The sequence below is a fragment of the Solanum dulcamara genome, chromosome 10, assembly GCF_947179165.1.
Source record: "Solanum dulcamara chromosome 10, daSolDulc1.2, whole genome shotgun sequence".
NCBI classification, from domain to species: Eukaryota; Viridiplantae; Streptophyta; class Magnoliopsida; order Solanales; family Solanaceae; genus Solanum; species Solanum dulcamara.
In genome coordinates, this window is record NC_077246.1 from 25,714,607 (window position 1) to 25,786,695 (window position 72,089).

At 36.3% G+C, this 72,089-nt stretch overlaps 1 protein-coding gene across 3 annotated transcripts; it reads right to left on the reverse strand.

Annotated features, from left to right (window-relative positions):
- Nucleotides 1-5,103: 5,103 nt before the first annotated feature.
- Nucleotides 5,104-46,308, reverse strand: LOC129870024 (valine--tRNA ligase, chloroplastic/mitochondrial 2). 3 transcript variants are annotated; one of them, XM_055944588.1, is made up of 27 exons: nucleotides 46,070-46,308; nucleotides 45,866-45,956; nucleotides 45,196-45,322; nucleotides 41,821-41,904; nucleotides 41,151-41,245; nucleotides 39,993-40,084; nucleotides 39,612-39,665; nucleotides 38,589-38,641; nucleotides 38,432-38,499; nucleotides 37,050-37,125; nucleotides 31,232-31,315; nucleotides 30,023-30,171; nucleotides 29,808-29,925; nucleotides 29,587-29,703; nucleotides 28,701-28,921; nucleotides 27,894-27,983; nucleotides 17,602-17,713; nucleotides 16,811-16,921; nucleotides 16,563-16,700; nucleotides 15,744-15,794; nucleotides 15,554-15,666; nucleotides 13,678-13,825; nucleotides 9,594-9,698; nucleotides 9,404-9,505; nucleotides 6,369-6,441; nucleotides 6,088-6,254; nucleotides 5,104-5,653 (listed from the first exon to the last, which is right to left on the reverse strand). In XM_055944588.1, exons 1-27 carry the CDS (start codon nucleotides 46,224-46,226, stop codon nucleotides 5,525-5,527), a joined length of 2,925 nt encoding a protein of 974 aa, XP_055800563.1. In that variant the 5' UTR covers nucleotides 46,227-46,308; the 3' UTR covers nucleotides 5,104-5,524. The 3 variants fall into 3 exon arrangements, with proteins under 3 accessions (XP_055800563.1, XP_055800564.1, XP_055800565.1); XM_055944589.1 differs by lacking the exons at nucleotides 45,196-45,322; nucleotides 45,866-45,956; nucleotides 46,070-46,308 and having other exon boundaries at nucleotides 41,835-41,904; XM_055944590.1 differs by lacking the exons at nucleotides 39,993-40,084; nucleotides 41,151-41,245; nucleotides 41,821-41,904; ... (1 more) ...; nucleotides 45,866-45,956; nucleotides 46,070-46,308 and adding an exon at nucleotides 39,875-39,964.
- Between the last annotated feature and the right edge of the window lie 25,781 nt (nucleotides 46,309-72,089).

Below are 72,089 nucleotides of genomic sequence, written 5' to 3' on the forward strand. Positions count from 1 at the left end.
TTATTTAGACTATAAATTAATGAGCCCACTTTAATAATTCCAAGATTCATTCTATTCTAGACGTCCAATTTGGTGCCACAATGTCAAATAATGTATCATGTCAAATCAAATGAAGGAGCCAATAAAATCATGCCACATATCAAAATAACATAGTATGTCTAGTCAAATTAAAGGTCAATGAAAATGTGTCATATGTATAAGTCACATGTTCTGACCAATCAAATATAGTCATGTTACGTAAATCTTATTGGCCAAGAAGAGTTCGCCCTTATCACAACTCTTTCATTCTACAAATATAAATAGTGATCTTCATAATTCAGAAAAAACATCATAATTCTAACAAGAAGACAAAGAGAGTTTATGGGTATTAAAGCCTCATTCTTTTTCATTAAGATTTAAACATCTGAATCTAAACGATTAAGATGTTGTCTCTAGATCTGAACATTGAATGGCTAAGATTATTCATTTTTCAACATCTAAATATACATAATTTATTTACATGTACATAATAAATATATAATTCAAATAAAAATTAATTAAAAATTAATAAAACCAAATCATTATTTGATTAAAAAAACACTTGTGATTGGTAGTGAGGGTGGAGATAGTTTGTCGTGGTAGTTGTAGTGATGATAATAGTTGTTGTTAGTAGCTAGTAATGATGATGGTGATAGTTATTGCGGTAGAGGTGGATAGTGTTATTGTGACTGTCATAATAGTGGCGATTGACGTAGTATGGGTGGTTATAATGATGAAATTGGTTGATGTTAGTAGTTGATGGCGGTGGCTAAATAATGTGTGGTGGTTGATGATGTGTTTGTGATAGTTTGCAACGGTGCTAGTTATGATGATGTAAATGGTTGGTTGTAGAGATTGATCATAGTGGTGGTAGTGGCTAATAATAGTGGTAGAGGTGGTGGCATCTATAGTGGTGACCAAAGAGCGTATAGTGGTAGTTGATGGTGGTGCTAGTTGTGATGGAGTATTTTGATAGTAGAAATTAACTGTAATGGAAGTAGTTATTAATAGTGGTGGTGGAGGTGGCAACGACTATAAAGACAAGGGTGGTAGTGACAATGGATATAATTATAATGGTGAAGGAGTCAAGTGTGGTAGCAACTAATAATAGTCGTTAGCAAATGATTGTGATGGCAAAAATGGTTGATAGTAAATGATGATAATGGTGGTTGACGGTGGTTATTAGGGCTGTACAGGGCAAACTGATAAACCGCACCAAACTGACAAATCGAACCAAATCGGAAAAAAAACCCGACTAATAGTTTGGTTTGACTTGGTTTGGTGTTTAGAGAAAAAACCCGACCATTATAGGGTTGGTTTAATTTTAACTAAAAAAAGTCAAACCGAACCTAAACCGACCCGATTATAGATATACTACTTTTAAATTATGTTATACATAAAAATATTTATTAAAATATAATTTATAAATATTTTTTAAAAAAATTTCATAATTTTTGTTTTCTTTCTTATATTTAGATTTGGACTTGAGAAGCCCATCTAAATAATATACAAAAAAAGCTCATCTTATAAAGTTATATTATAAAGTTAAAAACTTCAAACAGTATTCTACTTCCATCTTATATGTTGATATTTTGTACTGGAACTCTTTTTAAGAAGCACTTCTCTGTGCTTTTTATTAGATATTATGAAAAACCCGAGAAATCCAAAAAAATCTGAAAAATTCGAGAAAAATTGATATCGAAAAACCCGACTTTTATTGGTTTAGTTTGGTTTAAAGATTTAATAACCCGACACAAATGGTTTGATTTGGTTTGTAAAAAATTCGAACCAACCTGGTCCATGTACACCCCTAGTGGTTATGATGGTGGTGGTGTTGGTACAAATGATGACATAGGTAATTATTGTTGTGGCTAGTGATTACGGATAGAGTGATGACAAATATTATCCAAAGATTATGAATTAATCAAGTTTGGGTATGTTTGGAAGTGTTACTGTTGACAACGAATTTTGACCATCTACAACGCAAATTAGCTGTCAAATTTCTTTAAATTTTGAACATTTTGAAATAATTAGCTTTTATAAAAAAATAAAATATTTTCATGTTATTCTTAACTATTTTTATCTTTTTATAAATTTTAGTATAATATACATATTTCTATATAACTATATTTTTTATTACTATTTATGTAGTTATTCAAAAATCATCTCAAAAAGATTTTATTTTTTTTACTAAACAATGTTAGTTAGGTTAGTTTAATTATATTTTGCATTTTTGAATTTTTTTAGTTTTTTCTATAAAAAAAAAGTAAAAATTCTATTCTCCCACATCGAAAATCCTTGAGGGATTTGGGGTTTTTGAAGCCCATATAAAGGCTCATATTTTTGTAAGAGAGGAGGAAGGGAGAGGTTTCCTTTAACCACTCCAAAGTTAGAAATTTTCTTAACTTGATTAGGATTTTGGACTCTTGTTCCTAGCCTAAAAGTTGTGAAAATTTTTAGCTTTCAATCTATATTTTTCTTCAAGGAAAATAGGAGATTGAAGTCAAAATTTAGGCTAAGAACAGTGTTCTTAGAACATCGAACCCACGAAGGTTTGAGTCTAAATTTTTAATTTTTTTTTTGTGGATTGGAGCTCCGTTAAGCTCTTGAGTGGTGATGAAGTCGTCTTTCGCTCGTCGTCTTCAGTCTCGCTGCCCGGAAAAAGGTAAAATCTTTTCTTATCTTTATTTTATTTAATTATTTCATATTATTTCATGTTATTTCATGTTTTATAGTTAGCTGATTTGTAGTCTTGTTTTTCTTAGTTAGCATGTATTAAGAATAGCTAGATTAGTGATAGAAATTCTTTATAGTTAGCATGTGTTAGGATTAATTAGCTAGCATGTGTTAGGATTATCTAATGAAAACACTTAGTTTTGTTCATTATTTTTTTCAAATAGTTTTCCTTGACAATATAGGTTTTCATGTTTTCAAAATCTTCTTTTAACATAATGTAGATAATAAAATATGCTTAAGTTATATTTAGTTAGAACCTTCATGGTCTAATTGATTTGATTCTTTCTTTAAAATTGAGCTAGTTAGCATGTTGTTAGTCACTTCTAGGGTGCCCATCAATTTAATAACTCAAAATACCATGATATATTTCTTGATTTAGTTTAAAATGAGTAAATGCTTATGTAATTTAGTTAAAACCTTCATGATCTAATTGATTTGATTTTTTCTTTAAAATTGAGCTAGTTAGCATGTTGTTAGTCACTTCTAGGGTGCCCATCAATTTAATAACTCAAAATACCATGATATATTCCTTGATTTAGTTTAAAATGAGTAAATGCTTATGTAATTTTATTTTTGGTGCATGTGATATCAATTCGAGTCAATCTTTTGGACTTCATCCTTGCATATCATTGAGTTTTGAGCTCTTATCATCTTGATCAAATGACTGAAAATTGATACATGGAAAAAAAGGTAATATTCATGATTTGAATATTGATATTGGGTTGTATACATGGAATACAAGCGGAAAACAGTGCCGTATACACTGATATACAGTGTGTATACAATTTGATGTAAAGAAATAATGTTATATATGCTGTATATACACTGTATACAGTGTATACACAATGATATATAGTATGTGTAGGGGAAAAAACACTGTATACAGTGTTATATACACTTTATATACACTGTATATAATATGTATGCAGTGATATACAATAGATACATGGGGTAAAAACTGTATACAGTGTTATATACACTATATATATATATACTATATACAATATATATGCAGTGATATACAGTAGATACAGGGGGAAAACACTATATATAGTGTATATACAGTAATATGCAGCAGCTACAAGGAATAAAAACTGTATACAATGCATATACAGTCTGATACACAGTGATATACAATGATATACAGTGATATACAGCATCTACAGGAAACAAACACGCGGTATATGGTGTATATACAATTCAATACAGTGTATATACAGCTGCGATATATAATGGAATTGGGCTTAAGGCCCAAAATGCAGATGGCCTAATAACTTAGTCCAGGCTTACAGAAACTAAGTGTTGGATCAAATTTTCATACTTTATTCATTTATATTTAATTCGGGTTGTAATAATTTATTTATTTATTTGCGTTTGTTTATACTAACGTAGAAGTTGATTAGTTTGATTTAACTTAATTGAATTCCCCTAAGGATAAACCAATTCATGTTAATTTATTCTTAATATGATTTTCTACATTTACTTAGTCATTGATAAACTTTTACTTTATATATATACATGTATATTATAATCAAATGTTTAAGTTTTATTATTTTTTTTCTAAAATATAATTTCAAAGTCTTCGTTTCCTTTTAAATTAATCTTTCCCAAAGTTAGTCAAATAATTTTCAAATCGTTGTATAACCACATGTTAGCAGCTATTTTAAATGCTAAAACCTTCTTAAAATAGTAATATGAACCTCGTACCCTTTTTTTAAAAATTTTTAAGACTTAAATCTGTTAGGGTCTTTTAAATTAAGTTTTCTTAATTTCTTTAAAAAATTAAGTGGCGACTCCTCTTTTAGTAAAATTGATTTTTTTCTAAAAAGATGAAATTAATTTTAAACCACGTCCATTTTTCGATATAACAGTTACGATATGAATATCTTTTAATTAATTTTAAGAATTTGTTCCAGATCTTGATAATTAAGTCATATTCAGACAAATTAAGTGCTTAAATCTTAATAAAAACAAATACATTTAATGATCTATTCTCTAAAACCATTTAGATTTAAATCTCCATTAAGTGTAAACAACTGAGGCATAAGTACTTATTTACAAATTTTAAAGATCAGGACAAAAATTCAAGATCAAGCTCAAAAACTTTTGATTTATATATATATATATATATATATATTAAAGAATCAGATGGTTCATATAGATTGTAACACTACTATTCCCTCCATTCACTTTTACTTGTCGACTATTCCAAAAATAAATTCACTTTTACTTTTCACATTTAACATATTAAAAAAGAGAGTTATTTTTCATGTTTTACCCTTAGCATTAATTACCTATCCTCCAAATCCAAAACCTAATGCTAAACATCAATTAATAGGGTTAGAGTGGTAGAATAATCATGTCGATTATTGTTTTCTTAATGGGTGTGCAAGTTCAAATATGACGAGTAAAATTGAACAGAGGGAGTACAATAGCTGTGATATATTCCTGTCTTTATCGTTATTTTCTTGACACAAATTTTATCATCTACAACCACCACTTGATGTTTTTTTTTTCATGGCATTGTCCAAAGACTGAAGCACATCCACTGAATAAGTAAATCAGTACTCTTCTGATTGAACTGCTGGTTGAGCTGCAGAAAGATGAAGGAAATGGCCTTAGAAAAATGCAATTAGATGATCTGCACCATCTAGTTCCTGCAGAAGAGGCTATTTCATCTTGATATCGAGCAAAAAGCTCAGAATATATTGTAGTGCACCTCTAGTGGGCTGAATTAGGGAAAGTGGTGATAAGGATCGTTTGAATGAAACTAATTCGCAATCAAAACTTTTGACTTGAGGAAATTAAGGCGGTTTCTAGTTAGAGTCAACTTCTCTTCTGCCTCCGCTGCTTTTTCTCGGACACCACGAACAATATCCTCAGGAGCTTTCTCTACAAACTGCATATAGCAACTCTGTAAGGTCCCTGACATGGAAAACTGAAAATGGAGGAGCAGGACATAATATTGTAAGATTTTAACTATATCCTGTTTTGACATTCAAGAAGAATGTTCTTTTTTTGAGATATGTTTTGAAACATGAGAATATTAATTTTGCATTCAGGTATTTTAAAATTCATTCACAAGCAAATTTGCATAATTGCACTATAGTAACCGTAATTCTAATGAGGAAATAATGGTATGCATCATGTATGCACAAAAAGTATTAGAGAAAACCCCACTTTCATGAAATAAATGGAAATGTAGGAAATATTTATTTCAAACTTGCAATATCTGTCCACATTTGCCCCTATCATATTTAACCTTCTTCGAATTTTCCTGTACCAAATTCTTATGTAATTTTATCTAGCAAAATGAGCAAATAGAGAACTCACACTTGGAGAACTCAAACGAGCCATCAGTCCATCATATTCAGCTTGCAACTTGACAAGGCGCTTAGAGAGACGCTGCACTTCAGCAGAGATGTCCACCATATCTGATAGAGGAAGATAAGCTTCCAGACCCTCACCAGCAACAATGTGGACAGACTGATTTGCATCTCCTGCAATTCATCTCATAGTAAGATAACACTACAAGGAAACAAACGTTAAACTAGAATGTTCTAACCCACGCAGGGTTTATCAACCTTTCATGTGTGATATCAAAATTGGCATACCTGGAGGAGATTCTACAAAATTGACATTTCCCAAATCCAGTCTTGAAAGAAGAGCCAAAACATCTCTTTCTCCCTGCATTATGTGACAGCCATGTGTTTAAATCTAGATAGGCATACAAAAAAATTCTGGTAAGAAAAATGCAGTTCAATACAGAACAAGATTGAGAACAACAAAAGTGACAAATCTGTTATAATATGGTCACCTTGTGCTAAGCTGACCTCACTGACTCAGGAGGCACATAATGAACAGCACATCCAGTTAACTTTGTTTCATAAGCGGTTAGCACCAGTTGTAGCTAAGGTAATTTCTTAGCAGGAGCATCGCTGTACTACATCTGTTAACTAAATTTAAGTCTATCTGGTATCTTGTAACAAAATAAATTTCAGAGAATTCACTACAGAACACTTTTTCTACCTGTCACATACAAAAAGGGTGCATCACTTCCTCAACCTACATCCCTTGGGGTCCTCATAAAGTAATATGAAAGCCAAAACCTTCCAATCACTGAACCTTCTCGATATCCTTTTGTCAACCCAAATGGCCTTGCAAGGTGACTGAGATTTTACACCTCCCAAGTCTCAAATAAGAAAATATAACCCAACGTCAAATAAAGTTGGGGTCAGCAAGATGAATCTTATTTAATCCTTGAGATCTATTCAAGGCCAAACAACTCAAACACTAGATAATGTGTCTTTTCAAGCAAACTTAAAACCTAGAGGTTCTCTAAACTTGCACTTGTTCCTACATTGACATAAAAGTCTCTAACAATAATAAAAGGACTCCTAACTGTAAAACCGCAAAAGTTGCAAAGTTGATTTGGAAAGAAAAATGCAGAAAAGTTGCTGGTGCAAGTTTGTACGAGGCCATGTACGGACCGCACAAGGCTCTACGGTCCGTAGAAGGTTGTCGCAGATGAGCCTGGGAAATAGGAAATTTCCTAAGTCCGGACCACAGAAGGTCTTACGGACCGTAAAGAGATCCACGGACCATAGATCCTTCGTAGATCATTCTTCAGAGGCCCGGATTTGTGGCCCAACAGGACTGATGTGTTTCACAGACCGTGGTTGGTTCTACGGACCGCAGAAGGATCCGTAGACCACACCACTACACTTGGGGAAATTTTGGGTTAAGGAAGGTTAGTACGACCCGTGTAAGGATCCACAGATAGTAGACCTGACCATAGAATGAAAGTTCAGAAAGTTGAAATTTTGAAGCTTGGACAGGACGAGAGGGTCTACAGACCGTAAAATGTTTATGGCCCCCATAGAGAGTGGCCGTAGACTTAACTTCAGAGACTTGGATTTTTTCCTTGATTTCCACGAGACCTTTGACGACGAACCGTATAAGTCGCCCGTAAAATCTGTCTGTCAGCTATTTTTCCAGGGTTATTTCAGTCTTTTCCTATCCTTCTAATACCTATACTACGTCGTTTTAAGTTTATTCCTAAGTCCTATAACTGATTTTACCCTTCAAATTATTCTCATTCACTCATTCACCCCAAAAACTCTTGAGCTTTCTTCTCCAAGGAATCTCTCAAGGTCAATTAGGAGTCCGGGGTCAAAAGGGCAACAAAAATTTTCAAAAATTCCAAAACGGCATGTAAATTTTGGATGATACCAAAACGGTAAAGGCGCAGGGTGATTTGCGCCTTTCCATTCACGCTGTTAACGGCGTTAAAGTAAGTCACACGCCGTCATGCACCTTATATAAGTCGCACGCCGTCGTGCGCCTTATTTAAGTCACATCAGTCGTTATTTTTTCTTTTTCCTTTATTCCCTTTAAATAATTTCTTCTTTTATATAATAATAACTAACCAAAGTAATTAAAATGTAATGATTTATTTTTTTTCTTCATTGTCTTATTTTTTCACATTTTACTAAAACAATTTAAATTATTATTTTTTTATAGTAATTAAAATTATGGTTAAATTTTTTTATAGTACGCAAAAATTATATCTTTATTTTTTCTTGTTATGATTAAAATATGTGTTACTATATTTAAATTTTTAATTATTGCGATTCATAGTTGTTTTATTAACTTCGTCATATCTTCCTTTCCAAAAAAATGATTTAAAACAAAATTAAGTACAAAATTCTACTTTTATTCTATAGTCTATCAGAAATTTATTGAAGTTAAACAAAATTCACTTTTGACGCTCAAATTCATAGATATATTAGTATTGAATAATAAATATTAGTCGCTCAAATTCATAGATATATTAATATTAACACCAACTTACTTTAACGGCGTTAACGGCGTGAATGATAAGGCGTAAATTACCATGCGCCTTTACCGTTTTGGTATCATCCAAAATTTACATGCCGTTTAGGAATTTTTGAAAAGTTTTATTGCCTTTTTGGCTCCGGACTCGGCGAATTAGGCCTCCTCAAGCTTCAAGTCTCCTCTTCAAATTCCAAAGCTAGGAATCATCAAGGTATGTGGGAATTTCATCCATGGATCCCTTTTCATCCATGGAGTCCCAAAGAACCTTCAAATTCTCTTTATGATTTCATCCAAAAATCTAGGGTTTCTATGTTTATGTTATGGGTTCAATCAATTACTACTTTATTCATTCCTATTTACCTTATTATGCATGATTTGATCACAACTACATGTTTTCAAAGGATTTTTACATGAACTCATGCTATATGAATATTTTATTTATGAAGTCAAGTTTTGAGGATTATGCATGCATGATGATTTAAAGAGTTTATGAATCAAGGATGCTTTTAGATAAATTATCAAATATGTTTCTATAAAATCGAAACAGACCCTTGTGGTCGGGCCCTTCCCCGGACCCTGCGTATAGCGGGAGCTTAAGTGCACCGGGCTGCCCTTTTTTTATGTTTCTATAAAATCGAAGGGTCCAAAAATTTTAAGTGTGCCTTCATTTTGTCATGTTCTTTTGATTAGTAACACAGGAAAATGATACCAAAAGAACAAATAGCCACAACGTTTCAGAAAGAATAGTTACATGAATACAGTCCACAAGCTATCATCACAGAGAAGTTAATGAATAAAGTGGAGATCTTACAGAGATATACTGAATGACATCTGGATTTGCAACAATAGATGCAGAAATAAGCTTTGCTGGCTCAACTGCATACTCCGCTCGTACATTTCTGATGGCTCTAGTCTGAATTGATGGAATATATTATTCAGGATAACAAAGATTAAAGATGAAATTAAAATTAGGACAAAAAAAAGCTGAAAGTCAAACTCACCAATGCCTGTAAATTCTCAAACTTTTTTATGGAATCAATATTCCTGGGGAGTGAAATAGGTGGCCACGCAGATACTATAAGAGCTTCCCCTCTACTGGGTAATGCCTGCAGAAACAGGAGAGTCAAACTGCAATGAGAACAGCATGTACCCTTAAGCTATTTCGCTATTGAAGCAAAAACTAGATGTTCTTATAAGATTTTCCAAATTTTGGAGCAGGCCAAGTTACTGACTTGCACCCTCATCAGCTAGTAGGCCCGTGGCCAAATAAAGCTGGTATTTAGAAATATATGCAGAATAATTGAACAGTATCATCAGCATTGAAGTTCATATTAGAATCCTAACTTTTTTACAATGTTAACCAAGATTGGAAACAAACAGGTACGTCATGTCTCCACTTTGTCTATTTTTGAACGCAATTAGAAATTTATATCAGCTTCAACATTGACAATATTTCATCCGCTATTTACTACCACTTCCAAATTATGCAGTCTATTTTATTTTCTAGTTGTACTAAAAAGTGAAAGGACTCAGATCAAGAACACAAGCAAACCGATCAATAAGTCATAGTTTGAATGACTTACCAGTTTCAGCTGACTGATTAAGATATTAATGCATTTCAGAAAATCAACAACAAGAAGCTAGGGGCTAGGGAATCTGATAGTCTAGGTGGAAGGTCATGCAACATCAACAACTGATAGTTTTTTTTGCAGACCATTTCAATTGATAGTGCAGATTCGCAGGGGGCCTTTCACAGACATGATTATACTAAAATACAACATAGCAAAATTAACATGGAAAAGAACTAGGATGCAAGATTATCAGAATATACTTGTGACCTTGTGTGAAAAGTGAGTATTGATAAATTTTAAGGTGTGTTTGGTATGAAAGAAAACATTTTCCGGAAAATTCCAATTTTCTCATGTTTGGTAGGCTTAAATGTTTTGGAAAATGTTTTCCAAATCATTTATTTCCCTTAAATTTAAGGAAAATGATAAGCGTTTCAAAAGTAAGGAAAACATTTTCCAAAACTCTTTCTCAACCTCACACTTCAACTTTTCACCCTAACTCAAGTCTCGGGTATCGATTCTTGATACTAATCCGAGATCCGACTCCTGATTCGGCACCCACTCTCGACCTCGATTCATGGCCCAACTACCCGATCTTAGATTGAGTCGGGGTCAGGGTCAGATCCCGAGTTAGGATTGGATGTCGAATCCCGAGTCAGGTGTCGGTGTCGGGTCTAGAGTCAGGTGTCAGGATGGGGTTTCGAGTCAAATTCAAGGTCAAAAGTCGAGGTTGGGTTCCAAATCAGGTTTAGGGTTCTGGTCTCATATTGGTCGTCGAGGTAAGGATCGGGTGTCGATGTCAAGGTTGGATCCCATTTCAAAAGTTGGGTCTCAAGTCGGGTCTCGGTTCGGAAGTCTAGTCCTAGTTCGGGTGTTGGGTCTCGATTCAAGTTCTGGTGTCGGTCTCGATTCGGGAGTCAGGATCGGATCAAGGTTCGAAAGTCAGGTTGGGTGTCAGTTTGGAAGTCGGGATCAGTGTCAAGAGTCGGGGTTGGATCCCAATTTAAAACTCGGGTCTTGGGTCGAGGTTGGGGTCGGGGTCGGGTCTTGGTTCAAAAGTCAAGTCTCAGTTTTGGTATCGGGTCTCTGTTCAGGTATTGAGGTCGGGTGTTGGATCCTAATTTAGGTGTTGATGTCGGGATTAGATTAGGGTTTGAAAGTCGAGTCCGTAGTCTGGAGTCGAGGTCGGGTCCCGAATTCGGTATATGTATCTTGGGTCGGGGTCGAGTCTCGAGTTTGGATGTCGGATCCTTGGTCAAGGTTTGTTCCCGAATTAGATGTTGGGATCAGGCCCCCAATTAGTCATTGGAGTTGTGTGTCGATGTCGGGTCCAGTTCAAATTTTGGATCTCATGTTGGGCATCGCTGTCGAATCCTAGTTTAGAAGTCGGGTCTTAGGTCCGGGTCGGTCCCAGTTTGAAAGTTGAGTCTCAGTTTGATGTCGGGTCTTGATTCGGATATCGAGGTTGGGTGTTGGGTCTCGATTTGGGTATCAATGTCGGGGTCAAATTAAGGTTTGGAAGTTGGATCCCTGGTTAGGTGTCGGGGTTGGGTTCAGAAATCAGATCTTGGGTTGGGGTAGGGGTTAGGTCTTGGGTTTGGAAGATGGGTCCTGGGTCGAGGTCGTGTCCCAAGTTGGATGTCAAGATTAGGCCACGAATCAATCATCGGTGTTGGGTGTCCATGTTGGTAGTGTAGTCAAACTTTAAGTGCACTTGAGCGCTGAAGTGAGGCTCAAAACATGTTGATTGCCTTGCCTCGCTTTGTGTGCACTTTAGTGTCGTCATCAAGGTTCTAAGGCAAACGTTTCCTTGCCAATGAGCCTCTTCTGAAGAAGTGACACTAAAAAATTGATATTTAACTTTATCGTAGTTTTTTTAATTTCTTTAATCATATATTTGTCATTCATGTTTATAATTATTAGTCTTGGACTAAACATATATATTTGTATTTTTTGTCCCTTTGCACTTTGCGCTTAAAGCACCAACAGACCTTAGAGCTTTTTTGTGCTTTTCGCCTTTGATAACACCGGGTGTTGGGTCTAGTTCGAATATTGGGTCTCAAGTTGGGAGTCAAGATTAGGTCTTGGGTCAGGTGTCGGGGTCAGAACCCAGATCAATCATCGGGGTCGTATGCAGGTTCGAGTGTTGGGGTCAAGATTGAATCCTAGTTCGAATGTCGGGTCTCGAGTCATGAGCCGGGGTCAGGTCTCCATTAGAGTGTCGAGATCAGGTCCATGGTCAGGTGTCAGGGTCGGATCCCTGATGGGTCGTTGAGATCATGTCTTGGTTCGGGTGTCGGGGTTGGGTCCCAGATTGATTATCGGGGTTGGTTTCCGGATTTGAAACTATTTTCCTAAAAATTATTTCTACTCTCTAGCAAAAAATGAAAGATATTTTCTGAGAAATATTTTCCGTTCACCAACCACACTAGAAAATATTTTTCACCCACCAACCAAACATACGAACCAACTTGTTTTTCAAGAAAACATTTTCCTTCATACCAAACACTTGCTCATTTCTTTTTCCCTTTTTCTTTTTGGGGCGGTGGGAATGCATTCACCAGAGGTTAGCTGTCATCAATAAATGATATTTAACCCGTGTTGTTAAAAGTTCGCCTAAGATGTGCCTAAGCTTTGGAGCATACTGAAGTGCTCATTATGAGCTTCACGTCGCTTAGTTGGCACTTTAGAGTTGGCATCAAGCATGCACCTCTTCACCCTTGTAAATATAGTTAATAAAGTGATACATTAATTGTTAAGAAAATATTTTGGTTGGATTGTTAGTAATTAGGAATAAGAAATTAGAGATTTAGAATAAGAAAACTACCACTAAATCCTTAGAAGTTAACACTACATATCTTCATCAAGTTAAAATCTTAAAATGCTTTGTGAACTTGATCAACATGATTTTCAATTTGTATATTTCGCTTAATTATAGTTTGGTCAATTCTTGTGTCCAAATAATTATTATTTGTACTCGTAGTAATATTTTCTTGTATTACATTTTAACTTTTGTTTTTCTTCATTAGCGTTTTATTTAGCTCAAGTAAAATTGCAACTTGCGCGTAAAGCTCCAACCGAGAGCCTCTTTACACTTCTCTTTTGAAAAGAGCAGCACAGTGTCGGGGAAAGGCCACACCCCAGGGGGTGTGATGTCGGATTTTCGTTTTAACTACTCTATTTAACGAGTTTTATCTCCTTCAAAGTTGCCTCAAAGAAAAATCAGAAAAAGACCAATCCCATTGTAAACCATCTTAAATTCAGATAATTTACACATCTCACATATTTGCATGTAAGCTTTAGTTACCAAGAGGTGAACAATATGGATATTTTGTTATTCCACTATAATATTCTGACTTCTGGAGTGAAACTCTTCCCCAAAGATTGTAAGTTCTCATAAGTATCTGATTGCATAATCCTCACTCATCTTGTATCATCGGATTTGACATTATGTATACCGATACAAAACAGTAGAAGTGACTGATCAAAGCACAATAAAAGGGATATATCAGATCACCTGCCAGAGCTCCTCAGTTACGAAAGGCATAAATGGGTGTAGCAATTTAAGAATGTTCTCAAAAATGTATAGCAAAGCTGCTTGTGATACAGATGCAACAGAATGATCTCCAGAGTGATACAGACGAGCTTTACTAGCTTCAATGTACCTTGAAAAATACACAGGGATTCAGGGACAGAAGAAAAGATAAATAAACTATAAGATATACCATCTTTGGCTAAGGTCTGGAAGAAGCTAGGATGAATTAAAGAAAAAGAATGAAACAGAACAGGTAAGTTCTATGTCTTCTCTTTATTCAGAAGTAAAGAGCAAGTGGAGAGTGGAGGGAATTTACACTTATACATCAGCTTTTTCAACTCCTCTAAAACTGGACAGAAAGGAGAAGTGAACATTACTCACCTTCCAACTCCAGTTATAATAAGTTACCAGGGAGAAGGTTAATAGTTCGCTTTAGGGAATAAACATGCATGTCCACCTCCCCCTTCCCTTTTGTTTCACTAATATGAACCAAACAAAATGTAGATTACCTATTACCGAAACCTCAAACAGGTTCCGCCTGACCCTTGCAAACAATGCAACTAAAGTTGTCCAGGACCAGATTTTGTGTTTTAAAAAATCAGATGTAGTCTACAATACTCCTCCATTTACAACACCAACAAATATCATGACATTAAAGTTTGCACCTTTAAGGAACATTACTGGTATATTATTAGAAAAGTATATTGCGTTCTTATCCAAGTTCATTAGTAGTTAAAATTATGTGTATTCCAGTTCACCAAGGAAAAACAAGAGACCTTCCTGTCAGGTAAGTAAAGAAGAGATAAAGGATGTAAGCAGTTATGCAGAGGTTCTTACATTCTGCTCAAACCAAACGGACCAAAAATCAATTTGTTGCGACAAAATTCATGGTAGAATTAGGTAACTAGTTTCATGATGAAGGAGAAGTAAACTCATTCATACCCATTTTTTCACGGTTAAGCTTACCTACTCTTATCACTGTAATTAACTTTAATCATAATATACCTAATTCATATCATTAAGTTTTTGTACTGGCTTGGGATAATGACCTTTGTTTTAACTGACAATGGGCCAGTTCTTCAAGCATGAAAAAGGCAAATCACCATGCAAGAGCGTAAGAATGAATTACAAATTTAATTCCTATGCCCACCAACACTATCATTCTTTCTACATATTATTCTTCAATACAAAATAGTCTCTAGTTCAGATTTTAGATAATGTGTTGCAGAGGCGGATCTACAGTGATTATTATGGGTTCACATGAACCCAATTGCTTTTTCTTAATCCTGTATATGTAGTAAGAAATTCACTAAATATCTATAAATATTTGACTGTTAACCCAGTCATATGTATACTTCCTTTGTCCCAATTTATGTGACACCCTTTCCTTTTTAGTCTGTCTCAAAAAGAGTGTCATTTTTCCTTATTTGGCAACTATTTAATGACATCACCCCATTTTATCCTTATTAGGTCCAACTTAACACATTATTGTGAAGAAAAGTCAACTAAAAGTAAGCAAGGGCAATTTGGTATACATAACGAAGTCTTTCCTTATTTCTTAAACTTCGTGCCAAGTCAAATGGTGTCACATAAATTGGGATGGACGGAGTATTAACTTAAGGTTGCTGAAAGATCCCACAAACTTCAAATTTTAGATCAGCTAGTGTAAGAAGAGTTATTAATTAAATTTCTGCCCACCATCAGCATCATTCTCTACATATTAATCTTCAATAAAAGTTATTTCCGGTTCTAGATGGTTAGGACTTCAGATACTGAATAATGTCTTAATAAAATAAATGAGTTACAAGACTAACATGGAAACCAAGTAAAAGCACCAAAAATACTAGGAAGAACATACCAATCCGCAAAATCAGACCAAAAGAAGTCATATATTTCTCTTCCAACATCTCCGAAGAAAAATTTCTCATAACTCGCAGTGACTTCATCAACAAGTACATGAAGCTTCGATACCTGAATGGTGTAGAACTAGTTAAAATAGGGCCACTATGCAATATTGGTCTTAATAAGCATCAAAAACATCATCTTACCACCCAGCATTCAGGTAGTGGGAGCTTCAGCACAGACTCCATATTATCAAACTGAGAGAACAGTAGATAGTGAAATAGATTAGAATTCTGAATGATATATTATTGGCACAGAATAAGGAATTAAAACACAATTCAACTCTGGACCCTTAGAAACCTTGGGATGACTAATAATTTTTTATGTGAACGACTAAAGTTCTCGGTAAATTACCAATCTAAGATATATGGAAGAAATTATTCCACTGTACTTCTAGAAACCAATTTTCTCACTCTAGCATCTACATAGAAACGAAAAACCTTGATTTGAACACCACAAAAATTGGGGCTTCAGTGGAACACAATCATTTTGGATTAACTTTGTTCCAGGATGTGAATTCGCAGGCCATGCAGATCTGAGAATTCTCGAAGAACTGGACTTCAACATTCAGAGACCCAGGTATATACCAAATTATTTAACAGCAAAAACTTTCTATGTTTCCAGTCTATGCTGGAAACAAAATCAAACAAAAATTGACATGTTTGAGAGTTATGCCAACAACCAGGATTAAGCTATTTTGTCTTCAAGTCCATGTTGACCATGAAGCTCAATTTGAATCTGGCAGAGTTAATATGGATCATCAAACTTAATCTGACACAATGACAATCTCTGATTTAATGCATTTTTCATTTTGTCTTACTACAATACTTATCTCAGTTCTTTCATAAATATCTCTTTTTCAATAAATATGTCTTCTCTTTCAAATATTCTTATTTCACTAGTGCCTAACTGCTTCCGACCCACAGATCTCGAAGCTAGATGTCGTAAAGAAACATATAGCAAACCTTATGGGCCCGTAAGGCTTCCCAAGCAAGAGTGTCATCTTGACGAGGCAAATTCCGCAATATGAACTTGCCAGCATTCCACAATTTGTTGGTGAATGCCTTGTTAGAGGACAACCTCTCTGTGGACAAATTTAGATCCTATAACAAAGACATAAGCTGGCTGATGAAAGCATCCAAGTGGACACCATTGAAGAAAAAGGAAGATATCTATCCATGATTTAGTGACTAAAAATGAGCTCATTACAAACCTGACCAGCAGTCCCTAAGGCAAGAGTGAAACGCAAAGCATCGGTGCCATACTCTGCAATAGTGTCAAGGGGATCTATGACATTCCCCAATGTTTTAGACATTTTTCTGCCCTGAAACAGAGCTCTGACAAGTTTAAAGCTACAATATATGCAGGAAATGAACCATGGGATGGGAGATATGAATCCAGATCTTATCATAACTAATGATGGTTTCTGGACGCGTCCTGGATGCAACTCAGATGCAGACAGGGCAGGTTCAACCCAAATTCAATTATTTCAGCAAATTAACTCATTATCACAAATATATACATAACATTAACAAAAACTGCAGGCTTGGAGCCGATCAGTCCAAATATTGATGAACCAAAAGTTCGGGAAAATGTCTAAAAATTTAAACCTCAATGCAGGGCCTGAAATAACTTTCTTCTTAGAAATTGGTTGTTTCAACCAATGAATTAGGTAAGAACAAAATCTTCACTTTCCTCCAAAACCGCAGAAGTTACTCTATTCAAGTGGTAAAACGATTTTACAAGACATACCCTTCTTGCTGAAACAGTAGCTTGTGAAGAGCAGGGAAATATGAATTAACTGAACGCATCGGCTTACGACCAATGTAAATTTGCAACAACCAAGTGCACATTTTACCGAAATAGAAGGGAATTGTATTTACAGGACAAGTAATTCCACTGAATAATAAATCAGCCAGCACGATCAACAAATTATCTAGAAAAAGTGCATCTAGAAGAGTAAAGACATACACTTCAGGCAGTAACTTAAAAGCATGAACTCACTTGAGAATCACGGATTAGTCCATGAAGATAAACATTTGAAAAGGGGACAGTCCCAGTAAACTCAATTCCCATCATCACCATTCGTGCCACCCAAAAGAACAGTATGTCGTGCCTGTTACAAAGTAACTGTTATTGTTCAGTGAATATTGCAATTTAGCAGTGTTACAGTTTGAAAACCAGAATAGTCTTAAAAAGGTTCTAACATGAAAATATGAAACATACTGGAAGATTGATGGGATGCTTAGTCTGTTGAAGGAGACTGAAAATTTCGTAGGCACTTCTCCATTTCCAGACACTATTAGGTGGAAATATAGCTCTGATGGGGTGTTCATTGTGAATAGGTTGTATAAGAAGGAACTCCTGGGGAAAACTGGAGCAGTAGAGGCCCATGGGTGAAAGGTGGAACAAAATTAAATGTTTCACCTGGCTAGTGATCAATAGAACATGTCTAATACATGAAGCTTTACAGAGGAGAGGAGTCCGGATTGATTCTAGATGCTTTTTTTGTGATGAGTATGCAGAGACAAACAGTCACTTATGTTTGCACTGCAAGGTGACTTCTCAGCTATGGTCTCTATTCTTTAACCTTACAGGCATCAGGTGGACTATGTCAAAACACACAACAGATCTCCTGAGCTGTTGGATCAGGAGAGGGGGTAGCAAATCCCAAAAGAGATGGTGGAAAGCAGTCCCTTCTTGCATTTGGTGGACAGGGTGGAGGAAAAGGAATGGAAGGTGTTTTGAGGATAGATTTAGCTCTATACAGAAAATTAAGGAGAGCTGCATTGCTAATCTTCATTTCTGGTGTAAAGAAGCAAACACAGAGGAAGCAGTCTCTTAGGTAGATTTTTAGGAGCTTTGTAATTAGTCTTTTGTGCTTCTGATTTTTCTTTCTCCTGTTGATATCATTTTGGATTTTGCCAGCATAGCCCTTAATGCTGAGGAATACAAATTACCAGTTCTCAAAAAAAAAAAGATTATACACATATTTTTGTTATGCAGAATTCTTTTTTAATAATATGAAACAAAAAAAAACTTATTTCATGTTTAACTTGAAATAACTTGCTAAAATATCCTTAAAAAAATTTAAGCATGGCAAGACATCAAAACTTACAATTGAGCAAAAGAACAGGATGACTATAGCGCACAAATTTCCTATGTTATCAACTTTTGTTTTAAAAGAAAAAGTTCAACTGACGGACGGCTGACAGACTTTAACTTTAGGTGTCAGACAATCTTACATAGTGCACTAAATTAGTACATTAAAGGTAGAATTTCTAAACTTTATTTTGGGCTACTACTTTTGTCATTTTGGCTTTCTTCCCCGTCATTTAGTTTCCGGACTCACATCTGGTGTGGCCAGTTGGGACATCGCATCAGGGACTACCCTCAATCTCCGTGAAATTCCAGTTAGGCTTATGCTCAGTTAGCTTCACCTACTCAGGCTACTCATAATACTTCAGGTACTGCTGAGTACAAATGGAGGGCGAGGTGCTGGAGATCGTGTTGCTGGCACATGATGTTCAAGCCTCGGATGTAGTAGTTAAAGGTATTCTTTCGGTCTGTTCATTTGATGTACATTCTTTGATTGATCCAGGATCTACCCACTCCTATGTGTCCTCATACACTGTTCTGAGGTTTGATAGACAGACAAAGATGTTAAGTCATCTTTTTTTTGTTGCTACTCCCGTGGGAGCTTCTCTGTTAGTTGAATATGTATCATTATTGTCAGATTCTAGTTGAGGGTAGGGATACTCTAGCTGACTGATTGTATTTGATATTATAATAGACTTTGATGTGATAATGGGCATGGACTGATTATCTACTTGCTATGCTACAGGCGATTGCCAAGCAAAGATAGTTTGACTTTGATGCTAATGGGCATCAAGCCATCAACTGATTATTTCCTTGCCATGCTATAGTCGATTTCCATGCAAAGATAGTTAGGTTTGACATACCCAACGAGCCTACTTTTGTAATAAAAGCAGGTCAAGTCCCAGAGGTTGGTAAAGATATATCTCTTATGAAAGCCCAACAATTACTGAAGAAAGGTTGCATATGTCTCTTAGCTATGGTAAGGGACATGAGAGAGGGAACATATAGCTTGGAGAAGATACCAGTGGTGAAAGAATGTTTTGATGTATTTCTGAAGGATTTGCCAAGATGACCTCCAGTACGAGAAATAGACTTCGGTATTGATTTGACACCTAACACATTGCCAATATCTATACCCACATATTGTATGGCACCAGCAGAGTTATGTGAACTAAAACAACAGTGGACTTACTGAAAAATAGTTTTATTTGACTGAGTGTATCTCTGTGGGGTGCAGTAATATTGTTCGTAAAGAAGAAAGACGGGTCTTTAAGAATGTGCATCGACTACAGGAAGTTGAATAGGGTAACAGTACGCAATAAGTATCCTTTGCCTCATATAGAGGACTTGTTTGATCAGTTACAAGGAGTTGTCCAGTTTTCAAAGATTGATCTTTGGTCTAGTTATCTGAGAACATAAGTTTTATGCTAAGTTCTCAAAGTGAAAATTTTGGCTAGACTCGGTAGCATTTCTAGGGCATGTTGTATCCAAAGATGGAATTATGGTGGATACTAAAAAGACAAAAGTTGTGCAGAAATGGCCTATTGCCTATAGAGATCCATAGCTTTTTAGGCTTGGCAAGTTACTATAGGTGTTTTGTGCAGAATTTCTCCAAAATAGCAGTTCCATTGACCAAGTTAACACAGAAAAATACCAAGTTTCAGTGGATAGAGGAATGTGACCAAGGCTTTCAGAAACTCAAAACAAGCTTGACAACCGCAACAATATTAGCCTTACCATCAAGTTCGGGATGATTCACAGTATTTTGTTATGCTTCGAAAGTCGGATTAGTGTGTGTTCTCAGAAAAAATGGTCGTGTTATAGCCTATGCTTTGAGCCAGTTGAAGAAGCAAGAGAAAAATTATCCTACGCATGATTTGGAGATGGTCGTAATGGTATTTTCTCTTAAGATTTGGAGGCCTTACCTATACAGCGAAACTTGTGAGATTTATACCAACCATAAGAGCTTGAAGACATTTTCCAGCAAAGAGATCAAAATCTTTAATAGCGTCAGTGGATGGAACTACTCAAGGATTATGATTGTGTTATTTTTTATCATCCTGGAACAGCTAATGTTGTGGCTGACTAAGTTGCTCGAACTTCCAAAAATGTTGCCGCACTGGTGTCGGATCCTCCAAAAATGCACTCCTTCTAAAGGATCCGAAGACATTTTTGAAGAGTCCAAGTAACATAGGTGGCTGAGGCATTGAGCAGAAAATCTATGGGCAGTTTGGCACATATGGCTCCTAAAAAAAGAGTTGACAAAGGATATTTAGAAACTCGAAGGTACAGGTGTCAGATTTCGTGTGGGAAATTCAGATATGAGGATGTGCAGTTGTGCAGATGTTCAAGCCAAGTCTTCACTAGTAAAACACATAAGGCCACTCAATTTGAGGATGTGCAGTTGTGCAACTACTGAGATGAGGTCCTAGCCGGTAAAAGCAAGAAGATAACTGTTGAATGAGATGGTATTCTCCGACTAGGTAACCAGTTATGTGTACCAAATGCAGATGGGTTAAGACGAGCGATTCTTGAGGAAGTTCACAAATCCAGATATACTATACACCCTAGTTCCACTAAGATGTATTGTGACCTGAAATAATTGTATTGGTGGGAAGATATTATACTATACACTCTAGTTCCACTAAGATGTATTGTGACCTGAAATAATTTTATTGGTGGGAAGGTATGAAGAAAGATGTTGCTAACTTTGTTTCTAGTTGTTTGGCTTGTCAGCAGGTAAAAGTTGAGCAGCGACCCGCAGGACTACTACAGTAGATTGTAATTCCAAAGTGAAAATGGGAAAGCGTTACTATGGATTTTGTGATTGGGCTTCCGCAAACCCTTAGAGGTTATGATTCTGTGTGGATAATTGTGGACCGACTAACAAAATCAGCACACTTCTTGCTAGTAGACTACATAAGGTGGAGTGAAATATGCACAGATATTAATGAATAAAATTGTCAGACTTCACGGAGTTCCAATATCTATCATCTTTGATAGAGGGTCACAATTCACTTCATGCTTTTGGAGATCTTTCCAAGAAGCATTGGGTACATGATTAGATCTTAGTACTGCATTTCATCCGCAGACAGACGGGCAATTTGAGCATACTATACAATTTTTGGAGGATATGCTGAGAGATTACATCCTTGATTTTGGAGGTCGTTGGGATACTTACCTACCTTTCGCTGAATTTGCCTACAACAACTTCCAGCCAAGCATTCAGATGGCCCCATACAAAGACTTGTAAGGTAGGTGATGTCGTTCTCCTATCGGATGGTTTGAAGTTGGGGAGGCTAATGTATTGGGACCAGACTTGGTACAAGAAGCTATTGACAAGGTCCAATTAATTAGACAAAGGTCGCTCATAGCTCAAAGCCTTATTCAGATAAGAGGAGAAGAGATTTATCATTCACAGTTGGGGACAAAGTTCTTCTACGATCTCCCCCTTCAAAGGTGTGATGTGATACGAGAAAAGAGGTAAATTTAGCCCGAGATTTATAGGACCGTACGAGATACTTGACCGGGGTAGGAGAAGTGGCGTATCGTTTGGCACTTCTCGTGAGATGTCTTTATTCATCTAGTGTTCCATGTCTCTATGCTAAGGAAATGTCTATCAAACTCTTCTTGTGTACTTGAAGCGCCAACTATACAGCTTGATGAGAACATAACATATGAAAAGGAACCAGTGGCAATTGTTGACAAACAAGAAAAAAAGTTACGATCAAAAGAAATGGTGTCCATGAAAGTCTTATGGAGAAACCGTTACCATTGAAGAAGCTACTTGGGAGTCAAAAAATGATATGCGAGTCAAGTATCCTCATTTGTATCAGTCTATAGGTATGTACTTGTTTTAAATTTGGGGACCAAATTTAATAAGGTGGGGAGAATGCAATACCTTCTAATAATTAAAGGTTGTTTTAGCAATTGGAAAAAAAAAACAGAATAGCATGTACATTAGCCCATCAGTACGTAATAAGGGAAAGGGGAAGGGCAAAAATATGAAGGGGTAGAGTGGAAGTCTGCTACAAAAATGGCATTGGAGGTTCAATAATGAGGATAGTGCACTTTGGAGGAATTTCATATCCCAGAAATATGGGATGCTGAACCAGTGGACCCCAAATGAAGTTAATAGTCCCTATGGTAGCAGTGTGTGGAGAACTATCAGCCCAATGGCAAGACTACTGGAAAAATGTGGAGATTATTGTGGGAGATGGAAGAAAAACTGATTTTTGGGTTGATCACTGGATTGGGCAAAGCAATCTGAAGTCTATGCTTCCAGTCCTTTTATTCTATAAGTCTACAACATGACATGATCAACCAAATGTCGAGTCAACAAGGGTGGAATCTAATCTTTAGAAGAGCTCTTAATGACCGGGAAATAGAGTGTTTCGTCACACTGCTTCAGATATTGAGAACTTTTGGTGGATGCACCGACTCTACAGACAGACTAAAGTGGAAATTGAACAGTAAAGGGGCCTTCTTAGTAAAGTCGGTGTATTGGCAGTTGAATCAAAGAGGTCCTGTAAAGGAGAATTGGCCTTGGAAACAAGTCTGGAAAGTAAATATCCCTATGAAGATGTCATTCTTTGTCTGGTTGGTGATTAGGAAAGCTTGCCTAACTCAAGATAAGCTACAAAGAAGAGGTCTTCAGATTTGTTCAAGATGTCTTTTGTGTGAACAGGAGGGTGAAAACAATGAACACTTATTCCTACACTGCAGGACAACTATAAATCTATGGCACACTTTCTTTTTTATTTTGGGAATAACTTGGGTAATACCTAGTTCTACTTTGGCACTGTTGAACAATTGGTGGAGTATTGGGAATAGAGGTGGGGAGGAGGACTGGTGGAAGATCATTCCTTCTTGCTTTTGGTGGACAGTGTGGAAGGAAAGGAATGGTAGACATTTTGAAGGCACTAGCAGTTCTATCAAGAAAATTAGGATGAATTGTCTTAGCTTGTTCTTTTTTTGGTGTAAATAGAATATGTGGGGGGAAGTAGGAGAGTTAGTATATTGAATTGGCAATGTATAATTGTATAGGGTTTTGAGCAAGGGTTTAAGCACCCTTTCGATGCTTGTAAAGTTTCAAACTTGGCACCTTTTTCTAGGGTGGCTAAGTTTTTATTGAATAGAACTGTTACTTGTCTCAAAAAGTATTGGTCAGCCACTCTTGAAGGCAAAGAAAGGGAAACAAAAAAAGACCAAGGGTTTTTACCTCTCATCCTAATAAACGCTGGAAGCAATTAAGTAAACAGAGAAGGAGAAAAGAAGGTAAATTTCTGAACTTAAATTACAGATTTGATTCATATACTCCAAGGTTACATAGAGTTAGGTGAGAGTTGAAGAACTGGGATAAGGAAACAGAGGGACTCGATCTTTTTTTTTCATGAATTGAGTGAATACATTATACAATTGAACTATGGATATTTTCTACTTCAGAATATCCTAGAGAGAAATAATGGGATGGACAGGAAGATTATTTTAGTTTGTTTTAAACATAAATTTAGATAAGACCCTTACCCGGACCCTACGCATAGCGGGAGTTTTAGTGCACCGGGCTGCCCTTTTTTTTCGAGTAAAGAACTGGATGAATAGATGGTATGATAGGTCGGAATTAATAAATGTTGGACGAATTGAATTACTCATAGCATGAGTAAATATATTTCGACGAAGTGAGAATCAAACATGAAATTCCAAGGGCTGGGCATTTTAAATTAGTTACGTGTTGCCTAAACATGAAAATTAACACGGCATCAATATGATGTGATAATCAATTGAGGAAAGAAGTTGTACGAGATGCTCAAATTGACAACTGGTACTTCGACACGAGTACTGAGTAGTAACCTTTCCGCAATTTGTGTTTCCATAACTGCATGATTTACACATGATTTTTAAAGTGAATGTGCTACCAAATACTTTGAATTTGCATGTGGGACAAGTCTTTTTACTTGATATGCTACTGAAATGGTTATCTGAGATGTTCTCACTGTTATAAGACATGTTTACTATTATTTGAGATATGATAACCCTTATTCTAAAGGTTTTACACTTGAGAAATAATTATCTTGACACGTGCTTTTGTTAAAGTTTTATTTATAATATGATTTGCTAAGAACTTAAGTGCTCTGTGCCATTTTGAAAATGCTTTCATATGAGTAATTATTTACAAAGAAAAATATAAATGGGAGTAGAATTTGATGGATCTTGTAGTTAACGTCGGGTTCGTTAGACCTGGTGCACCTTGTTTTTACATATTATCGTTATAACCCTCACTAGTGGGAAGGTAGAACTAGCATACAATTACTAATTTCCCTCGAGCGGGGACCTACTGATATGTATATTTGACTCCTTCAAGAGGAGTCCACAATTTATTGGTTATTTCTAAAGTAGAAAGCCACATCGATTACATAATTCATCTTGGAAACCTCCAAATATAAGATTTGAAATGACAATGTTTACTGAGTTTATTACCGAATTGTTAAATTGATTTTTTCTTACACAAAACAGAAAAGGCTTATTATTGTTACCGTTTTCTGAAAGGGCATTTATTTCATGATATTTTGTAATTATCTTACTAGCATGTTACTAGCATGTTTTCTGATTTGTCCCCATTAAAAATGGTTGTGGTTAAGTGTTATTACTCACTGAGCTAGCAACTCACTTCCCGCTATTTTTTTTACAGAGACTGCAAGTGACGTTGGTGAGAATTTTATTAAGAGCCCATTTAGATGGGCTTAAAAAAAGTGACTTTTATGTATAAAATGCTTTTAGAACTTTTAAGTGCTGAAAGTTATTTTTATAAATAAGCAGTTGAGTGTTTGGATAAAAATATTTATGCTGAAAATAAGTTGTTGATGTGTTTGGCAAATAAGTGTTGTTAAACACTTATTTTTTGTCAAAATGACTGAAATACCCTTATTTTCATCGCCTCTTCGCCGGAAGTATCCCACCCTTCACCTCTTCCTCCCTTTCCTAATCCTCCTCCTCCTCTCGTTTGTCTTCTCCACCTTTGCAATTCACTTTGATTTGTTCTCCTTACCTCAACTGCCAACAACGTTTGTCCCAAATCTACACGACACGAAATGTGTGTATCCGGTAGTTTGTTTTTCCGGCGCCGTCGAAGGAAAATTGTCCGGCCGAGGCCCGGTGGGTGGAGCCGAGAAGTAGAGATCGATCTGGTTGGAAAAAGTAAAAAACAATAACAAAGCGTAAAGATCTGATGGTCACTAACTATTTTGGTAGCTTTTGGATATGCCAATATAAGGGATATAAAAGTAATTTTCATGGTCAACGAAAATGGCTTTAAGCCCTCCAAAAAAAAGTTAGGATAAGAACTTTATGACTTAAATTTAACATTTTAAGTTGGTAGCCAAACACCACACTAAGCTAAAAAGGGCTTATAAGTTGGTTTGACTAACTTATAAGCCCATCCGAACGGGCTCTAAATAGAGCATTCAAGTTGAAAAATTCTTGGTGTTGCCCCGCACTTGTTCGCGTGGAAAAAAGGGCTTATTTGTTTGTTATGGTCTTTTCCTTTGAACTCTTAAGAGTCACTTTATAGATTCTATGAGTACTCTTTCATTATTATAGACTTATGACTAGTATTGGACTTATCTTCGTATTTGGTGGTGGTTTTAGTATCATTGATTTGCAAATAGTTAGTTGTTGAAGATTATGATTTGTTTTGCATAATATTGGTTGGCTGGTTATTGATTCTGAGACAGGGAAGTTATGGATAGGCCCCAAAGCAATGGAAACTCTGCCCGATTTCTGTAAATTTCATTAAGGCTTGCTTTGGGATTCTAACCCCCTTAGCGCCAGTCACGGTCCTAAATTGAGTCGTGACAATACTGAAATTCCTTCATCTCGAAGAATTAGTTGGGTGTCACGAAAATGTAATCATTCGTAACTTACAAACTGCTGGCTTAATCAATCTAATGTCATGAGCATATCGAATCAAGTGACAAGCAATTGGAACAAGGAAGCTAGGCGTGATGTAAAGTTCATATTTATTTCAAATTTCTTAACAAGTAAAAACCAATTTTAACTATACCATTATGAATTAATTGTGCAGTCCATTACAAGTTCATGGTGCATATTCATAGTACTTTATAAGCTGAAACGCACTTATATTCTTGTGTGTGTGTGTGTGCACTGCTTCACATAACATAGGGTCACTTCTAATTTGAATTCATCAAAAAGCCTCTCCACAGTTGGCCCCATTTTCATGTAAACATAACAGAAGTTCAAGAGTTTATCTACTAACCATGTAAGTAAAATTAGGTTACCTCACCTATCTTTAGTAGGAGGGAACCTATGAATATGAAAGCAGGCACCATATCCAATTCAAGACCCAAGTGATAATATATCCACACTGGCATTAACTAAGATGTTAAATAGTACATGGACCTTTGTTTTTCTTCCTTTTTTTACACCACGTGAAGTTGCAAATTTCCATCAATAGGTTTGTTAAATGGACAGGATACTTCCATTGTTTTTCCATCTTGATTGCTAGATAGACTTAGACTAATTGCAAGGAGCTAGATAATTTACTCTGGAATTGAGCCTAGAAGGTATATTGATATCAGCATCCGCAATCCCATCAAAAGCTTAAATCAGCAATGTCAGAAAGAAAACAAATTCAAATTTCTACCATAAACCTGACAAGTTTTTAACAAATAAATCACTTCATCACATATAATTCATATTATAAAAATTTATGTTGTAGTAATAGCAAATCAAAATGGAAAATTAAAAAAACATAATTATATGTTATTTATTGCAAATAAAGGTCAGTGAAATTTCAATCATCACTAAGCTTTGGATTTTTGGATTATTGCCAATAGCAGTATTAGGAGGGGTTTCCATTTTAGTTATTTCTCTAGCATATCTATCATGTTTGAACCTCAGGTGTATTACAGTAACATAGGTCTTCTTATATTCACATTTCTGGTATCAATGCAACTGAGCGGAAGAGAGCAGGAAAGATTCAACAATGTTCAGCACAAGATAGGAAGAGGAAAGATCTGTAAGAAAGTTTGGGGGGATTATACACTGAACTATGGGAGATCAAATGGTAACTAACTCATCCATTAGGAGATGCAAAGGACTTGAAGAATGCTAACCCTTAAACCTACTCATGAAACAATAGTGAAGAAAGAAAAGGGAACAAGTAGGGAATAAGTACAAACCCAGTTTCAAGAACTGATGTTGGATAAAACCGTTTGAAATCCTCTGCTGACTCATCTGGCCATCCAAGTGTGCTGAAGGGCCACAATGAACTAAATGAAAAGAACAAATGACTTCAATCAGAGAAAGTCGAAAATCAGCAACCAAATAGACCAAATCATGTGAAGACTACCAGTAATCTATTAAACCAGAAATCAAAATATTAACAAATCGTAGTTTAATGGGAAAAAAAGTAAAAAATTTAAATAGTATTGATTTCAAATGCATAAAATTGAAATAACAATTAAGTAACATCGAGATTTTACATTAGCAGACACAAAGATAAGAAACAACACAGTTCTATTAAGAAATAGTTACTCTAGTGCTGATAAAATATAAATTAGGAAATATCAGATTAAAGAAAATAGGAAATATGTTAAAAGAATGCCTGAAGCATGTTGAAAGGCAAAGATGATAAATGAGAATATAAGAGAAAAAGGGAAACCAACAATACCATGTAAGCAAAATCGAAAATGAGAATACAAGTTGGGGCTTATTGGGTTCCGGGACAAATTAAACAAGAATAACAATCTGAATAGGCAATTTTGGACCTTAAGTATGAAAACATTCCAGAAACCTTGAAGACGCATGGGAGACAGATAGTCATAACTAAGACATAGCTTTGAATTGTAAATTTGCGTCAAAACATAGAAATCTACATTGTTCAAAAGGATGGATTTGCTATTCTAGATTAATTAATATCCAAATAGTTTCATAAGAAAAATATCTGAGTGGAGTTTAAGGGGGGGAAAACAAGTTAAACAAACAACCTTGAAAACCAGGTATCAAGAACATCTGGATCCTGATATATTTCGACATTTTTCCCATACTTCTCTTGGGCTTTTGTGAGAGCTTCTCTGTGACTCCTAGCAACAATATATTCTTCTTCACAGTCTTTACCAGAAACATACCAAACTGGTATTCGGTGCCCCCACCACAATTGTCTGCTTATACACCAATCCTTGATATTAGAGAGCCAGTGCTTATATATCTGCAAGTGCATCAGGAGAAATAGGCAAATGAAAACCTACTAAAATTCATTCGAGGTTAATAGGCAATGAGGCTATTTTCAAGCTTTAATTTTTTGGTGCAACTAAAACTAGATTACCATATAAGTGAATACATCCAGAACAAACACCAAAGTTTCATTTTCAGAAATACACATTTAAACTTGGTCTACCAGTATATTTTAATGCTAAGAGTATCAACAAGAACATGTCTGTAAGCCTCATATACTGATATATGACCAATCGTAATGCTCTAGTGCTGTTATTCTTCCCAAGAACTCCACGGATGCATCCTCAAACTCTCCACCTACTGGATTACTCCAAATAAAATGTTTTTGATGATCAGAATGACCAATAGAATCAAAAATATGCAGAAGGCTTAGATGCAAAAGGTGAGTAAGAAGCTAAAGGAAACCCAGTGTAATAGATATAACAGTTTCAGCAACAATGTTTTCTTCAGCAATATTACAAAGAACTTGAAAAGCAGAGGACTCCTCAAATTGAATGTGAGGCAACATCTAGCATTTTTAGAAGCCGAAGAAACTCAATCGATGAACGAAGAAACAGAGAAGAGTTTACAACAAAAGTCTGAAAAGTAAATGATTTTGAGCCATATGAAGCAAGACAGTTCCCAATATGATTTACATACCTTCTCAAATCTTTCGGGCATAATATTCAATTCTCCACTTAAAACTGCTTCAAGTGCCCTCTCAGCCAAAGGCTCCATTGTGACGAACCATTGCTTACTAACTAGAGGTTCTATAATCTGAAAAAAAAAAGTAAAGTGAGAACAAAGCCAAGATAAAGGAATTATTTATTATTTATAACTTCCAAAAAATAAAAATAAAGAGCAGAACATAAGAGTCACACTTCTCCACCACGCTGGGATCTAGGAACTCGTGAAGTGTGAGTCTCTTTCTTTACAGCCAAGCCCATCTCCTCGAGATCGGACCAAAGTTTCTTTCTTGCCTCAAACCGATCAAGGCCACTGCACAAGTGGAATAATCATATCCAAAAACAATTTATAATATTTGAAAAGCCAACAATGCTCCAAATAGGAAGTAGTCAAGTAGCTTATTACTTACGCATATAGTCCAGCCACCTCATTTAGAGTCCCATCTTTATTCATCACATTAAGTATAGGAAGACCAAGCTTGCGAGCGAGGAGGTAATCATTGTGATCATGTCCAGGACTTATCTTCAATACACCAGTTCCAAAGTCTTTGTCGACATACTGTATGAATAAATGCATCAGCCAAACTTACCTTTGACAACCTTACAATTCTTGAAAAAGTAAAATCATGTTTGAACATAAAAAATGTATAGTAACTATCAAAATATTCTTTACTTTTATAGGAAAAATTTCCCGCCGAGGCATTTAAACCATCCACACTGAAAAAGCTAAGCAGTGAAATAATCTAAACCCAGGACATATAAACTCCTTTAGCAACCATTTATACAACCAATGTGAGATAGGTTCTCTAACGTCCTCTCATACATGTGACCCCGTTCCAGGGTTTACATGTGAACTGAAGGCCTTTTTCTTCCTTTTAAGAAGACCGAAGAAGTTCAACAGGAAGAGCGGTCCTGGAGCAGACTGCAGACGGCTCCAGAGTGAGTGGACTCGACAGGTAGGTTCATCAGAATAAGAAAGGGGACTGCTGGAGGAGAGAGAGTAAGCTCAATAAGTTGAAGAGTGAGCCTTGTGCAGAAAGAGAATGCTCAGCAAGCTACAGAGTATGTCTGGAGTAGAGTTAATGGCTCAATAGGTTGAGTTAAGAGAGGAAGCCCAAAGCAACAGAACAGGTAGGAAAGATTACAGGCTGACTGAAATTCGGTCCTGATACCGTTGGAAAGAATCTGATTATCTAACCCAACACTTTAAGACAACAAGTGGAGTATCCAGGACATTATAAACCCTTTTGGAAACTATTGTGCAACTGGTGGCAAAATAAATACTCCAACACAAGCCATCATACTTTGTATGACTTGTACGCATCCAAAAAGAAGTACAGGAATGGTAAGCATGAAGGAGAGCAGATAGCAGAATAGGCGAGAAAGAATTAACATGAGAAATGGTCAAAGGAGGAAAGCCACTTGTATGGGTCTGGCATCAGCTCTTGAGTCAAATTTCAGAGAAACAGTTGCTATGTATAGGTTGACTAGATTACAACTTTGTGACTCATTACTCAAGATGAAAATTCACCTACCATGATATCACTTCATATACTTTCAGCTCTAAGAGAAGTCATCATTCACTTAGTCTGACTACAGAAGCAGAAACTTTTCCCTACCTTATCAGAGATAATTGGCACATGGCGACCAAATGTCAATGGTACAATAGCCTGCTTTCCTATATACTTAGCATAACGTTCATCCTGCAAAACAGCATCAACAATATATCAACTGCAGATTCACATGGAAAGGGATTCCATTTTCTATGCAAATCATTTAAGCCTATCAATAGAGAATGGTAATACAAGAAACAATAAAAACTACCAACTTCTCTTGAGTTAAAATCTTCATAGACACGTGAAGTCATACAAAGTGACAAGATAGAAAGTAAGCAAAACATTGCTTCTGTTCATTTTTCTTTCACAGTGAATCATTTGGCCAGCACATAGAAATGTGTGGATGGACATATTACGGGCACAGGTAAGCAAAAAATTTCTTCATTCTCAAATAGTTAAATCTTGTAGAGGAAGTGAAAACCTATGATGCAATATTCATGAATGGGAAACTCAATCTGCAAACTATCACAACCCAAACAATTAGTGAGACAGCACACAATGCTTGGGATACTCACAAGCATGAACTTTAAGGATTTGAGCATGCATTAGTAGAGTTTAGACCCAAACTGAGGCAAGGCAAATTTATTTTGTTCAACATAAACTTCCATCATAACGCACTTAAACGGCATTCATCCTCCAAGGCTTACATCATTTTGGGTTGAGGCCTACCAGACCTTTTCTACGCCTTTCAAATAAGGCATATACTTATCAGACTAAAAAGCATAAAGAGGAAAAACCAAAAGGCTGGTTCTTTCAAAAATAATTCGATCCATGTCATGTCTAATCATTAACTTTGTCACCAGACTTTCCTCAAACTGATGGACTGGCTCCTTCTCCAAGTTAGCTCAACTTTTCAATGTCTGAAATATTGTTAAGGCTAACCGTTAGCAAAGAAAAGTATCAACTGGAGTACTGGACACTACTAAATCTACATTCACTCCATATTATGGATTTCATACCACTTTTCGGTACAATAGGAATGTCTGATACAGGAAAAAAGATGGCAGTGCAAACAATTGACAACTGATTATCATGAGCTGAGGAGAAATTGGATAATTAACAACGCCACACAGATATCAACTTTTTTTCTTTTGATATGGATACCATACACATACCAACTTGATTGTAATTTAACACACACACCAGGAAAAAACAGATCTCTGGATTCTGAAGACTAAAATCAGAAATATATGGCGCTAAATCATCTGTCTTTATCCATATTTTGCATTTTGGTTCCTTATGTTGTATGTATTTAGATATTCAAGAAAATTAGCGCAAGTAAGGGGATCAAATTTTTATCATATGTTCGATAACATAGAAAAAATGTGAAACCACGAGGGAGTGGTGACCTAAAAAGGGAATACTGTGGCAATTTCTACAGATGTTGATAAGGATTTGGGCAAAGGCTAGAAAGAATCCACTTATCGACCAAAATACTAGATCAAAAACTAGTTCGAGTCACAATAGGCTCTAGCCACTTATCATGCTGATCTTTCCTTTTTTCGAGCTCTTATGGTCATACCACCTCCAAAGCTTAAGGCAAGATGCCTTTTGCTCAATATAGATGCCTCGGAGTGTTTCTCCTTTCATGAAAAAGAAAAGGATGCTTAAAAGGAGATATTTAGTCATAGTGCTAAGAACAATCATGGAGAACATGAAGTGGTATTGAGGTTTATCAAACAGAGAGAATATGATGGGAACAAGCCTGTTTTATAACAAAATAAAATTGTACTGATGGAGAAGGATACGCAAAAACAGACATTTACCAAGAAAGAGTTTCATTAAAACAAAGTTCAGGCCAAAGACTGGACAGCGTGAACCATGAAAATAGCATTTTACTTTACACCACATAGAAGAGAGGAACATTACTATATTCTACAGTCCACACACAATCATAGTGAGAGAAATGCTAATTAAATATTCTGGTTAACACTGATAGACTCTATTCAGATGCACCTTACAACAGCCAGTAAAGCTCCTCACCAGAGAATTTACCATTCTGCGAGTGACTACATCCCCGATGATTGATAACCAGACCAAATGTGAACTTAAAATCCTAAACCTCATTTCTCCGTGGATTCATCTCAGCTTTGGTCTATTTTCAATTTTTCCTCTTTTTTTTTTTGCATTTTGACCCGATTTTAAGATGGCTTGCATCAGGAAATACCCTTGGCCTATCACAAGTGGACTATCTTGATAAAGTAAAATTTTAATTAAAAAAGTAACAAATGGTACAAATTACAAGTTTATGGCAGTGACTATTAGTTGGTGAATCACAACAAAGAAGGATGGCGGTCAGTCACATATCAGCAACTATGCATTCACATCACAAAACCAAAGGATTGTTGGCACTGGAAGTCACGTTTATACTTTATTAAAGTGTGTCACCGTCTCATCTAAAAGCTTTTAGAAAGAATGCACTTACTTAATTAATCAATGTCTCAAAACACCCCTTGCTTGCTGGCCTAATTTATCTTTTTAATGAGCCAAGCAGGTGTAAACTCTTTCTGATAACAGGTGGTGGTGTGAACTGAACCCAGCGCCTTTGTCTTACGAGGAAGTAGACCTAACTCAATTTACATGGTATCAGTGCCAAAGTCATCTCAATTCTTGGTTTACCCAAAGTTGGTGCATCATATTATGTTGTGAACGCGCTAATTTGCAGGTCAAGGCATGCATGAGGTGTTAAGTTGTCCCACATCAGTTGTAGAATGCGGAATTAATCTCCTGGGGAAATCCTCACCTCTTGAATATCTTTTGGGGTTGAGTTAGGCCCAAGATTCAACTTACAACATGGTATCAAAGCTAACCCCATTTCAATTCATAACTTACCTAATGTTGGGCCCCCATGTTATATAGTTCAAGCTTCAAATGTCCAATCTTGAGTGTGAGAGCTGGTGTTAAAGCCCCACATCAGTGTATGATGGTATTGTTTGCTTCCTTATATGGTCTTGGGGCATGTAAAGAAATGAAATTTCGACCTAAATCAACCCCAAAAGCAAGCTCATGAGGTAAGCATTGCCTAAGACTATATAAGGAGCCAATTCTAGATACCCAAACCCGTTCCAATTCTTAGTTTACAAGATATTGGGCCCCACATTATATAGTTCATGTTTCCGATGCCCCATCCTGGTGTGCAAGGGGTGTTAGAGTCCCTTATCGGAGTGGGATGGGATTGTTTGCTTACTTATATAGTCTTGGGCCATGTAAAGTAATGAACCTTAGGTCTAACGCAAACCCCAAAAGCTAGTTCATGAGGTGAGGATTGCTCAAAACCATAAAAAGAGACTAATTACACATCCACAACTAATTTGGGATAACATTCACCCCCCTCCCCCCCCCCCCCCCGTAAGCCTACCAACTGGAGTGTGGACAATATAATATGGTGGTCCAACATCGGGTAAACCAAGAATTAGGATGGGTCTTATGATACCATATTGAAGTGTATGATCATCTAATCTAAAGCTTAAACTTTTAAAGAGAGCACACATTTATTCAACTAATTAATGTCTTAGCACACTTCAATACTTAGTTGTAATGGAGCAAAAAGCTATTATTAGCTCATTTTGTCATTATAGTTTCAAACTCTCCTTGAATTTAAGACCTCTAGTCCTAAGAGTTTTCCCCTCTTCCCTTCAACAAGATTTTCCTAGAAAAAGTTGAGAACAAGATTGACAGTTACTCATTGCATATCCACAAGAATTTTCCAAGTTTGCATAATACTTATATATGCACAAACATCAGTTTGGATTATTAAAATAGAGAAGCAAGCGTCAGATGACCCTCCAAAACCAGTCCTTTCAAGCCTCAAGTCACATAGTTTGGGGCGTCACTGACACGTGCCTGTAAACAATGTTATGCAGCATGGCTTTCACAAGTCTCAAGAAATTAAATTTGTTTACCTATTCACACTAAACCGCCCTGACATGTTTCCCTGCTAGACCAACTTCTCATCAACAACTTTACAACTTTCACCTCAATACCATCAAGTTCGTTATCACCATTTACAGTAAAAGCGTTGGCATACGGAGTACTCACCTAAAAACTCATTTTCAGGATGACAAACTTTTATTGATAAGGTAAAATTTTATTTGATAAATGTATCAAGATGATACACGTATAGGGATGGCAATGAGGCGGGGCGGGGTGGGTTACAATGTCTAGGGGGCAGTATGGGTTCGAACTTTTGTGGGGTCGGGGCGGGTTCAAATATTTTTTTTAAAAATAAGGTGCAGCTTGGGAATTTTTTTCTCTGTGGTTTCTGCTAAAGTTGCAGATTTGTTTTTCCTACATTCAAATTTGCTGCCCAGTTGCGTAATTCAAGTTCTGTTTCACAAAATACTTTGCAATTGAACTTTTCGTATCTGTGTTGGCCTTTCTTATCCTGCTTTCTTCAATTAATTAACTGTAATTCCAAAATTAAATTTAACAAACAAGTCTTAGACAAATTTCTTACTGTAAAATAGTTCAGTCTAATAAAATAAGGGAATAGGCTAAACCAAAATACTTAAACTGGACAAATTTAACTTCCTGTTGTGGACTTATTTGTGTGCAATGTATTAATCTAAAAAATGATAAAAAATGATAGCACCCATAGATCAATATTTTTTATTTCAAACTCAGTTGAAAAAGAAGAAAAATATGCGGGGCGGATTGAAAACAGAATGTTTTTTGCTAGGCGGGGCGAGTTGGAGTCTTCACAGGTTTGCCCTGCAACCACCCCACCCTTTTCGATCCCTATTAACATGTACAACACCCCAGCCGCATATACAAAAGAGACTTCAACAAAATCATCTAACCCTCTAGAAAATCCATGTATTGATCCAAATCTTCCATAATACTACTTCTACAAATGTATATTTAAGACATCTATATTTAATTCTTGAGGTATGTTGTCTTTTTTCCTTCAACGCAGACCATTATTTCTCTCAAGACAAATTGTCCATAGAACACATAAAGGCATTGTTATCCATACAGGCAATTGACTCTTTGCTATTTTCTGAAGTTGCCAAGTCTCCAGCAGGTTCTTAATATTTGGGGGCATTGCCCATCTGACATCATATATATATAGCTCCCAACATTGTCTTGCCATTTTGCATTAAATAAATAAATACTATGCATTAACCATTGTGAGTCTTCCTCCAAATGACAGGTATTGTCTTTTCCATGGAACTAATTTACTACTATACATATTCAGGACTCTTTGCCACAACTTATCATCATTCTTTTTGTCCCCTAGTGATAAGCATAGATAAGTGGTAGGTAAGTACTCCACCTTATAATCCAAAATATCTGTTGTATCACCAATGCAATAATCTAATCAATACGGAATACGCTACCTTCCAAATCAGGAATATGAAGGTCATTTAGACAAAACGGGGGCTGAACAAAACTAGTACACCTTCCATCTCAATTTATGCAACACTGCATTTTAGAACATCCAAAATTATAGACACCATTTGATTTGTATATAACTTTCACAACTTTCAAGAAATCAAAATTCACTAAACTGTACTTTCAATAACTGAGATCTTTTTTTCTTGGAAGTTGTGAAAATTATATACAAATCAAATTAATCTAAAAGTTTGGATGTTCTATTATTTTGATAATCGAGATTGCCCAAATTTAAACATGTAATGTTTTCAAGCACGTGCCTTAAATATTTTCTTCTAATATATATTTTTCTTGATAAAATATTTTCTTCTAATATACAAACTAAATTTACTTGTTAAACTCCATATTCAGTCAAATATTGTCATATAAAATTTTTCCCTCTTTTGAAATAACCTATTTTGATTAGATAAAATCTAGGGAGATATACCTGAGGATTAACAGCAATGGCAGTATCACCAAATAAGGTCTCTGGGCGTGTGGTCGCAATTGTCAAAAAGTCACTCCTGCCCCAACAAATTTTAAGAAAAAATAATTAAATAACCACATTAGAACATTGAGAAAAAAATTACACTGGTAGTAAGGCAACTAACAGGATAAGCCTTTTATACGCTACAGCAAATTGCAAATAGCCAATGCCCAAGAGTAAAGAAAATAAGCACAGAGCTTGAGCTTGGTTGATAAGAAATTAAAATCTCAACTACAATTAAGGCTCGGAGCAAGCAGTTATAAACTTAAAAGCACGCTACCAATAACCTTAAAAGCGTGTTGACTTTTGTTATATCTGGTGAGTAAATGATACATCAAGCAAAACACCTTTTTCACTTGTGTTGGAGTGAATACCTATTTACAACATAAAGCTCTTAAAGCTTTACTGGAAATGTTATACAGAAGAGAGCCATTTACACCATAAGGCTCTGAAAACTTTACTGGAAAATGTTATACAAAGGAGAGCCATTTCATAAAACCTTCTACCGAGTTTAATTGGTTGTGGCACCTGCTTGCTGTTTGAATGATGATAATAAGTAGCTAACACTGGGAATGATGTTCCCATGTTGATAGAAGCAAATGACATGAATTAAGAATAGCATGGAGATGACCCCAAAAAAGGAATAAGTTGTTTCCGTATTTGCTGTAAAATATTTCCTGGAGGAAAATATTTTCCTTTAGTTTTAGTCAACCAAACACCACACAATAGTTTTATGAAAATACTAAAAATTTATTGATATACATTGCGGCCAAACCAAAAGAGGCTTGATCATGCCAATATTTTTTAAGTGAACTAGCTAGATTTGATTGTGGCTCCAACAAACAAAGCTAGGACATGGATTGAGGCAACTTTTTAAACCCTTCTTAGCAGCAGCAAGACCAAAGGTTTAAAGATAACTGAAGCTACTTGAATGGTGAAAGTACCATTTCCATACTACCATTTCAATGATCACTTAAATGAATACTCACACTGTTTCAGTTTTTGTGACACTATTTCCTTATTAATTTATTTTCAAAAAGAATAATCCATTTCTATATTTGAAAACAATTAAATTTATACTTCTCATTTTGCCGTTAATGAGATGTTTGTATAGCCACACAAATGTTTTGATATGTTCAAGGCCACAAGTTTCACAATTTTATAGTCACATATATCTTTGGCTATGTTTGAGACCACAAGTTTCAAAAGCCTTCATTTCTTTCCTAAATCTCGTGCCTATTCAAACTATGTCACATAAATTGGAAGGGAAGGAGTAGTTTAAAACACTAAATTAAAGTAAAGAAGAAAATACAAGTGATTAGCTACAAGTGCAATGTCTTTACTTTGAACCTCCAGCAACACGGTACTTGATGTAATAAAGTGAACCAGGTTCTTCAGAATACTCTACTTCCTGAGGTAGAAAAGCAATTGACTTTAACCAATGAGATTGAACCACTAATTAACAAGAGAAGCATATTTCCAACTGCATAAATAGCATACCAAGTCTGAAACTGCAGTCTGCAAATTAGGAGACCAATTAACCATATAAGAACCTGCAAATTTTCAATGAGACAGCTAATGCATTTAGGTGAAAGTTGACATCCAGAAGAATGCTCAGGTTTACTAGCACGCATCTTGCAGAAAACTATCGGTGGTTTAAGTCCAGTATTTGATTAAAAAGGTGCAGTTCAAATGCCATTTCACACTGAAGGATTTATCAACAGCTCTACTTATTATGCCATGTGAAGAGAACCAATGAAATGTCAGTCCATAAATTAGATACGCATGCCCTCCAGGTTCATGCTTTTAAAGGAAGCTCCAAATACTTTTAACTATATGTAGAAGTATTTCACGTTTGAGTTCTACAGTGTAGCATTTTTGCTTCTAACATTAAATAAAATTAGAGGAACAGGAATAAATTAAGTTGTCAGCATTCAACAAAGCAAGAGATGCTTAACAATTGGGTATGCTGCAGAATGTTGAAGCTGTCTCCACCCACTATCCTTTAGCAACAATATTAGGAAGGCCTATAATGTAAAGGATTAAACAATTCTTATCAACACAGTCAAGCAGAAATTATATGTCCATTTTTCATCCATATACCCAGATGTTAGCTCCCCACATCCTTCCCTTATCTTTCTTGTAGCCAAGAGAATGCTTTTTCTGTTCGCAAAGTAACTTTATCTTTGATATGATTAATTTTTGGTTGTCATAGAAAACACAAGATCTGTTTAAAAGACTATCCAAAAGAACAAAAGGAAAAGCATACTCTATCCTGGAGGAGCTACCATATTCTCTCCCCCACCCACAACCCTCAACCAAAAGAAAAATATAAAACCCAAAAGCCATATTGTAAAAAGGGGCAGTACTACTCTTGGAAAATGAAAATCTAGAAGTTCTCGAGGTAAGTCTACTTTCTTCAAGGCGATAGAGTTTGCCAGAATAGCTCATTTAATCAAGCAACAGTCTCTATCTTTTACTTACTAAAAACATACGAACTTTTGGAAAGGGAGTAGTGAGTACCCTGATATATTAACCCTTTTTCATGAAGCCTTATAAATGCTTCAACTACTGCTCCTGCAACAATTGAATTTTTAAAATTAGACTCCTGTTATACAAATGGATGATATATGTATACATATGACAAACAAGAAATAATGCACATTTTATCACTGGACCAGTATTAGCTCATCTATATCTAGATGCAGGACCAGGTACATTTGGATAGATGAAACTATTATCGAAAAAAACAGTACGTAGGATGACAAAGTAAAAGACAAATTAACTGATAAGCCACTTAGAGAATTCATAGCTTGCTATCCTAGAGAGTTGATATCCATATCCTGTAGACAAGTTCGAACCACAGAGTTGATGGGCCTTTTACTGAATGGAAGGTTGTCTTACTACTCAGCTGTTCATCAAGGGTAAAATGTTCTCTGGTCCAATCACAGGAAGCACCAAGTCTCTTTATCTGGTTAGTAATTGTTCCACCATACCTAAGTAATAAAAGAGAATAAAATAAGCCTTTCTTCTTAGATTGAAAAGAAAATATTGAAAAAGCAATGGGAAAGATGGACAAGGACAATATATCATTAGAAGGGAAAAAAAAGATCCAACAAATTAGAACTAGGAGCAGTAAAAAGAAGGATAATATATCATTAAGGTCTCTTTCGTATTGGCTATAAAAGAATATAATTTAGGATAAAAATCGAAAGTTTAATGTAAAATTATTCCGAAACATAGAAAGATGTCATTCTTATTGGAACAAACAAAAAAAGAAGAGAGTGTCACATAAAATAAAACCGACGAAGCATAAGAAAAGAAGCTCTTTCATCCAAGAATTAAATTAGTTTATAGATAGGAGTGTCTTATACGTTTCTATTTTTCTAGGTCTTCAACACTACTTAGAGCATCAAAGCTCAACTCATTGACATATTAACAGAATAGAGAATAATAAGGAAATTTCTATGTTAAAAATTCTCATGCGAAATTTTCCCGTTACTACTCTACTTCTCAATGGTTGCAGAACTTGTGGAAAAAATTATTTACTTTTTTCATTTCATTTTTTTCTAATAAGAAATTAAAATATTCATGTTAGTGGAGAGGAGGTTGTTAGTACTGGGACATCGAATAATAAATGCCAACTAAATTACTCTATCCAACAAGGAAATTGTGGTACTTAAAAATCAAAGAAAAAGAAGATCTTGGTACTTTACCTTTTCATGGTGTTTGTTATTTTTTCTTAATTGTGAGGGTTTGCTGATAGCCAGAATGGTAATCATTCAACAAAATATGTTTAATCATCTAAAAGAATAGGTAGCAGAACTTTCTGCATTTTCTGGATGTCTTTAATATAATTATCATTATTCCATTAAAAAGAATGAATAGATAAAGTTTCACAAGTAGCTTGAGAGATCCCTAGGAAAATGACATGTAGGTGAAAAAGATTATCTTTCTTTTTTGATCAGTTTACATATCCAAGAAAAAGATTTATGACCATAAGTCATGTAGCACAGCAGAATTTAATCAATATATAGCTTAAATAAGAATGAGTAGATATACTTCTGTTTCCATTCCCATACTCGTTTTGTGAACTCGTCTCTACCCAAATCAGCCCTTTTTACTCCTTCTGTAGCTAGCATTCTCTCCACAACCAACTGGAAAACAGAGAAAACAAAAAGAGTATTCAGCTCTGCACACCCAAGCAAAATGACAACTTTGATAGTTTAGATCATTTTTAAAAATAAAAAGGACAAATGACAAGTAGAGCCAATTACACAAGAAGTTAAACTGATAAAGTACTCCCACAAGTTTGAGAAAGAAAAAGAACTACCAAATAACCTGCCGCAGAGACAGAAACTTCAAACATATTTGAGGAAGTAAATGATGGAACACCATAGCTACACATCAACACTCTGTAACTACTATCAGCATCTGAAGTATCAAGGTAGATTTCTCACATTGCTGACCACAGTTCCGTGCACCAACACAAGCAAAATTAACTTTCATTCTATGTGCATTTGCACAAAGATAACATTGGGAAACAGCTCAAACTCAACTAGCTCGCAGTGAAAGTTCTTGGATACCCAAAATGGTTCATGAAAGTAAGATTTTTCATCAAAATTGGATAAAACCAAAACGTATTAATGGATGGATGGCAAGCAATATAAGATCAGCTCTAAAATGAGATGCAGTTGAGTAAAAGTAGTAAACTTTTGGATGTAGAGGGAACCTGAGTTGCAATACCAGCATGATCTGATCCAGGAAGCCAAAGGGTAGGTCTTCCCTTCATACGGTTATATCGTATCATGATATCCTGACAAAGGAGATGATAGAAATGAAGTAATTTAGAAAATCTCAGATAAACCAACTAACAGATACGATGATCACTTTGTAAGCTGAAATATGACAAAGTAATAGACCAACAGTAATCAAGAGTACATTGTGTGATTCGTCCCCGTTAAATTGTGTGACGCGATAATCCAAAAAGACTTCTCTTTTTTAGCCATGAACTACAACTTTCAGAATCATGTCATTTCACAATAGCTATTTATGTCTTCGTCTGTGTTTTACCAGTTGATTTCCGCACATCCTCTTTTGATTGACCTATCCTTAGGGATGTCTTCTAAACAGAGGATGGATTTTTAGAAGGAATTGATTGAAACATGTTTGGTTAATTGTAGCGCCATATGCTAAGCTATTGGGATGATATAGGCTCGTGCACTGATTTGCGTTCAATAATCACAGGGGCTCATAACTGGAAAACATAACAACAATGTCTCCTAGCTGCAAAAGAATGGCTCCCAATTGAAAATTTCTCGTGAATAAGGAAGTACGTTGACTCCGAAAGGAAGCTCCCGAGAAAGAAAGAGAAGAAAAGAGGGGGGAAATGAAAGTAAGAACCATGCGCATGGATGAAAGAGCACACTTTGAGGGAAGAGGGGAAGGCACTTCACTGCTCGGAGAGGAATGAATTCTTCTCCAAATCATCTCTTCCTTTATTATTGTTAAGAAGCTACAGGCCCCATCCCTTCTCCACTAGATCTATTCCCGGGAGTACCCTCAAAAAAAGGAACATTTCCTCTCCCCAGCCATTTCGGGTTAAGAAGAGCAACTCTAAAGTACTTTACTTCAGTCCCAGTACTGAAAGACGTGACTTGCAAGGGGGCTGCATATAGCATTCTAAGATCTCAATACGAGAAAGAAATCAGACCTATAACCTCACTTCAGTGGCTTGTAGACTTGCTGCACTAATCCCTTGAATCCGATACCAACGGGTATCACCCCCCCCCCCCCCCAACAACGTTCTCTTTCAGGCCGCGGTGGGGTCTTTAAAGCAAAAAAGCAAAGCAAGTTCTAGGGATGCGGGTAGAGAGGGGTTTCTCGATAGTCCAAAACTAGTGATCTAGAATCTATGGCTCACTTAGGGCTAGAAAGAAAGTCCATGGCTATCTCGTCCCACTTCCACTGTGGTATCTGAACTGGCTTATAAGATTAGGCAGATGAGTAGCTATATAGCACCCGTTGTCTCAATGCGATTATCATTCAATATGTCGCATTCTGTCAGCAGTGGACTGATAGCTTTGTTCAGCAAGACATGAACTTGGGTAAATTGTCAAGCGGAGATTTTGGATGTGATGCTAGGTACTTGCATAACTCGAGCAAAGAAGGTTCATTAATTCAGTTGCATCAGATAATTAGTTCAAGATGTTTCATTCATGTTATGCATTGACGCAAAGTTGTTGGCCAACTTAAGAGCTGAGATGAACGGAAAGTAAGACCCTTAACTACCATGTGGGGATAAGTTTGGTGAGGCCAAGCTAGTGGGGGCTATTGGCACGAGTGTCATAGAAACAACCGCTAATATGTTATACTTACCATCATGGGGGAAAGTAATCTCCAAGAATAAGCTCTATGCAAAGTTGAGGCCAAGCAAAGGCAGGGCATGCCTGTAGGTCAGGACACTTGTGAGAAAAGACATACAAACAAGCTTCCTTGTGGGGATTTCGAGTACCAGACTTAGATAGAGTCAACCACCATATATGTGAATGTGAGCCAAACCACTTCATGGGGAGCCAAGGTCCGAACTGGGCCAAACCTCTATATGGGTAGGGTCAGAACAATGGGACGACCCTACTGGAAAAAAATATATGGGAAAACATCACACGCGTTGGCGCGTGGTGCACGTGACACCAATTATCTGGATCTAAGAGTGGTGCGTGAGAGCACGTGAGCAACCCTATAGCAGCGGAATTTTCAAGGTAGATTCACGCAAGGATTCCGATTGTAATGGTGCTACTGGTATATGCACAGTACCCCATGAGAGTCATGGAATCGTGGAATAGTAGTGGTTTTGCCGTTTTCTCACCAAACAAAAATGTTCCGATACCATGTGAAAAAGAAGGAGTCTGAGAGAGAACTCGGCTTGATTATTCCCTTTAGCTTTTGGAGTTTAAAATAGCTATGTTTACATGTCCTAACAAGGAAAGGAGATTAATAAAAATCGATACCTAATTACAGTAGGAGTAAAATAAGCTACCTACTATATTTTAATATATGCTACAATATTCGCAAAGATTCCAACAGTTACATTAATTGGACAAATTCGCCGGCTCCCAATCATTTAGGCCTCTTTTGAAAATCAACCTCCAGCCATTACTACAATAAAAATCACTGTCCCATTTTTGTTTGTGGAGCAGCTATATAAAACTGGAAACTTCTCTTTTAAGCTTTCAATCCCCAACCATATATCAGACCAAAACAGGATTTTAGTAACATTCCCCAATTTCAGTTTAGCATACTGCTTATACTCACCCCATAGATACTGATAATACTACAAACTCTGCCTTTAGAAGAAGATTGGATTATACAAGGAGCCTAACTGTCTCTCTTACCATAGTTTGTATCTATAACCTGTCCATAAGCTTTAATTGCCATGATTGTATCTCCAAATTTATTATGCAGTTTCAGATTCCTCATTACCAGGCCCCTATTTTTCTTTTCCTTCATCACTTCCTGCCATTTGACCAAATGAAACTTTCCCTTATCAGCATTTTCAGAAAAAATTATTCCTCATTGAATTTAGTTTCTTCTCAATTTTTGTTGGCATTCTGAGGTGAGACATTAGATAGGTTGGAATACCATCTAAACCACTATTAACAAATGTAAGTCTTTCTCCAAAAGACAAATACTGTCTTTTCCATGGAACCAATTTATTGTTGCACTTGTCCAGGACACCTTGTCACATCTTGTTGTCATTCTTTTCAGCACCCAGAGGCAATCCTAAATAGTTAAATGGTAGCTGCTCCACTTTACAGCCCATTATTCCTGCCTTAGTCATTTTCCAGAAATTATTTTTAATAATGCAAAGATAAAACACCACATCTTTAGTGTAAGCTACCGTGTAATTCAACTTTACTTTTAGCTTTGTGCCCCAAAGTAGGAGAATACAGTAGCAAGTAAGAGTTAGACTATAATTACTTGATATATTGAATGATGAACTCGTATAACTCAAGAAAGACATTCAAATGAATGAGTTGGAGAAGATCAAAAAGAACTGTAATAAGAGCATATGTAGAATTTCATTCATTTAAATACTGAATGCAACCTCAAGTGTCACAAACATAGCGTGGCCCATGTGCAGCGAGCCGGTAACATTAGGTGGTGGCATCGGAACTACAAAAGGATCACTCCCTTTGACAATGTTTGGTTTGAAATATCCTTGAGACTCCCACCTAAATGTCAACAATTTCACTTATTAATATTTTCCAGAGTAGTGAATAATTAGAAGGTGATCATTTAATCATCGATATAGAGATGCAGAAATGAGACGTCAAATCACATGAGTCACTCCAAGTATAGTCAATTGAAGTTAATATTGAACAGCTATGTATACCAAAAACTGCAAGACTTAAAGTTGGAACGTTCATAAGTCCTTTAGTTCAAGGTAGAAACAAAAAGCTTTTTCTACTGAACAGATCATGTCTATAACTGACTTTCAGGGGTAGAGCTACTAAGGGCTCAGGGGTCATCCAAACCCCCTTCTCTAGAAACTCACACTGTTTATATATGATTAAAATTATATTTTTTTTATATATATAGATATTGAACACTTTCGACTTTTTGTATGTTTACTTTTCATCTTTTGAACACTTTAATGAAAATCTGCCTCCGCCGCTGTTCACATTAGCTTATCAAGCACTCCAGAAATAAAACAAACAAAACAATATAACAGAACTGAACTCATGAAAATTTCATTCCAGAGAAAACAATATTACCATGTATATATGCGCTCTTCATTACTGAAATCAAATGACTTTGCAACTTCGGGTGAAGTAAAGATACCACTGCTTTCTGCTTCCGCAGAAACTGCATTCATAATTCCATAATTAGGTAGCAGAACCCTAAACCCAATTCAACTCCAATGCATTTTTGGTATTAGAAATTGAAAAGAAGTAGAAAAGGAGAGGGAGGATACTTACTGGCGAATAATGGATAACCGCTGAGACGAGAACGGGGGAGTGAGAGAGTAGAACGACGACATCTTGCGGAGGAGAAGAGAAGAGGATTGAAACGAAAGCACAAGGAGGGGCATGAAGAAGAAGTAGAAGATAAGAAAGAGGAAGTGCACGCAGCCATTGTAGACACTTCACACCAGCGCTACTGGGTACAGCAGTTTTATTATCCTCCCGCCGAGCAATTTTAATCCCATAGGGGCTGTAAATTTTGTGAATGAAAAACATCAAATGTCTTGGTCGGTAGATGTATAAAAATAATATTAAATAGAATATATTAATAATGTTTATATTTGAAATGTTTGTATTAATTATAGGGATAATTATTTTTATACCCAAAAAAGGAAACTATTTATCATTGAATACTTTATTATTTTCATATTCTTTGTTTTTAACTATTTCGCATTTGATATCATGAGATTATATAATATACTCTGATAGTATCAAGCAGTTTCGTTGAAGCACTGTCTTTTTCTTCTTGATACCATCAGAATATATTATACTCTGATGGTATCAAAGAGGAATAAGAGAAGGGGTACCGACGTAAATACATGTTTGATACCATGAGAATATATATATATATACTCTGATGGTATCAAGAATGAAGAGACAGTACTTCAATGAAATTATTTAATACCATCAGAGTATATTAGACTCTAATGGTATCAAGAAAAAACTATTTGATATCATCACAGCATAATATACTCTGATGGTATCAAAGAGGAGCAGTGATTTAAAAAAAAGAAAATAAGGTAAGAGGGTAAATAGTTTGGGTCATTAGTCTATTAAGGGTAAATAGTTTCACAATTGGTCTATTTTGTTTAGTTTTTCCTTAATTATATATAGAAGATTATTTCTTATGTATTGTCTAATTTGGTCTATTAAAAGTAGCATGTATTGTATAAAAATATTTATTTACAAAATAACTTCCACAATGATGGTGGAAAACATGTAAAAGAAGTTTTGATAAGTAATTGGGTATTTAACCATGTTAATGCATGCATTAAAATCCCTTATATTACTAATATTTAGAAATTTATGATATTAATAATACACAACAGAGTGTATAACATTAATACATAGGATAAAAAAGTGTACCAAACAAGGTATTATTAATACACAAAACTAATGCACATATTATTTTGGGGGCTAGTTTTCATATATGTACCAAAAAGTTATTAGTTTACAAAAAAAATATAATCATGATTCCATTTACACAAAAAAATAGCCAAAAAGAGGTCATGGCTGAATACTACAGGGCTCAATTCAGCCCAAAGTCATTAGGTTTTTTTTTACTGGACACCATAGCGCGCAATTCGGCCCAATGTCATTATGCCTTTTTTGCTTTCTTTCATTTTCATTTTCATTTTTTCTTTGCAGTGGTGATTTTTTTTTAAAAAAATAAAAATTATTTTGCCTTTTTTTTTTGCTGTTTTGTTTTAAATAAAAAATATCCTCTTTTTTTTCAAAACTTTTTTTATGATTTTTTTTTCATCTATCAATGTTGTATAAATAGTGTAAAAATATGTATATATATAATATACAAATAATTATGTAGTGTATATGTAATGTACCAATTTTTTAGAAATAATTATGTAGTGTATATGTAATGTATCGATATTGTATAAATAGTTATGTAGTGTATATGTAATGTATCAATATTGTATAAATGTTGTATAAACATGTATCAATATTGTATAAATATTGTATAAGCATGTATATATGATGTATAAATAATTATGCAGTGTATATGTAATATATTGATATTGTATAAATGTGTATAATCATGTATCAATATTATATAAATAATTATGTAATGTATCGATATTTATTTGACTATCATGCATTCTCACGTTAATAAATAAAAGAATAAACAAAAAATAAAACGACATAAATATTCATTTTTTCCACAAAAGAAGTGAAACAATTATAAAAAAAAAAAGGAGCAGAAAATAAATAAATTAAATCAACGATTTATTTTTTTAAAATAGCACAACATTTTCTTTTTTAAAATAATGGGTCTTGCATAGTCGAGTGACCCATTGGCCATTTTTTTAGTAAGAGAAAAAGCAAAGGCTATTTTTTTTTTTGAAAAGAAAAGGGGCGAATGGCCAGGCTCTGTAATTTGCCCATATTTTTGGTCATACACTCTACCAAACGACCCCTTACTGTATATGTGTTGTTTTATTTTAGCCTTTCATGTATTTTTTTTATTGAAATGATTTTTTTAATTTTACTTAATATATATAAAAAAGGGTTAAAATACTTTTACATTATACACAATTGAACAATACTACATTCGGTTAATAATGTTTTTTGGACCAAATAATTGATAACATGGGCATTTTCAAACCAAATAACTTAGGACATTTTTGTTCAATTTTCACATAGCTCTAAGTTAGTTTTGACCTTTTTCGGTAATATATAACAAAAGGCATTCATTTTGATCATTTTCTCTAATTCTAATAGATTTGTCAAGAAAAGTTTTTAACTATGGACCCCATCGTGACTAACAAAATGCATCATTATTGTCTTCTTTGTAACTCCAAATAAAGAGTTTCATGAATCGAACACCATTTTATTCAAATTCTTCACACAAAATTCACTAGCTTTTTTTAAAAATATTATTTTATCCAAAAAAATTGAATATATAAGAACTTCGATGCTTTTCGTCGATGATACGTTCAAATTACACCTCATAATAAAGTATAAATCGATCATAGGTCAAATACAGTGGCGGACCCACATGGTGTCCAGGGGGTTCATCCGAACCCCCTTCGGCGAAAAATCATACTATTTATACATGATTAAAATATTTTTTTATGTATAAATAGTAGATGTTGAACCCCCTTCGGCTAGTTCGTGTGTCTACTTTTTCAGATTTTGAACCCCCTTATTAAAAATCCTTGTTCTGCCACTGGTCAAATATAGAAAATATGGCTAGAAACCAGGTCAATGCTGTTATTAAATCTTTTAGTTAATTATTTTCAAAGGGAGTTTGGTAATAACAATAACCATTGATTAAATATTTGTTTGACTTAATTACGAGAATAGATTAGAATTGTGTTCTCCATTGAATTTATAACTCAACAAGCATATTATATTAGTAATCTATTCTAGTGCTTAGCATGTAAAATGATAAGTTTGGTACATCTAAACGTTGTTCAACCCTATATAGATGCATGTAACTCTAAATTCCTTTCGGTCTTTGAGTGTTTGAATTCTAACTCTTATCTTTATTTCGGATTAACTTTACCTTCACAGCACAAGTCATTAAATGAGGATTGGTAGCATTGAATCTCCATTGTTAATCTCTTTTTATTTTATTTTATACCTCTTTTATTAAGCAAGTTAAAAATTAAGGCGAGTTATAACATTTGGAACTGTTACAAAGTTATCATGACGAAGATACTAACAATACATGTATGCACACTGTTCAAGAATTACTTTTTTCGTTAACTTACTTCTTATTCATCATGGTTCACACAATCCTAGTCATGAGATTTAGCTACTCATATTTGCAAGAACACAATCAGAATTTATGGTTGAAAACATAGTTATGAACTTACAAGAAGAATAATCGAAATTCAGAAATTTGAATCATCAAATCGTAAAAAATAATCGAGAATCAAAGTGTTGAATTGCTTGAAAAATCAACCAAAGTTTGCTACAAGAAATTGCCAAAATTTAGTTCTCCAATTAAAGTGTGTAACGTAATTAAAACAATACAAATTCTATCCTAAACAAACTAGGAAAATAGGCCCGTCAACTTTGTACGACTCGTAGTGAGTTCTCTCGGCTCGTGGTCAGTGTCAGTTAACTCATGGTCTTCATTAGTCAAAGTCATCTTGTCATTACCTACGGGTCAAGTCACAACTCGTACTATGGACCTACGACTTCTAGTATGGGTCATGATATCTTTTGCCTTCACTGAGTCTTCTTTTTATGCCTCATGGGTACAACTCGTACAAACAGAGTACGACTCGTACCTCCACTCATAGCACTGATATCAAAATTGCATACCTTCAGTTTTTTTCCATGACTTGCATATTATGGCTCATACTTTGGATGTACGGCTCATACCATATCTCATACTAGCTAGCTAAGTTGAAAATCACAAGATGTAGAGTTTTCTATGGATTGCTCCTTACAGTTTGTACTATGAAAGTTAAATTCATACATCAGCTCGCACTAGCTAGGCATTAACTCACACTCTCTGGTCTTTTCCACGATCTTGAGTACGGTTCATATAATAGGACTACGACTCATACTCAAGCTTGTCCGAGGTATACTTGGCTAATTATTTTTAATTGATTTCACTCCTTTGCTTTCGGGACATGTTTTCTTGTAGAAACACAATGAAAACACATCATATATATATAAACATACTTAAGAATACACAAAGTTTTTATGTTTTAAACATCTAAAGTGCTGAAATTTTTTGGCACATCAACACCCTCAACTTAAAATTTTTCATTGTCCTTAAGCAAACTAATGACATTACGATAAACGCTTAAGTATAAGAGACCTATGATAGTTATATCAGTCAATTCCATGCAAAAACCAAATTTCTCCTCATCTTCAACACAAGACAACTGCGTGCACGTCAACAATTCTCAACATGACTCTAAGGGATATATGAATGACATCATGCAATTAATAGACAATCATGTATACACAAATGTCCCACCACCCTAGAACCAGTAATCATACATATTTCTCTACTGCCCTCATAACAAAGAAGTCTCACACTTAATTTGCATTTAAATCGGGACTCAACAAGTACACTTGTGCTTACAAAGAACTTTAAACAATGTAAGTACAACACCATAGGCTTGTCCATATTTTCTACGCCTTTGCATTCAAAAAGTCAATTAAGAATAACTATAGGACTTTTTTTGGCTTATAACATAGGTTTTGGGACATATTTGGTACCAATGGGACTGAGTGACTTCACCTTCCTTGATATTACACTACTTTTTATTCCACCTGTTCCGACCTTTATTTATTTTCCTCTTTTTTTTCTCCGTTCATCTCTTTTAACTTTGAGTGCGGTATTTTTCTCTAAATTTTTTCTTTTGCATTGTACTTCTTTCAAGATTTATTTATTTATTTTGAAGCACACAACACACTTAACTTATTTTTTTTGAATAATCAATTTTTTTTCATACCCACTTTTCATTACTCTTGCAACCGCCATTCTCAACTTAAGCACTTTGCTTAAATTGTAGATTAGTATCTAAGGAGGGACTAAGGCCAAAATAGGAATTTAATTAAAAGTGGGTGTAAGACCCCGAAAGTTGGAAAGTCAAACGAAGTAAAATTTTACAGAAAAAATAGTTCTGGTGCACTGGTCTACGAGATGGTCTACAAACCGTATGAAGTTCTACTACCCGTAGGGCCATCTATAGAAAGGAGCCACAATGAAAAATGGCTAACGTGTTTTAGACGGACGGTCATACAGTCCGTACAAGGACCTACAGACCATAGACCCATATGTAGGAAAGCCATAGGTAAAGTTACAGAGGAAGGGTTATACGGATCCTTGTACGGAGCATTAAAGGAACCACATTCTGTAAAGGGTCCCATGGAAGTGAATGGGAAAAGTGAAAAGTGAGACAAGGTCCCACGAGGGGATCCACGAACCATGGGAACTTTATGGTCCGTGAACTCGACCCCAGAACTCAGGTAGAGTTATCCCTCACGAACCCCTGCACGACCCATGGGTATATGGCTTGTATAAAGTTCTATGGAAGTCAACCCTTTAGGAAACCAGACTTCCTCCCTATATGAGCACCTTCATGGACCGTGGAGGGTTTTATGATCCGTAGAGGGCTTCCGTGAAAGAGGCTTGACAGTTTTCCTAAGGCTATTTTAGGCATTTCCCCATTCTTTTAATATTGAGATAAAGTCATTTTTGGGATATTTTCCCAATACCTATTACTATCCAAACCCTCCAAATTTTCCCTCATTCTCTCTTAAACTCTCGTACTAAAAAATCTTCTCTCTAGAATTCTCTCCCGAGGCTTCTTCTCCAAGTCAAGTTAGGGTTGAAAATTCAAGTCAACATCAATCTCCATTGCACTAGGAATTTGATTATCCAGGTATATGGAATTCACCAATGGATTCCTTTCATCCATTGAGTCCCAAAGGACCTCAATTTTCCTAGTTCAATTTCACCCAATTCAATGAAGGTTTCATGTAAATTTTTCATAGGTCCTTTCTAATTTCAATTTGATTGATGTTATTCTATCTTATTATGCATGAAATTACTATACTACATGATTTTCATGGACCCATGCATTATACCTATGATTTTCACCATGAACAATGAATCTATGATCATGAAAGTTATGAAGAATTTATGAATGTTTCATGAAAGTAATGAAATATGTTTCAAGTATGTTTTCAAGCATTTATCAAGAAATTGTGAAAGGTTTTCTCACAATATGAATGAAATCATGATTCAGATGCTTAGAAAGGTATGTTTTTTTATGAACGATGTTATGAATCATTACTTAAGGAGCTACTCTTATGTTATTTTATGATGTGGATTGTTATATGATTATTTCCTTTCCTAATGATACAATGATAATCAATTTTATCTATTTCGTTGGGATTTGAATTAGCACCAAGAAGACTTTGAGGTGGAGGCTTAGTAAGGGAGTCTCTAATAGCAATCTCTAGTCCCAAACTATGTGCCTTCGTAGGTTGTCTTAAATGACTTAGCTAGTGGATCCACATATAGCTCATGATGTTAATGATACAGAGTCTACCTTGGCAATTAGCCTCTCCATTTTTGGTATAGGAGTTACACCAGACTCGATGTTATAGCTCACATAGTTTTATTGATGGTTACAATCCATATCCCATAAAATGACTATGTTTTCTTATAAGCTCTTAAATGACGTTTTATGATGCATTTACCATATAACATGATTTTATTATTTACTTCACACAAAGAAACTTTGGTCATACATCTTATGTTTATTCTTATTATGTCCTTTTTCTCATGTTATGCATATTTCTCATATACTTAGTATATTCCATGTACTAACACTTGATTTTGCCTACATTATTTCATAATATAGGTCATGATGCTCTCGCCCATCTATATGTAGTTACGTTTTCCATTTGAACTATTTTGGTGAGTACTCATGTAAGACCCTGAAAATTTGAAAAGTCCTAAAACAAGGAACAAAGAATGAAATCTAAGAAAAATACAGAAAGTGGCACCAGGTGATGACTACAGAAGGCCATCACGGGTCATGGTATGTACCACACCTCATGGTGAGCCACCGTGGTGGTGGTTCTAAAACCCAACCTACAGGGAAGGGACCACGAATCATGGTGAGTACTACATACCGTAGTGCCCTCTGTGGTGACCCCTCCCCTAAGGCCTCAGAAAACTTTCCAAGGCAAGGACAATGAGGGACCACCACGGGCGGTGGAACTCTTCATGGACCATGGTGTTCTTTGTGGTGGTCACTCCTGCAGGTCTTTCTACACATCCATGGTTCACAGACTGTGATGTCCTCCGTGGAGGAAGTTCAGAGACTTCTTGCAAACCCCCAAAATTTATCCCCCAAGTCATTCACCACGGGCCGTGGTGAGCACCACTGATCATGGTGAGCACTACGTACCATGATAGGTCCCCATGAAGGTGAGTCCGACCAGTTTTAAAAGTAGTATTTTAGTCTTTTTCCGCATTTTAACACCAAAGTATGGTCGTTTTGGGGATTGAATTAATTTTATCTAAGGACCCTAAGCTATTTCAATCCCTCACTCTCACACTTAGACTCAAACAAACAATGTTCTTTCCTCTCAAATTCTCTCAAGGGTTTCAAGCAAAGCTTGGGTTTCATTTCAAGATATCTTCATGCCTTCATTTCTTTCCAAGTTTGCATTAGGGATTTGTTTCCCCAAGGTATGTGGGTCTCACTCATCTTTCACCCATGGAGCCCAAGTATTTTCCTAAACCTAGCAACTAAATTTCGAGTGATAAATTTTATGGGTTTTCATGATATGATTCCAAATGTATAGATTCTTAAATATTTGAAGTTTATTTACCTATAGTGACTTATATTGACTCTTATTTACATGAAATAGATGATTTATCAAGGTCCTTATATGAAGGCATGGAAGTAGTTTTAAAGTGTATTGGTGGGTTGTTTTAAGATGTTTTAAATAATGCATTACTTTACTCTCATGCATGCTAATATTGATTTAACTGACTAGAAAATTGATTGAGTTGAACCCACCTAGTTTCACTATATTTTAATGAAGTTTGAATTGAGAGCTTTGACTCCAAAATGAATATTGATGAAAACAAATGTTTATGATTAAAAGAAGTCTTATGAAATAAAATAACGATTGAATAATGATGAAAGGGCTTCTTAGCCAAAGAATAGATTCTATATGATAAGGACAAATTCTCACATATTTGAATTAAAGAAATGTTTTTAATGAGCTATTCTACCGAATGATGTTTTGATGATCTAAAGCTATGTAAATTATTATGTACTTATTATATGAACTATTCTGTGGGATTGACTTAGCACCGATTGGGGCATTGAGGTAGGATTCAGTAAGGAAATCCTAGTAGCAACTCCTTGTCTCATTAACTATGCACCAACATAAGAGCCATTGTAGGCTTAGGCTAGTGGATCCACAAATAGCCTTTAAAGTTAAAGTTAAAGAAATGAATGAAGTTGATGGAGCTCTGCCCAACAAGTAGTCTCACTGTGACAATGTAGGGGGTTATGTTGGATTCTATGTAATAGCTTGCATGGTGTTAAATGTCGGTTACAGTCATCTTCCCACAAAATGAATGTTTCAAATATTATTTACATGATTGATTATGCATGCATCACACTATGCTTCATACTACATAAATATTGAAATGTCTCTCTAATGTTCATGCATGCCTACATACTTAATACAATCAAAGTATTAACGCATACTCTATTGCCTACATGATATCACAATGTAGGGATCATCATTGCTCTACATTCCCCTCATCGTGGCTAGTTTGATCGTTGAAAGCTACTATTTCTGTGAGTTTCCATGTTTCGGGAAAAATATTCCTTTTCTTTTCTAGTTCATGTTATGTAAAGACGTTTGGATTCCTTTTGGTACTTTTGACACTTATTATGAGGGTGAGCTAGGGACATGTCTTAGCCCCTGCCAAGTCTGTGATATAGAGGTATTGTTGTACATGTAAAAGTAAAGTTGGAATATTTTGGTTCTCATTTAAATATTTCCCTTAGTCCTGATTGCCCCTTTTTATTTCTGCTTATTATTGAATTTCATTACATATGAAAAGCTAAGTAAATGCTAATAGACTTGGGTGAGGTACCTACGGGTGTTGCATTCGCTGTGTCACATCTAGGTCCTAGGCTTGGGTCATGAAAAACTTAGTATCCGATCTTGTGGTTTTGAATGGTTTTTCGATTCCAACATACCACGTCGATAAGGGTCTTATTCATGATTGTGAAGCATGCCACAACTATGAATAGGAGACTCTGGGATGTTTCAGAAAGTTTTAACTTTTTTCAAATTCATGTCGTGCCCTAGTGTATCCTAAGACTTCATCTAACTAATGAATCATTTTATGTCTTCTAGATCATACCTCCAAGAATATTACCTCCACCTAGAGAAAGGGTCGATGATGAGGACCAAGCTTCTCTGGTTTTCAAAGCTCTACATAGGAGGAAGTGACCCATGTGGAATTCTGAAACATTATCACATTATTGGCTCAAGCCGTAGCCAATAAAAATAACCAAGGCATTGTTCCTCCTCTTCCTCAAGTACCTACTTAGGCTTCTAGGATTTGGGAGTTTACGAGGATGAATCCACCCGAGTTTGATGGTTTCAAATTAAATGAGGACCCTATGGAGTTGATTTAAGAGGTCTATTGGATTGTGGTATTAATGGTGGTGTCTCCACATGAAAAGGCAGAGCTAGTAGCATATCAACTCAAAGGAGTGCCAAGGGTTTGGTATATGCAATGGATTATTGAGAAGGGTGAAGGTATGGAGCTTATAGAATGGGATGAGTTCAAATGTGACTTACTAAATCGATTTTTCCCTTAGAGAGAAAGGAGGCAAAGATCTAAGAGTTCATCAATTTTCACCAAAGGATTATGAGTGGGAGAGAGTATTCCCTCAAATTAACCAAATTATCTAAGTATTCTCTCATGGTCTCCAATTAAAGGCAAGGATGAGCAAGTTCATTTTCGGCATTTCTAGCTTGTTATCTAAAGAGTGCAAGGCATCCATATTGGTCAAAGAGATAAATATCTCCCGACTCATGACATACGCGAAACAAATCAAGGATGAGAAGTTGAGGGAGAGGTCAAGAGGGTTCAAGAGAGATAGAGTTGATGTTAGAGAGTTCAATCATCAAAGGTTCGGTTATGGTAGTAATGACAAGGGTGTAAAGACCTCCAAGTTCATTTTTGTGCTTTTGCGTATTTTTACCATTTTACCTCTTTTCATAGCTTCTTTATAGCTCTTATGTGATATTGGGATAGGTGGCACGCTCCCCAAGATTTTGATTGAGTTTTGAGATACTTTGGCTATTTTTTATGCTTAAGGCTTAAAATTATCGACTTTATTCAACATCTAGAGATTTGAGCATCATATGAAAATTCTGACAATTCTATCATCTCTAAATGGTCCATTTTGGTCTAGAAGGAAGGTTGGTTTAGGTTTTAGAGTCTTCATTTTGAGTTTGTGTGATTAGGCATTTTAACTTTGAAGTATTGACTAAGTTTGACTTCAGTCAACATTTTTAGTAAACTCGCTCGAATGAAAATTTTATCAGTGTGGTTAGCTTCAGAACTCCTATTTTGGTTTTGAATGACCTTTGGTTCGGTTCCTGAGGTGCTTGAAATAGATTTAGGCCTATTTCCTTATTTTAGAACCTTTATAACTTGAAAAGTGACTTCAGTCATAAGTTATGATAAATGACCTTAGAATGGAATTCTAGTGGTTCCATCAGCTCTGGGATGGCTAAATTAGGCTAGTAGAATGGTCGGCATGAGTATCGAGGTAATCGATATGAGTTTGGGGCAATTTAGCACTTTTGACCTTGAAAATTAGCCTTTGGTTGACTTTGGTCGGATGGAAATTCTGACAATGCGGTTAGTTTTAAAATGTCAAGTTTGGTTTAGAAGACCCTTCGTTCACTTCCTAAGGCTTTCATTCTAATCCTAAGACCCATTATAGAAAATGACAATTGGGTGTGAGACCCATTTTTAAATAAAATGACTTCTTATGGGAATTTCGAATGTGCCATTAAGTCTGGAACGTCGAATTGATAGGGTAGCATATCTCATTAGGCCATATGGGATTTCGAACAAACTCGGAACACCCCATTGGAGAATTGGGCATGCCAAGATCTTTTTGCACCAAGCAACTCCTGGTCTCTAAAGCAAGTACTGCTAAAGCGGCCAGGAGGTCGCTAAAGCGACCAGGCACCTGCGGTCGGGGATCGCTAAAGCGACACACCATTGCTTAAATGACCGATTTCTAAAGCGATGCCCGTCTCCTTGAGTTGTTCGCTTAAGTGAACAACGAACATCGGGGGTTCGCTTAAGCGACATCAGAGGCTTATTTGGGTGTTTGTGCAATTCAAAAGGCTAAGTTGCATGGATTTTTGAGGGAAATCCATTGGTGCATTCATAATTAGGAGAAAAGGCTTCTTTTGAGGTAAATTGGCCATTTTCCTTGCAAATTTTGTGGTTCTTGTACTAGGTTGAAGACCTTGGTGTTTGTTGATGTTATAGGTTTTGGGTTGTATGAATTGTGCTTCTTTTTGGAGCACAATCTAGGCTTAGTATTTAAGGCCTATTCTCAGAATAAATTTCGTAAGTTACAGAATGGGTCCTGCAATTCCTAATTTTTACTTCAAAAATTGACCCAACTCGAAATTCGATAATCTTAATTTCATAATGACCGTATTGATGTTATGATTCCATTATTGATAGAGTGACATTGTTCGGAGGCAGCTGAGAAGGAAAAGGCTCAAGTTTAATGATTCGTGTGTGGTTTCGGCCTTGAGGTTGGTTATGACTTCCTCTTGTTAGACTTGGCTTGGTTGGAATTGATATATTTTTTGTGGTAAAGAGTGATTAGATTGATGATTTAGGTGTTGATATCCTATGTAGCATTTTGGAGTCGATGATCATTATTATTATCTAGTTTGGGATATTAGCCATTGGAGCCTTAGTCTAGGTGCTAGCTTGACTTGTTTACATCGCCTAGATTCCTTAGAACTTGCTCCTAGGTGATTTGAACTTTGGATGATGCATATTGATTTATTTGGTTTCGTTTGGCCACTCGTTGTGATTTTTAGCTTATGCTTATTCCTTATTTACTTATGATATTGAAATATTGGGCTCGATGATGTACTTTCGGTATACTTGAGTTTCAGGTTAGTGTTTTAGTGCCCTTGATGGGAATTTCTCCCAACTTGAGTAAATAGATAAATTTTTGGTATGCTACTTGCCTTGATTTACCTCGCCGATGTTTAAAAACCTTTCTAAATAATGAATAAATTGTGAGATTAATACCGTGGATTAGTGGATAAGTATGAGAAATTTGAGGAAATACTGGTGATACTTTATTTATGGTATGTCATGGTTGATGAGCTCGAGGTATGATTCTGGGCAACCCATTTATTGATTTTGGACTACACTTTTATACTCACCATTGATAAGTTCGAGGTGTGAATTTCAGGCGGCCCGTTGACACATATTTTGGGTTATTACTTTGATATTGATGAGCTCGAGGGTTGTTCTGAGCACTCTATGCTACTTTCAGGGGATATTGGTCCGTATTTACTAATTTATATTCATGTATTGCTCTAATATTTTTCTAGATTGAGATTATTGATGTGATTACATAATTGGTTGGATTTGCTTGACTACTGTATGATCTTCCTGTACCCTCCTTCCATGTAGTCAAAGTGTTATGCTTCTCTTTTATTATTATTAGTATCCTCATGCTACTTATTATATATTTATTTTCAGTCGGCCTATGATGCCTACTAAGTACCCCCATATTTTGGTACTCATACTGCACTTCTGCATCTTTTTGATGCAGCTCCCTATTTGAGCCACCCCTAGCATGCGCCTGATCATTCGTAGTTATGCTAAATCTAGAGTGTGGTGAGCTCTCGACGTTCAAAGACGTGCTACATTCCCTCTTTTGCTCTAACTTGTATATTGTTGTTTGGACAGTTAATTCTATGTTGTATATTTGTATATATTGTCAACTTTTGTACTTAGTAGCTCCTGTATAGGTGACACCAAGTCTGGGGTTTGGTCTAGTGTCAGTTCGTCATTTTTGATCACTGTCGGGCCTTTTATATATTTTGTATCGTGTTTTCATATCTATACCCTAGCCCGACTTTTCTTTTATTATATTCTTTTTGCTTTCGCCTTCTTATGTTATTACTTATTTAATTAGATTGAAGTTTAACTTCCTCTTGATTTAGATTTGGCTTGCCTACTCGGGGGTTAAAGTAGGCGCCATCAATGCTTGGATTTGGGTCGTGACAGAGTGGTATCAGAGCTTAAGTTCACCGATCTCACTATTACAGGAGCAAGTGTCTAATAGAGTCCAGCGAATTGGTACGATGTCATCCGTATCCAATCTTTCGGAGGCTATAGGGCATTGTTAGGAATTAATTCACTATTCTTGTTTTTGATTGTGCATTAATGATAATGGACACCTCTAAATCCTATTTTTTTCACTCTTTCTTATATGGCGAGGACGAGATTTTTTTGGGGTGGACGAGGAACCCCTGAACCTATCGATAAATCCCCAGCTCGGGGTAAGGATCGAGGTCGACACAGAGGCTAGGGCAGAGCTCAGGCCACAACACCAGTGCCAGAGATGGATATAGAGGTTGAGCAGTTTGAGCCTCAGCCGGTAGAGGAGGATCCAGCCGAGCCTCTACCTAGATTCATGGCTACGCCAATGTTACATGATACTCTGGACTGGATCCTTAGCTTCATAGAGGGTATATCCCAAGTAGGCACACTACCTAGCACTTTAGTCAGACCCCACGTCCAAAAGGAGGCTCAAACTTCAGAGCAAGCAAGGGAACAGTATGAACCGACCCTAGTTTTACAGCCTACTAATACAGCTCCCTATTAGGTGATTCAACCTATTCCCATAATTATTCAGCACATGACAGCTAGACCGGTTATGACTGCGGAGGAGCATAAAATGTTGGGCAGGTTTATCAGATTGGCCCCTCCTAGGTTCTCGGGTACCATAGGTGAGAATACCCAAGAGTTTTTGGTTAGTTAATAGGAGATATTGCATAACCTCGAGTTGGTGGAGTCCTAGAGGGTTGATTATACTGCTTTCCTGCTGGATGGACCAGCAAAGTAGTGGTGAAGATCTTATCTTAGCTGCAGACCCATAGAATCGCTACTGATGTCATGGGCTCAGTTCTCCGAGGCTTTCTTGGAGAAGTATCTACCCCACAGTTTGAGGGAGAGGCTGATAGATGAGTTCACAATACTAGTACAAGGATCGATGATGGTTATAAAGTATGAGTCTCGGTTCTATAAGCTATCCAGACACACTACCGTGATTATACCGACCGAGGAGGAGCGAGTGCGCCAATTCGTTAGAGGGTTTTCTGTTCCCTTGAGGTTGGCTATAGAGTAGATAGGTTGTATTGGGCTATTTATTCTTACAGATAGTAGACCATGCCCGTACTATTGAGGCTATACCTCATGAGGCCTACGAAGGCAGTGATAAGAGGTCTCATCACCAGGGTAATTTCAGTGGATGCCAGTCACATAGTAGGGGTTCTTTTGGCGGTGGCTATCCATAATAGTATCCACCTAGTAGACCAGTTCAGGCATCCTTACAGCTTACTGATGGTGGATCAGCATGTGTCGAGGTCAGAGCGGCCAGACTTTCGATCAGTCTTCTCGGGGTTAGACTTCTGGTATTCAGGCCATAGTAGCCATTGAGGTTCAGTTGGGACATTATAGGGAGGTTCATTCATAGGTCCATGCTTTGAGTGTGGTGTATAGACCACTTTTCTAGGGAGTGTCCTACTATTAGCCATTGCAGACGCTAGAGTCAGCAGGGTCTGTAGGTTTAGGTCCCGAGGGCCCTATTTTAACTGCCTAGAAAGAGTGTACATAGTGGTAGAGGTGAGTCTGAGGGTACTAGGGGTGGTCCCAAGCAGGTCGGACAGGTGGTATAGGTGGACACAGTCACATGTATGATATTTTAGGTAGGCCAAAGACGGAGACATCGGATGCCATCATATAGGTACGATCTCTGTCTCTCATCAGCCTGCCTATACTTTATTTGATCCAGGGTCTACTAACTCGTAGGTGTATGCTCTTTATGCTACTCAATTGGATGTTTTATGTGAGCCATTGCCATTTCCTATGTGTGTTTCTACCCTAGTAGGTGACTCTTTAGTAGTGGATCAAGTGTATTGATCCTGTATGGTGACTATCTTGGGGTATGACATTAGAACGGACTTGATTGTGCTAGATACGGTATACTTTGACTTGATTCTAGGCATGGATTATTTGTCTACTCATCATGCGATTTTGGATTGCTTCTCCAAGACCATTACTTTGTGTATGCCTGGTATTCCTCTGATCGTGTGGGCAGGTGCAGTTAGTCATGTACTGTGTGGTATGAAATTCTTCCTTAGGGCTGAACAATTAGTAGTAAAAGGGTATCTAGCCTATCTTGCTTATGTTCGTTACACTAGTGCTGACACTCTTTCTATTGATTTAGTTCTGATGGTCTAAGAGTTCCCTAATGTATTTTCCACTGATTTAAATAGTATTCCTCCTAAGTGCGATATTGATCTCAGTATTGATATTGAGCTGGGTACACAACCAGTCTCTATTCCATCATACCAGATGGCTCCAGTTGAGTTGAGAGAGCTTAAGGTACAACTCTAGGACCTCTTGAGTAAGGGTTTCAACAGGCTAGTGTTTCTCCCTAGGGTGCTCTAGTTCTGTTCATGAAAAAGAATAATGGTTTCTTGCGTATGTGTATTGATTACAAACATCTAAATAAGGTGACCATCAAGAATAGGTATCCAATGCCACAGATTGATGAATTATTTGACCAGCTCTAGGGTGCATCAGTGTTCTCTAAGATAGACTTAAGGTCAGGGTATAACCAGTTCCAGATTAGGGAGTCAGATATCCCTAAGACTTCTTTTAGGACTCAATACAAGCACTATGAGTTTTAGTCATGTCTTTTGGGTTGATTAATTCCCTGCAACATTCATGGATTTGATGAACCATCTGTTTAGGCCCTACTTAGACTCCTTCGTCATTGTATTCATTGATGATATTCTAGTCTACTCCAGGAGCAGAGAGAAGCATGAGCAATACCTGAGGATAGTACTTCAAACCTTGCGGGATCAACAATTGTATACCAAATTCACCAAGTAAATATTTTATCTTGAGTCTGTGGCATTCCTAGGGCACGTGGTTTCCAAATATGGGATTATGGTAGATCCGGCGAAGATAGCGACAGTTCTTGATTGGGCTAGACCCACTTTTTCTATTGAGGTTCGCAGTTTCATTGGGTTGGTAGGATAGTACAAATGGTTTATGGAGGGGTTCCTTTCTATTGCAGCGCCTTTGACTAGATTTACCTAGAAGAATGTTCATTTATAGTGGTCCGACGAGTGTGAGGCGAGCTTCCTAAAGCTTAAAGCCTTGTTGACTTCAACTTCGATTCTTACTTTTCCTTTTGAGGACCAAGGATTTACTGTGTATTGTGATACTTCAGGTGTTGGCTTGGGTTGCGTTTTGATATAGTAGGGTAGAGTTATTGCATATGCTTCAAGACAGCTGAAGGTGCTTGAGTAGAACTACCCTACACATGATTTAGAGTTGGCGGTGGTTGTCTTTGCATTGAAGATTTGGAGGCATTATTTGTATGTAGCCCATTATGAGATCTACACTAACTATCGTAGTCTTCAGTACACATTCAGCTAGAAAGACCTAAATTTAAGACAGCATGAATGGTTGGAGTTGCTGAAGGACTATGATGTCATTATTCTCTATCACCCGAGTAAGGCAAATATAATAGCAGATGCTTTGAGCCGAGAGGCAGTGAGTATGGGGAGTTTCACATTCTTATCAGTTGAGGAATGACCTTTAGCTTAAGATATTTAGTCCTTAGCTAACCATATAGTTCGTCTTGATATTTCTGAGTTGGGTAGGGTACTTACTTGTGTAGAGACTACGTCTTCCTTGATGGAGTAGATTCAGACACAATATTTTGAGGATCCACAACTGAGGGTGATTTTTGATAAGGTACTCAGTGGGGAGGCTAGAAAGGTGACCTTAGATCCGGAGGGCATTTTGAGGATTGAAGGTCGTATCTGTGTTCCTAGAGTTGGAGATCTAGTCAGGCTCATCCTTGAGAAGACCCATTATTCCAGATATTCCATTCATCCTGATGCGGAAAAGATGTATCACGACAACGACAACATTATTGGTGGTGTGGGATGAAGCGGGATATTGCAACTTTGGTGGCTAGGTCCTTGAACTGTCAGCTGGTTAAGTTCGAGCATCAGAGGCTAGGTAGTTTGACCCAGCGACTACCCATTCCAGAGTGGAAGTGAGAGCGGATAGCTATGGACTTTGTAGTTAGTTTACCATATACCTCCTGAGGTTTTGATTCTATTTGGGCCATCTTAGATCGATTGACCAAGGCTGCTCACTTCTTACCGGTCTAGACTACCAATACTTTATAGAGGTTGGCTTAGATTTATATCTGAGAGGTGGTCTGATTGCATAGGGTGCCAGTATCTATCATTTCAGACTATGGTACTCAGTTTACTTCGTATTTATGGGGGTTTATATAGAGAGAGTTGGGTACTCGGGTTGAGCTTAGTATAACTTTCCACCCAGATTGACGGTCAGTCAGAGAGGACTATTCAGGTCTTAGAGGACATGCTACGGGCTTGTGTTATTGATTTTGGGGGTCAGTGGGATTTGTCCTTATCTTTGGTAGAGTTGCATATAATAATAGCTACCATTTGAGCATTGAAATGGCTCCCTTTGAGGCATTGTATAGTAGGATATATTGTTCCTAGTGGGCTGGTTTGATGTCTTTGAGGTTAGGCCTTGGGGAACCGATTTATTGCGTGATTCAATGGATATAGTTCGTATAATTCAGGAGAGGCTCTGTACTGCCCAGAGTAGGTAGAAGAGTTATACTGATCGGAGGGTACGGCCTTTGGAGTTTATAGTTGGAGACTATATATTCTTGTGAGTGTCACCCATAAAGGATGTGATGAGATTTGGGAGGAAGGGTAAGCTTAGTCCCAATTTTATTGTCCCTTTTAAGATTTTGAGATGGGTAGGGGAGGTAGCTTATGAGTTGGCCTTACCCCTAGCACTTTTAGGTGTTCACCCTGTGTTCTATATTTCTATATTGAGACTGTACATCCCAGATGAGTCTCACGTGCTTAAGTGGGATTCGATTCAGTTTGATGAGTTTTTAGCCTTTGAGGAGGAGCCTGTGGCTATATTGGACAAACAAGTTAGGAATTTGAGGTCTAAGGAGATTCCATCGGTGAAAGTCAAGTGGAGGCATCGTCTAGTTGAGGAAGCTACTTGAGAGACTGAGCAAGACATGCAGACCTGATATCCGCATTTTTTTGAGCTACTAGGTACCTTTCTTCCTTGACTTTTGAGGACGAAAGTCCTTTTTGTAGTAGATGTTGTAATGAGCTCAAAGGTTATTTTTGTGCTTTTATGTGTTTTTACCATTTTATCCCTTTTCGTAGCTTTTTTATAGCTCTTATGTGATATTGGGATGGGTGATATGCTCTCCAAGGTGTTCAGTTGAGTTTTGAGGGTGTTTGGCCATTTTTGATGTTTAAGGCTTGACTCTAGTCAATATTTGGAAATTCGGGCATCGTATGAGAATTCCGATAGTTTGAATATCTTCGTAAGGTCCATTTTGGTCTAAAAGAAAGGTTGATTTGGGTTTTGGAGTCTTTCTTTTAAGTTTGTGGGATTAGGCATTTTAACTTTGATATTTTGGCCAAGTTTGACTTCAATAAACATTTTTAGTAAATGCGCTCGGATGAAAATTACTTCAATGTGGTTAGCTCCGGAATGCATAGTTTGGTTTAGAATGACCTTTGGTTTGGTTCCCGATATGCTCGAAATGGTTTTAGGCTCGTTTCCCTATTTTGGAACCTATATAACTTGAAAAGATGAATTTTATCATAACATATGGTAAACAACCTCAGAACAAAATTCTGATGGTTTTATCAGCTCTAGGACAGCCATATTAGGCTAGTAGCATGGTTGACACAAGTATCGAGGTAATCGATACAAGTTTGGTGCTCATTAGCGCTTTTAACTTTGAAAGTTAGCCTATGGTTGACTTTGCTCAATATTCTTTGAAATCATGCCCCAATGGAAATTCTGATAGTGCGGTTAGTTTTGGAATATCGAGTTTGGTCTAAAATGACCCTTCGTTTGCTTCTCGAGGCTTTTAGTCTAATTCCAAGACCCGTTGTAATAAATGACACTTGGGTATATGACCCACTTTTTGGTAAAATGACCTCGTATGGGAATTTTTAATGCGCCATTGATTTTGAAACATCGAATTAGATGGGCTAGCATATCTCATTTTTGTGCAGGGGATTCTGAACGAATCAAAAACACCCTGTCAGAGAATTGGGCATGCCATGATTTTGTTTGCACCAACAGGAAGCTGGTGTCGTCGCTAAAGTGACTCGTGGTCGCTAAAACGAGTGCTGCTAAAGTGACTAGGCACCTAGGGCCTGGGATCGTTAAAGCGACACTCCATTGTTTAAGTGACCAGTCGCTAAAGCGATGCCCGACTCCTTGAGGTGGTCGCTTAAGAGAATACCGGGGGTTCGCTTAAGCGACATTAGAGGCTTATTTTTTGTCCATTTTTCAGATTTGAGCCCTAACTTTCAAAACTAATTTTTGTCTCTATAATTGAGAGATTTGGGCGATTCATAAGGCTAAGGTGCTTGTATTTTTCAGGGGAATCCATTGGTGCGTTCATAATTAGGAGAAAAAGCTTCCTTTGAGGTAAATTGTCCTTCTACTTGCAACTTTTGTTGTTCTTATACTTGGTTGAAGACCTTGGTGTTTGTAGATGTTGTAGTTGTTGGATTGTATGAATTGTGCTTCCTTTTGGAGCATAAGCTAGGCTTAGTATCTAAGGCCTATTCTCGGAGTAAATTCCTTAAGTTATGGAGCGGGACCCACAATTCTTGATTTTTACTTCAAAAATTAACCCGACTCCAAATTTGATATTTTTAATGTTATAATGATCGTATTGACATTGTGATTCCATTATTGATAGAGTGACATCGTTTGGAGGCAGCCCAGTAGGGAAGGGCTCAAGTTTAACGGTTCGTGTGCGATTTCGGCCTTGAGGTAGGTTATGGCTTCCTCTTGTTAGACTTGGCTTGGTTGGAATTGATATATTGTGGGTGGTAATGAGTGATTAGGTTGGTAATTTAGGTGTTGATAGCTTATTTATCATTTTGGAGTCTACGATTATCGTTATTATCTAGTTTGGGATATTAGCCGTTGGAACCTTAGTCTAGGTGCTAGCTTGACTTCTTTACATCTCCTAGAATCCTTAGAACTTACTCCTAGGTGATTCAAACTTAGGATTTCACATGTTGATTCGTTTGGTTTTTATTTAGCCACTCGTTGTGATTTTTAGCTTATGCTTATGCCTTGTTTACTTATGATATTGAAATGTTGGGACCGAGGTCGTGCTTTCGGCACACTGGAGTCTCAAGTTTGTGTTTTAGTGCCCTTGCTAGGAATTTCTCCCAACTTGAGTAAATATATGAATTTTTTGCTTGCTACTTGCTTTGATTTACCTCGCCGATGTTTAAAAACCTCTCTAAAGAATGAATAAATGGTGAGATTTATACCGTGGATTGGTGGATAAGTATGAGAAATTTGAGAAAATACTAGTGATACTTTATTTATGGCATTTCATGGTTGATGAGCTCGAGGTATGACTCGAGGCGGCCCTTTTATTGATTTTGAATTACACTTTTATACTCACCATTGATAAGCTCGAGGTGTGAATTTTGGATGGCCCGTTGACACATGTTCTGGGTTATTACTTCGATATTGATGAGCTGAAGGGTTGTTTTGGGCGCTCTATGCTACTTTTATGGGATACTGATCCTATTTACTACTTTATATTCGTGTACTCCAATATTTTTGTGGATTGATATTATTGATGTGATTACATGATTAGTTGGATTTGCTTGACTACTGTATGATCTTTACGCACCCTCCTTCCCTATAGTCATAGTCTTATGCTTCTCTCTTATTATTATTAGTATCCTCGTGCTGCTTATTATATATTTATTCTTTTTGAGCTTGGTCGGCCTACGATGCCTACTGAGTACCCTATGTTTTGGTACTCATACTGTATTTTTGTATCTTTTTGGTACAGCTCCCAGTTCGAGCCACCCTCAGCGAGTGCCTGATCTTCTATAACTGTGCCAGATTCGGATTGTGGTGAGCTCCTGCATTTAGAGACTTGCTACATTCCCTCTTTTGGTCTGACTTGTATTCTGTATTTTGGACAGTCAGTTCTGCATTGTATATTTGTATATATTGTCAACTTCTGTAATTAATAGCTCCTGTAGTGGTGACTCCGGGTCAGGGCTTTGGTCTAGTGTCAGTTCATCATTTTTGGTCACTATCGGATCTTTTGTATATTTTATATCATTTTACATATCTATACCCTGACCCTACTTTTCTTTTGTTATATTCTTTTTGCTTCCGCCTTCTTATGTTATTAATTATTTAATTAGATTGAGGTTTGACTTCTGCTTGATTTGGGTTTAGCTTGCCTATTCGAGAGTTAGTAGGCGCCATTATGGCTCAGATTCAGATCTCGAAAAAGGGCCAAGGTGGGCAATGATTTGTGGGACAAAGTTCCACCAATACTCCTCCTCCAAGGTTCAACAAGGACAAGGGTGCTAAATTGATGGTTCCAAGAGAGAATGTTGGTGCTCAAGCTTTTCCCGCTTGTAAGAAGTCCGGAAAACTCATAAAGGGGAACGTCTAGTCGGCTCCAATGCATCTTCAAGTGTGGTAAGCCGGGCCACCATGCTAGAGATTGTTGCGGTGGTGGTGGTATGCCTCAAGGCCAAATTGGTCATGGTCAACAAGATCAAGGAGGTGACCAATGCACCAACCACTTTCACTACTAAAAATAGTCCAAAAAACGACGAAAAAAAAGCGACAGACTGCATCTCTCAAAAAAGCAACTAAATTTGAGATTCTGTCTGTCACTTTTTTATTTTTTTATTTTTTAATAAACAACGACGGACAGGGACTCTTTGTCCGTCGCTTTTTTGGCGGATTTTTGTGCCATATATAAATGTATTTATAAATTAATTATAAAATATAAATAGTGATGGGGTCTGTCGCTTTTAATTTAAAATAATTAAATATTATTTAAAAATTACGTCTCCGTCCGTCGTTATTTATTACATTTTATTTATCAATTTTTTTTAAATACTCGACGACAACATCTCCCAGTCCATCGCTTTTTTGGTCAAAATAGCGGTCAACTATTTAAAATTTTCGACGGACAGGGCGACGCTGTCCGTCGCTTTTTCTAAAATATTATATATCTGTGCCTGACTTTTCTTATTTTTTGCCGTCTCTCGCTCTCTAAAAATCCTCCTCCTTCTCTCTAAAACTTCCAACCCCACGCCCCCTTTGTCGCCGTTCGCCGCCCCCAGTCCCTCCTCTATCTCCGTTGTTGCCGCCGCCACTTCCCTCTGTCAGCCTTCTCTCTCCGCATTGTTAATAAGGTTAGTTAGTTAGAATTTTAATTTTGAAAAAAATTATTAATTTTATTGATTTGTTAGTTAATTTATTTTATTTAATTTGTTTAATGTACATTATTAACATAGTTAATTTGGATATGTGATTTTGAATTGGTGAATGTTAGAAATTAGATTTTAGGTCTCTGCTTTGATTTGATTTTTTTTGAATTAAATTGTGAATTGAATATTTTTTGAGTTGGAATTAAAGTGTTCTTGATGTTCAAATGTTATTAACATAGTTTTTTAGTTCTTCAAGTTATAATGTGAATGAAGATTTTAGGGCTTTAGTTTTAATTGTGATTTTTTAAAATTAAATTGTGAATTGGGTATTGTGTTAGTTGGACTTGAAGTGTTTTTGAAGATAAAATTTAAGTTAGAACATGAAGTAATTAGAAATTTGAATTTAGGATATGTTATGTTTGGCAGATATTCAAGTTAGAAAAATATTGAATTGAATGATTTTTGATGTTTGGAACATATTCAAGTTATGAACTTGGACTTTAAGATTTTTGAACTTAGATTTTTTTTGGTTTGTATAAATTGTGAACTTTAGACTTTGAAACTAATTATAACTTATAACTTGAATTAATTAGAACTTGAACTTAATTATTAGATGAATTAATTAATTATAACTTAAATTAATGACAGTTGTATTCTATGCATAAGAAAATCAATAATAGTGGTGTGTGCGTTCAAGGTGATGTCGACGGTAATGGCCACTATAGAATATTATGGTGTCATTAAAGAGATTATTGAAGTAAGATATTCAGGTTGGCCTAAAAAATAGTACTGTTTTAGTGTAAGTGGTTTGATCCATCACGTAGAGGCACAAGGGTATACCAACAACATAATATAATTGAAGTTAAGCACACCAGACAATATGGAAGTTATGATCCTTTTATCATTTCCCAAATGCTAAACAGGTCTATTACGCTCCATATTCAGTGCGTAGAGATAAGGCTGATTGGTGGGTTGTTATTAAGACAAAGTCCGTGGGAAGAATTGAAATTGAGAATGTATTAGATATGGCGTACCAAAATGATGTTGCACTTGTTCAACAATAAGTTGATGTTGAGTTGGAAACCACACTAGAACATCCTCAACACATACTAGAGGAGGTTTCCGATAATGAACTTATAATGCCAAATGTTGAGGAAGAAGTAAACGATGAATATGAATCATTTGAGGAGGAGTAATGAAATGACAATGAATATGAAACAATTGAGGAGGAGGAATGAAAAGATGACGAAAATGAAACAAGCGAGGAGGAATAGAGTGGTAGATTATAACTCGTATGTAAGTTATTTATTTCGCTAACCCTAAATTTATTTAATTTATATTTGTTTTATATATTGTATTGTTACTTTACATACATATGTTATCTGGTGATGTTGATAGATCCCGGATCATCTTGGGGTTAGCCATTTTGGTAGGAGTACAAAGAAATCTAGGAGACCTGTTTATGGTGAAGATATCCCTGGACATATTTCTTCAGCACCGGAGATGCAGCGCCGCCGAGCTAGTCCTACACATATTCATGTTATGCCTTTTGGGACTATGGATCCTTTAGTTTACCATATTCAGTCCCGCAGACCACGCGACGCTTCTTCTTCTTCACAGGTTCGATATACTTCATTTGATCAGACCTACCAGCTACCCACAGAGGTTATTGCTCGACCTCAGAGAGTAGCATCTTCGTCTACTCCATATCCCACAGTTCCATCTCCAGTATCTCAGTCACCTCACCTATCTACTCTGAGACTTAGAGATTTTAGTGTTGAGACTATCACTCCTACAACATCAGCTTCGCCTTCTTCTGCTAATAGACCAGTGGCAGCATATGATGTGCCTGGGTTAGCTCCTGGGCAGAGGGATAGATTTGGAAGAGTCATGATAGAGCCTGATGGATCATCGTAAGTTTAATGTTTTATTTATTTATTTTTGCTACATTCATAAATTATTCATTAACTAATTACATGTTTATTATGTGTCTTGTAGGTGGTATCCTTCGAAGGAGGCTGCTAGGGCTCTTCAGGATAGTGTTAGGAGGTTATATACTGAGCCCTATCACTATTGGAGGGAGATTCCAAACAGTATCCGCCAGTGATGTTTAATGAATTCAAGGTATATTTATGTTTAAATCTATTTTTTAAGTTAAGTTTAATATTTTTGCTATACTTTACTTAACTAATTATTTAACATTATTCATTTTTACAAACTTTATGTACTTGGGAGCCAAGGTATAATATGGTCATTGTGACTACTTTTGAAAGAAAGACGAGTGCCATACTGTCTAGCTAGCTAAAGAAAGCTAGGGATGATTGGCCACCTTCGAGTTGGATGTTGCCTCATATATTTGAAGAATTATGCCGGTATTGGGATACCGAAGAATTAATGGCTTTGTTCAAAAAAGAAAAACAAGCAAGAGCAAGCCTAAAGGGTGGCTCATTGCATACCGGAGGTGCAAAGAGTATTGGTACGATTTAGAAGGAGATGGTAAGGTTTTTAAATTTTAAGTTTAAATTTATTTTCTTAAATAAATTATTTGACAAAATATTATTTCATTAATTGTATTTTTATTTATAGAAAAAAGAATTGGGACGCACTCCCTATCGTCATTAAGTCTTTAAAAAGACTCATGTAAAGAAAAAGACTTATGCATCGGATCCGGATGAGTGGTGGAGGAAAGGGCCGAATGAGCCAATGTAAGTTATTTAACATAATGTATAATATATTTTGATTCTAACTTTTATTTTTAATGCATATATATATATATATATATAAATATTGATTATAACTTTTATTTTTTAATATGCAGCAAGATTATGAGCGGCACATACGTGATATGAGAGATTCGATCCAACTAACGCCTGAACATTCCACTCAAATTTGGACAGAAAAAGTGGTTGGAGGCAGCCACAAGGTCCGAATATATGGAATGGGCTCTAGGAATAATGTACGACGACTCCAATCAGGTTTAGAAGGTATTGGATCATCGCGTCAGGCCGAGACCGTTGAAGGGGTTCAGATAGCTTCTATGTCTCAGCAAATTATAGAACTTACACAACATTGGCATAATCTGAGAAAAGAAGGG

What these genes read in the sequence shown, in the direction of transcription:
- LOC129870024 (XM_055944588.1), bottom strand. Translation starts at nt 46,226, where the DNA reads ATGGCTGCGTGCACTTCCTCTTTCTTATCTTCTACTTCTTCTTCATGC. An exon ending in CGTGTTGCTGGAGGTTCAAA is followed by an intron (nt 37,126 to 38,431) that starts GTAAAGACATTG and finishes TTGTTGGGGCAG; the next exon opens with GAGTGACTTTTTGACAATTG. An exon ending in CTTGATACCTGGTTTTCAAG is followed by an intron (nt 27,984 to 28,700) that starts GTTGTTTGTTTA and finishes CTTTTCATTTAG; the next exon opens with TTCATTGTGGCCCTTCAGCA.